At 35.5% G+C, this 72,089-nt stretch overlaps 2 protein-coding genes and 1 non-coding gene across 3 annotated transcripts; 2 read left to right on the plus strand and 1 right to left on the minus strand.

Annotated features, from left to right (window-relative positions):
- The first annotated feature begins 28,633 nt into the window (after positions 1-28,633).
- On the plus strand, positions 28,634-29,764 carry LOC133814066 (uncharacterized). The gene has a single exon (XM_062247076.1). It carries the CDS (start codon positions 28,634-28,636, stop codon positions 29,762-29,764), a length of 1,131 nt encoding a protein of 376 aa, XP_062103060.1.
- LOC133820696 (small nucleolar RNA R71) lies at positions 29,189-29,295 on the minus strand. The gene has a single exon (XR_009887098.1). It is a non-coding gene; the product is annotated as a small nucleolar RNA R71 (small nucleolar RNA).
- Positions 29,765-51,827: 22,063 nt separating the features above from the next.
- Positions 51,828-55,000, plus strand: LOC133817548 (probable WRKY transcription factor 31). Its single transcript, XM_062250099.1, has 5 exons — positions 51,828-52,375; positions 52,468-52,572; positions 52,666-53,214; positions 53,348-53,461; positions 53,902-55,000. The coding sequence occupies exons 1-5, from the start codon at positions 51,962-51,964 to the stop codon at positions 54,601-54,603; spliced, it is 1,884 nt and encodes a 627-aa protein (XP_062106083.1). The 5' UTR covers positions 51,828-51,961; the 3' UTR covers positions 54,604-55,000.
- The last annotated feature ends 17,089 nt before the right edge of the window (positions 55,001-72,089 follow it).

Here is a 72,089-nt window from a genome sequence, read left to right on the forward strand (position 1 = left end):
GAATCACTCGGAGGTTGGTTTTGTCCCACAGAGAAATAGGTCATCTCCAAGAAACTAAGCAGATCATGATGAGAGCAACAGAAAAATATGTTTTAGTAATAAGACTATTTAGAGATTATCGTACTATAATTGCAGCCTTAGAGGACATATGGAGACAATGGATAATGACGATGAATTTTCGGTAGCAGTGCGACTTCAAAAGTAGAATTTCAGTTTACAAATGAGCAGAAGCATAGATTTTTTAAGGACCTTCCTCGAGGGCATTTTGAGGCACATGATAATGAGGACTATGAGGAGATAAAAGATGATATGCTAGATGACAGAATCGGATATAGAAGATCCTGATTTTTAGAATAGTTAGTTTCATTATTTGTTTTTATTTATTATTGTTTTCTTTTATGGTTGTAATTAGTGAAAACTCTTTTCCAAATTAATATCATGGTTATTTTTGTTATCATGTATGAGTTTGATTTTTTTGTCGCAATCATAATAAATAATAAATAAAATAAATAATGACTAAGTTCGGTGAGGGTAGATACAAATCAATGAACCGAGTTTCTATATTGAGAGTTAGGGAGCCATAGTAGTGGGAACGATTTTACTGATCCCAGCCTTCCCTCAATATGGTTAACTTTAGAACATAGATGAGTTTCGAGCCTGAGAATAAAAGTCATATAGGATGATTAGAAACAGACTTAGAAAATAATAAAGATGGCTTGTTTTTCTAAGTATAGAAACCCACTCTAAATAATAAAGGAGACTTATATAATTTTCATAAGAAGTCATAATCAATAGGTCTGAGTTATGTCTGTTTAGAATAAGTTTTTGCCTTAGAAGCCTATTAGGTAAAGTTCTAACATGTTTCTTTCAACTGTTAGTGTTGGGTTTTATGCCCTTATAAAACCATGTCGGACATGTAGCATGATTTCATATTATCAATAAAAGTAGTAGAAATCATTTAGTTTGACAACCGTGTTGCTTGCTTGTTTTATTACATGATTATTGAAATAATACAAACATTTATAAAATCCCGAACATATGGATAGTTACAATTATAGTGACTAGGTCACAGTGGATTATAGTTGTAATTAGATGTTCAAAAGAAAGAGTCCTAAGATTAGATCAGTGCATTAGATTTTCACTGATTAGGCAATCTAGGATATGATCTACTTACACATTCAGGGTGTGATGTCTTGTCCAAGGCATCGACCAAGTAGATAAGATCGGATGTATTTAGTTACATCGGACTAGGACCGATATTGATTATTGATTGATAAATAAGTATCGTTGTTATCAAATCTAATCAATGTCACAACGTTGACCATATATTAAGCCGATCTTAATTCTGAGTGATAATATTCTGCTAATTATATTATTTAAATCTTTTGACTTGTTCGTTACCAGCTTACCCTACGGTCTAGCCCATACTTACATCTTGGAGATTTATTAGTGTAATTGAGTGGGAGTATTATTAGTGTAATTGAGTGGGAGTATTATTCAGAGATTTACTATTTTGCCTTAGTATGGCTAACCTTGGTTTATGTGTTTTTTTTTGGGAGTCTGTAAATCAACTTTTAACTCTGTTGCTTTTGGGATCCCGTGTATGTGACAGTTTAATTATCTAAAATGAGTCTTTTGAGACCAAAACCTTTTTAACCCTAGATCTTACATGTTTAATGACACGCTTTTAAAATAATGACTTGATTAGCAAGTCTTGAACCTTTATAAGTACACAGTGTAGAGGTCTTGGCTATCCAGGGCGTTACAACTTGGTATCAGAGCGTCCTAGGTTTAAGGGTTCCTAAAGACAGGCTGGACATGTACATTCACTGCCAGAGACAAGCTCAAATCAAGGTTCGGTAATGTGTATATGTGTTTATTTGCTTATGTGCCTGAGATGAGCTATGAATGTTGTTATTTATAGGATTATTAGGAAGCATGAGATACTGATAGGGCCTGGCCCTTGACTATTGTGTGAAAATATTGAGGCATGTTTTATAACATCGTCGTGCATGTAAATGAATATTTGGATGATTAATTGAATATTGTGCATGGATGGATGTCTGTTTTATAGCTATTGTGTAATGAGATTGGAGGCATGCTTATTAGCAGCCAGTGCATGTGGATGGATGCTTATATGTTGAATGTTTATGATTGGTTATGTTCCATTGGCGGATCTTGGAGAAGTCTATACCCTGTCATCATGGTCTGACTGCCGAGTCGTTATTTGTAGATTAACTTGGATAGCTATGCATCCAAGAAAATCTACACGACTAGCCGGCACTAGGTCTGGGATCGGTAGTGATGATTAGGGCCAGAATCCTCCGCCAGTCCCCGAGAATTGGCAGCAGTTAATGTCAGACATGCAGCTCGATTATAGAGTCAGGATGAGCAGATCCATATTCTGCAACAGCAGGCTCCATTAGGGAGTGCTGCTCCTATTGTACCACCTGCAGTGGTACCAGTTGTGCAGACAGGGGAGGTTGGTAACAGGTGGGAGCCGTTGTATGAGCGGTTCAGGAAGCAGCAACCCCCAATCTTTGAGGGTGGACCGGATCCATTGAAAGTCGAGCAGTGGCTAACTATGATTGCGATGATTCTGGATTTTATGAGGATAGAGGGGCATGATAGGGTGGCCTGTGCCACTTATATGTTGAGGGAGGATGCCCGCATCTGGTGGGAAGTGGCATCGCAGACCAGGGATGTTACCACCTTGAGTTCGGAAGGTTTTAGAGATTTGTTTAGTCAAAAGTATTACAATGTTGCTGTCAGAGCAGCAAAGGTCAATGAGTTTGTGAATCTGGTGCAGGGCAATATGACTGTTACTGAGTATGCCCTAAAATTTGATAAGCTTATGAAGTTTGCACCAAATCTTGTGCCTATTGATCCTGGTAGGCAAGATCGATTCATCAGGGGGCTTAATGCTATGATAGTCCGGGATGTCAGGATCACAACGATACCTGGAGGAACAACTTATGCCCAGGTCGTTGAGAAGGCTATTACCGCTGAGGAAATGGAGAACAAGATATGGAGGGAGAGTGCAGTGAGGCGTGAGGGCCGCAGAGTGGTGCCTCATTATTCAGGGACAGGTAGGGGCGGAGGCCCCAGTGACTTCAAGAGAAGGCTCCTGACACTTCGATCACTGATGGTTCTAATAGGAGGGGTCGGGGTGGTCAGGGAGGCTGTCAGGGGGGCGGCGAGGCATGGCGGACCTATCCAGAGTGCCCGAGGTGTAGAAGATGCCATCTGGGTGAGTGTCAGGCCAGGGCATGTTTCGTGTGTGGAGCAGTAGGGCATCTCAGGAAAGACTGCCCAACGGTGAAGAAAGGTGAAGCGGGAAAGGTGGATAGCTTGACTCCAGCTCGAGTATTCACCTTGACTCAGGCAGAGGCCGGGGCAAGTCCCTCGGTAGTGACAGGTTAGCTTTCTAGTGCTGGCTTTCCTTTTACAGTATTGATTGATTTTGGTGATACACATTCTTTTGTTTCTAGCAGGGTGATTGATAGACTGTGTAGACCTAGTGAGTATCAGACTGCAAGGTTTGGGACTTTATTGCCTACAGGGGAATTGGTAGTTTCTAGGAGATGGATTAGGGCACTACCAGTGATGGTTGATAGTAGGGAACTTTCGGTGGATCTGATTGAGCTAGATATGGAGGATTTTGATATGATCTTAGGGATGGATTGGTTGGTCAGGTATGGGGATACGATTGATTGTAGAAGGAAGATGGTTACTTTTGAGCCTGAGGGAAAGGACCCTTTTGTCTTTGTGGGTGCGGTATCTGGACCCCGCGTACCCATGATTTCAGCATTGAGAGCCAGAGACTTATTGCAGGGGGGATGCATAGGTTTTCTGGCCAGTGTGGTGGATACTGCTAGAGTTATGCCGACAGGGCCGGGGGAGACTAGATTGGTGTGTGAATTTTTAGATGTATTCCCTGAGGATCTTCCAGGGTTGCCGCTGCGCAGGGAAATTCAGTTTGAGATTGAGTAAAATCCTTCTAGTGATCCACACTTGGATTACTTGTAAACCTACTAAGTTTACTTACCGCAAATGCTATATCAGGTCTAGTACACTGGGTTGCGTACAGTAGACTCCCTATAGCACTAGCGTACTCCAATTGAGCCACCGCTCTTCCTTCATTCTTCTCTAGTTTTACACTATGATCGAATGGAGTATTGGCATCTTTAACCTTGAGATGGTTAAATTTGTTCAATACTTTCTCAACATAGTGGGCTTGCCCTAACGCAAAACCCCCACTATGTTTCTTTACTTTGATACCGAGTATGGTATCAACATCTCCAAGATCTTTCATCTTGAAGGTTGATGATAGAAACCTCTTCGTTTCTTCTATCCCTTTCATGCTATTACTTAGAATAAGCATGTCATCCACATATAAGCAAACAATGATCACATATCCCTTACAAGTTTTGGAATACAAACACTTGTCTCCATTGTTATGTCTAAACCCATTAGACATGATGGCTTGATTAAATTTCTCATGCCATTGCTTAGGAGCTTGTTTCAATCCATATAAGGATTTTACAAGTCTACAAACTTTATGTTCATATTTTGGTAGGACAAACCCTTCGGGTTGTTCCATATAGACCTTCTCATTGAGGTCACCATTAAGGAATGCCATTTTGACATCCATTTGATGAACATACAAGTTGTGTATAGAAGCTAAAGCGAACAAAATTCTTATAGAAGTTGTTCTTGCAACAGGCGCATAGGTATCGAAATAATCGATAGCCTCTTTTTGCCTAAACCCTTTAGCTACTAATCTAGCTTTAAAGGTTTGGATAGTGCCGTAAGTGTGGTATTTTCTCCTAAATACCCACTTACACCCAATTGGCTTAGACCCCGGTGGGAGGTCTACCATCTCATCATTGAAGGCTTCTTTCCAAAATGCACTATCTCTCGATTGCATAGCTTCTCTATAAGTCTTAGGATCATCCTCAACGAGAAGTACAATAGGTATTTTCCTAATGATTTCCTCTCTATTTCCTTCTACCATGTAGAATGAAATTCGTTGAGAATCTATCTCATCCACTACTAGACTTTTATGATTTTTAAGCCTTTGTCTTCTTCTAGGTTCAAAGGGTTGCTTTACATCCTTTTGAGAATCAACTTTGGATGTAGAAGCTTGAGAATTGTTGTCACATAACATATTCTCAAAGAATTCAACTTCTCTAGATTCAATCATAATATTAGACTCTAAGTATAATAGCCTATAAGCTTTACTATTGTTGGCATAACCAACAAAAGCACACTTTATGGCTCTTGAACCTAACTTTGTTCTATTAGGTTCGTTTTTCTTGCAACATGCAAGACACCCCCACACTTTGAAGTACCCTATGTTGGGTTTTCTTCCTTTCCATAACTCATATGGAGATATCTCATTTTTCTTCATCGGTATTCGATTAAGAATGTGACAAGCGGTTAAAAGCGCTTCACCCCATAAGTTGAAGTTCAACTTATAAAACACCAACATAGAATTTATCATCTTTAGATAAGTCCTATTTTTCCTTTCGGCAACACCATTGTGTTGTGGTGTATAAGGTGCAGTGCACTCATGAATTATACCATTTTCTTCACAAAATGTATTGAATTCATTAGAGAAGTACTCTCCTCCTCTATCACTTCTTAACACCTTAATCTTTTTATTTAGTTGATTTTCAACTTCTAATTTATACAATTTAAAAGCATCAAAAGTTTCATCTTTATACTTTAAAAGAAACACATAGGTATATCTACTAAAATCATCTATAAATGTAAGAAAATACCTTTTACCACCTCTAGTTAAAACACCATTTAATTCACAAAGATCACTATGGATTAAATCTAGTAAATTAGATGATCTTTCTACACTAGGAAATGGTTTCTTAATCATTTTCGCCTTAACACATGTTTCACATTTACCATAGTTTTTAATATTGCATGCAATCATACCACATTTTACTACTCTTTTCATGGTAGAAAAACCTATATGCAATAGTCTAAGATGCCACAAAAATAAAGAATCATACTCAACAATATAGGCGGAATTAGCATTTTTATTGATAACATTAAAAGTTACATCATTGGTGCACAATTTAACCATACTCTCACAAGAGTACCCCTTTCCCAAAAATACATTTGATTTGGTAAGTATAAGTTTACCGAACTCAAAAACGGCTTTAATGCCAGGCTTGCCAAGAAAATCACCACTTACCAAGTTTCTACTCATTTCGGGAACATAAAGTACATTCACTAATGTAACTTTCTTGCCGGAGGTGAAGTAGACATCAATAGTACCTATGCCAAGTACCTTGGATTTGCCCTCATTGCCCATTTGTATCTCATGGTTGCCCTTTGACTCTTCAAAGGTCTTGAACAATGATTTGTCATAGGTGACATGGACGGTGGCACATGTATCATACCCACACCCTTTCACCTTGCCTTGGACCGCATTCACCTCACTAAGGGTAGCAACTATGTTTTCCTCTTGAGTTGTATTCACCTTAGGTCCTTGTTGGTCTTTTCTATGCCTACACTCTCTAGCATAGTGACCCTTTTTCCCACACACAAAGCAAGGACATTTCTCGCCCTTAAACTTGTTTGGGTTGGTTTTTGGACCCAAAGGTTTCTCATTACCCTTTTTCCCTTTGTTTTTGGGATGTTTTGCCTGTGACACCACATTTTCTTTGGAAGTCTCTCCATTAGACCCCTCCACAAGTTTATCTCTGCATATCGATTCCTCTTCGATTCGAATATCCTTTTGGATCTCCTCCAAAGAATAATCCTCATTTTTATGAAGGATTCTTTTCCTATATCTCTTCCAAGTTGGTGGTAATTTAGCCACTATAGCACCAACTTGAAAGGCCTCAGGAAGCTCAATCTTTAATACTTTCAATTTATTAACAATAATTTGCAATTCATGAATTTGAGGAAGAATAGGTTTATCACCAAAAAATTTGAAATCGAAGTATTGAGATATCAAAAACTTTTTGGTACCTTCCTCTTCCGCCTTAAACTTTTTCTCAAGTGCATCCCATATCTCCTTGGCTGATTTGGTCTCGGTGTAGAGGTCATAGAGCCTATCAGATAGGGCGTTGAGGATATGACCCCTACAAAGAAGGTTGTCATCCTCCCTCTTCCTTCTCTTCTCCACCTCCTCGGGAGTGTCTTTGTCAGATGGCTCGGCTAGAGGTGCCAAGGATGACTTAAGGATGTAGGCTATCTTGAGTGTTGTCAAAAGGAATTTCACCTTGTCTTGCCACCTAGTGAAATTGGATCCATCAAACCTATCCAACCTCACTAGATCTTGGTTCATGATCTTGATTGTCTCCCCTTCCATTGAAACAAAAAGGAATAAGCTTTTGAATGTTAGGAAAAAATTGTTTTGCTTCAATGGAAATGATTATAATATGACAACTCTAAGCAATAATATTACAAATAAAAATGGATTGATTAAATAAGGTTACAACTTTATAGCTAAAAATTATAAATAAACAAAGAAAAGGAAGAAGATGATGATGAAGAAGAGAATAGTGAGAATACAACTCTGAGCAAAAGATTACAAGTAAAATAAAGTGTTTAGACCAAAAGAAAAGATTACAACTCTTAAACAAAATATACAAGTAAATAGAACAAGAGAATAAGAAGAAAAGCAATAGAATAAAAAGAAGAACAGAAACACAAGCAAACTCTCACTTACACAACCAAAGTGAAGAGGGTTGGGGATCACCAACTTGAACAAGGTTTAAAACCTTTGTCCAAAAGCTTATTTCCCCCTAACTCAAGCACTAAGGGATCTCTCTCAGATATTGGAAAAGCTTTCTGGAATTATCAAGCCTCAAGGTGTTTCTAGCCAAGTGCTCAAGTGGATAGAAAATGTTGTGTCTTACAAGTGAGCTATTGGCTCCTATTTATAGAGTTTAGAGACACCCTTTGAATTTCAAATTCCACCAACCACCATGGCTGTTACCAATGTTTAATTGGATTAATATGGAATTAGAAAAGAGATTTGGGAGTTATTTGGGTTTTTTGAGCCGTTCAACAAAGATTGAAAAAACTGAAAAATTGGTCAGTTTTTGGCCTGTGGCCGCGGCCACCGGCCAATTTCAGCACTTAAAAATGTGTTGTTTTTCCAAATGGTTCCAAACCCTCCCAAATGACTTTGTAACTCCCAAAACACATTATTGGGGTTAAAATCATATCTCTAACAGCCATATCACATATGTCTTTATGAAATTCATCTCAATATTGTGTAACAAAAATTTACACAATAAAGGGTAATATTTGGAAGTTACAAATTTGTAACACCAAATATGTTACATTATTTGGATATATCTCATATATCTAAATATTGTAACTCTCTATTATATGTTACAATATGTGACACTCTTTGTCACATTTATTTAATATAAAACATTGTATTATAATATAATATAATTTTTCATTATATTATAAAATAATATAACATATACACCAAGTCAGCTCATTTTCTACCAGTGAGGTCGACTTATACAATGGAGCAATATGCAGAGTTGTATGTGAAGGAGATAGTTCGTCTCCATGGGGTTCCAAAGTCTATTGTATCTGACCGAGACCCTATCTTTACCTCCAAGTTTTGGGGAGCTCTGCAGAGACCCATGGGGACTCAACTGAAGTTTAGCACAACTTTTCATCCTCAGACTGATGGACAGTCTGTGAGGACGATTTAGGTATTGGAGTACAAGCTTAGGGCATGTGTGATTAACTTCGAGGGTTCGTGGAGTAAGTATCTCCCGTTGATCGAGTTTTCATTTAATAACAGTTATCAGTCCACGATTGGAGTGGCTCCTTATGAGACGTTATATGGAAGAAAGTGCAGATCGCCCATTCATTGGGATGAGATGGGTGAGAGAAAGTATTTGGGGCCAGATATGGTTTAGAAGACTAATGAAGCTATTGAGAAGATTCGAGCTAGAATGCTTGCTTCGCAGAGTAGACAGAAAAGCTACGCTAATCCTAAGCGTAGGAACGTGGAGTTCCAGGTTGAGGACCATGTGTTTCTGCGAGTTTCACCACTGAGAGGGGTGAAGGGGTTTGGAGTGAAGGGAAAGTTAAGCCCTCAATTTGTTGGACCTTTTGAGATCCTAGAGAGGATTGGACAGGTGGCTTATAGGCTGGCCTTGCCACCGTCGCTATCAGGAGTTCATAATGTATCCCATGTCTCTATGTTGCGGAAATATGTTTCTGATACAACACATGTGTTGAAGTATGAGGACTTAGAGTTGCAGGCAAACTTGTCCTATGAGGAGTGACCAGTTCAAATTTTGGATCGGAAGGACAAAGTCTTGCGAAATAAGACGATACCGTTAGTGAAAGTATTATGGAGGAATAGCAAGGTTGAGGAAGCGACCTGGGAGTTAGAGACAGCGATGCGGGATCAGTATCCCGAGCTATTCAGGTAAATTTCGAGGAAGAAATTCTCATTAGGAGGGGATAGTTGTAACGACCCCAAATTCGCTAATGAGGCTTAAGGGCCTTGATTAGTGTGCCAGGAGGGCATTACTGGATTAAATGTTATCTAAATGAGTAGTTATATGATTAATAATGCTTGTATGATAATTGATGTTAATATGATATATATATGTGATAAATGTGAGAACCACATTATTATGTGGGTAGGTTTGCAAAGCACGACTCGAGACGATCCTAGAGCTAGATAGCGGAAAAGAAAGTCGCAACGGGTTTTAATAATTGACTATGGATAAGTCAATGGTATTTTAGGTATCGGGTAGCTATTTAGATTATTGACTTATGAAAATAAATATATGGAAATATATTTGAGGTTAGGAAGTCTAAGCGGGAATATTGGGGGATTTTACCGTTTTGCCCTCGGGGACGTTTCCGGCACTCCGAGCATTGAGAATTAACTTAGCGGGTAAGATAAACATAAGGAAACCCTTAGAAGGAAAATAGATCGACTCCTCCTATCATCTTTACTCTCACTCTCTTTCAAAGAAACACAAGGAAAGAAAGGAACACACAATTTTTAAGGGAATCAAGCTGGAATTTCTGAGAATTGAGGTGGGGGATTTGGAGGCTTATCTCAAGAATAAATCAAGAAATAAATCAGGGTTAAGGTAAGCATTTAATCTTCTTTTCTGTGGTTAGAAACTCTGAGTTTTGGTTGGGTTTTGAGGCAAATATGGTTTTGATGTTTTAAGACAGAATTAAGGAGGAAAGCTTGGGAATTTGCTAGGCTTTGGCTTGGTGAAGTGGTTCAGCAGAAGATGTAAGTTTCAATTCATGGTTTAGAAGTTTTAATTTGGGTTTGAATGGCTGGTTTGAGTGTTTATAGCTCCTGAGTTTCAAAAATTGAAAAGAGAAGATTAGTGTGTGTTAAGCTGAGTTTTCTGTGGAATTATGTGGTTTAAGTCATGCCAAAGGAGTTGGGATTAATTGGTTATGAGTTGGGGAGCTTTGGGATGGTTTAAGGTGAGGTTTCAAGCTTAGAAATGGAGGGAAATCTGGGTTCGAAGGGAAGGGACGTGGCTCTGTTCTAGAGCGCTGCGGCTCTAGGTTGAAGAAAAGCCAAGGAGGCTCGGCCAAGGGTGGGCGCCGCGGCACCCAAAGCAAGGGCTGTGGCGCGTGTCTTTGTCTAGTATGGCCTTGGTTCTGTTTTGAGGCTTGGGTCGCTGCTAAGCTTCAAGGGCCGCAGCCCTTAGTTGTGCTCATGAACTTCTGAGGATTTTAGGCAAGGGAATGTGGTCTAGTATGCTCGGGATTAGTTTCACCACCGTGCTTGGTGGAATTTGGATTCCCGGGAGTTAGTTTTGTAACCGGAAACCTATATTTGAATATTAATGAAACCCTATATTTTGGTTGTGACTAGGTGATAAAGGCTTAGGCTCAGGAACAGATCATTCTTGAGGGGTGTTGCTCGTAATTTAGTAACTGTAAAGATTAAAGGTAAGAAAACTGCACCTAGTTGAATATATGTGATGGGACTAAGGGTTCCCTATTGTAAATGCTCAAAAAGATAGTATTATGCCATGCAAACCATTTAGTGAACCAATGGCCTAAGAATGCCAAGGGTTTCACTAGCACACAGGGCGCGACTCGGCCACTGGTAGCCGAGGACAGCTTATTATGCACTGAGCTCGGTTTAAGCGGGCCGGAGTCAGTGGGATAAATAGAGGGTGCGGCCTAAGTCGTCAGCCCTGAATATTATGTGATATGAGTGATATAAGCGATTGATTGCATCTTGAATCTGAATATATGTGTTGAATTTCTATCGTGGATTATTTGATGAGAGTTCATGCTTGATGAATTAACTGTCTAATATCGTTGATTGTGTTGTATATGATGTTTTCTTGCTGGGCCTTGGCTCACAGGTGCTACGTGGTGCAAGTAAAGGCAAGGGTAAGATCGATCAGCCTTGATTGGAGAGCTCTGCGAGCGAAATGTACATAGCCAGTTTCTCATCCGCCACGGTTGAGGTTTAGGTAGGGACGCGCGACCCAGAGATTTACTATTTTGCCTTAGTATGGCAAACCTTGGTTTATGTGTTTTTTTTTTTTGGAGTTTTTAAATCAACTTTTAACTCTGTTGCTTTTGGGATCCCGTGTATGTGACAGTTTAATTATATAAAATGAGTCTTTTGAGACCAAAACCTTTTTAACCCTAGCTCTTACATGTTTAATGACACATTTTTAAAATAATGAGTTGATTAGCAAGTCTTGCACCTTTATAAGTACACAGTGTAGCGGTCTTGGCTTTCTAGGGCGTTACAGTATAAGTCATCTTGACAAGCAGAAAGTTGGCCGACTTGGTATACCTATCCACAATCACCCACATTGAGTCATGCTGTCCCACAATTCTCAGCAAACCAACCACAAAGTCCATGGTAATGTCCTCCCATTTCCGCTCCGGAATCCCTAAAGGCGGTAGCAATACCGCTGGCCTCTGATGCTCAGCCTTAACCTGCTGACATGTTAAACACTTGGCCACATAATTCACCACATCCCTTTTCATGCCCGACCACCAGTATAAAGCTCTCAAATCTTGGTACATCTTCGTCGTACCTGGATGTAAAGAGTGGGGAGTGGTAGGCAATTCATCCAGAATCTCCCGTCAGATAACAGAATCCATCGGAACACAAATTTGACCCTTGTACTTCAGTAACCCCATCTCCAAAAGAGAAAAGTCCTTAGCCACTCCGACTAAGATGTTCTCTTTGTAACGTCTCAACTGGGAATCCTTCCCCTGTGCCTCCTTGATCCTCTCATGGAGTGTAGACTGAAGGGTGATGTTGGCTAACCGGCCAACCACTAACTCTATTGTCGCTCTAGTCATCTCCTCAGCCAGCTTACCAGATATCTGCCTTGAACTGAACAACTATCCTGGGCCTCTCCGACTCAATGCATCAGCCACTACATTAGCCTTCCCAGGATGGTATAGGATATCACAGTCATAATCTTTAACCAATTCCAGCCACCGCCTCTGGCGCATATTCAGGTCCTTCTGAGTAAAGAAATACTTCAGGCTCTTATGGTCGGTGTATATCTCGCACTTCTCACCATAGAGATAATGTCTCCAAATCTTAAGTGCGAATACCATCGCTGCCAACTTCAAATCATGCGTGGGATATCTCTGCTCATACTCCTTTAACTGTCTCAATGCATAGGCTATCACCATACTCATGGTCAGTTGACTTTCTCCTTGCCCTTACTTGCACCATAGAGCACCCGTGAGCCGAAGCCCAGCAAGAAAACTCCACATAAACAGATAACATACCCATATGAACCATTTAGCATATAACCAATTTGTCCATAAACTAAACACATACGGCCATGCCGTCCCAGGCGCTTTACCAGGTCCTGAGTTACGGTCTACACCGTAAGGATATCCCAGGTATCCTTTGGGGTCTTGCTTTGGCAACTCGCACTCCGCGTGCTAAACATTGCTCTCGGCCCCTTGCCGTTCTCAGCCTTCGCTGTTCCCGGCCCTAGCCGATCATTCACATATATGCATACACAGCATAATTTAAACATATACTAACATATTCAATGGGCTACACCCAACACATAATCGTATAGGGCTGTGCCCTACAACACAACTATGGGGCCTCGCCTTGCTCTACAGGTATGGCAGTTTTCTTACATGTGTCCCAAGCTTCTTGAGCACTGAACCCTCGAGCACGGTCCTCTAATCCGAGCCTCTCCGAGAACCTAGTCACAACACACAAATAGCATCCCCATTACTAAACAATTCAAAAGCATCTCCTAGAACCAAACCCAAGCCCTTGGGACCTCTTGGAACCCCACACAAAGTGGCGGAAGCGTCCCCCGAGCCCCCTAGGCAAAAGCCTAAAAACCACAATTTTCCCCTGCCCAAAATTGGCCTAGCACCGCGGCGCCACCAAATGAGGGTCGTGGCGCCCAGAAGGGCCCCCGTCCACTGATGCAGCCTAGCGCAGCGACACAGAAGAACAGGGTCGCGGCGCCCCTTCGCAAACCCAGAAATCTGGGTTTCCCCAAATGTTTTCCCCGAGCCAAAACACTCCCAAATCATTACCAAGACTTACCTAAGTCCCAAATTCGATTCAAAACCCCACATAGACCATCTAACAACTCAAAAACATCAACAATAAGCTCAATCACACAATCAAACCCACAATTCACAATTTGGTTTAAAACTTCAGAAACTTAAACCAAGCCTTTCAAAACTTAAACCAGAACTTGTAAAACTTAAACCATTCCTCAGAATTCTTAAACCACACCAGCAATCGACCAAACAGAGATGCATGAAACCCTTACCTCAAGTGGAGATTCGCCCTTGAGCTGCTTTCCCAATCAAATTCCAAGCTTTTTCCACAAAATTCAAGATGAACCTAACCACAATTCATCAAAAGAATTCACCAAACAAAACACACAATTCAATTCTCAAACCATGATATTCTTAGCTGAATTCTACAACATAATTACACAGAATTCCCTTACCTCAATATGCTGAACAATCCTCTAAGTTCTCTAGCCTTAACTCCTTTCTTGATCCCACAAAATTCAGAGTTTCCCTTCCTTCCTTCCTTCCTTCTTGCTTCTTAGCTTCTCTTCAACATTCAGCAAGAATTGAATTTTTTCTAAATGTAGAAAACGTGAATGACCTTCTCTCAGCCATAGTTATCTAAATCCCAGCCAAAGGGCCCATTTGCCCTTCCATCTAACTCTCTTTCTAACTAAACCTCAAGGGCAGCCTAGACCTTTCCTATTCTTTTACATAAATACCACTTTCTCACTTAAAGTAACTATCCTCAATGGTTACCTATAGTTACCCAAGTTACTAAAATACCATTAACCTTTAATTAAAAGTCCCCAACTAAATTTATAGTATTCCCGAAATACCCTGTAATGACCCACTACTCTAGACTATTTGGACCATTAATGAAACTATACATAAAACTTACATTTTTACGAAAATACCATAATTTATTGAGTAACTTGCAAAATGAGAGTTATTTACAAACAAACAGAATACTAAGAAGGGTTATGGGATCCCATTGTTTTTAAAACAAAAGATGATTTAAAAATAAAAGACATTACATATTTGGTGCGGAAAATACACATAAAATCATAAAAAATTTAAAAGGAGACTACATCCTCGAATCGAATAACGCTCGGCCCCTTGACTCCATTCACCATCGATACACATCCTCCAAGCGTCACGAATCTTACCGCCTCTAAAGCTTATTTTCCTGCACATAAACAGAAAGGAGTGAGCCTAATGCCCAGCAAGGAAAATCTAACACATAGTCATAAACATAAACATAATTTCATAATAACGTAAAGACATATCATAACACATAATTTACTTATTATAATGGCCATTATTACTTGGGGTCCCATAGACTAAACAAGCTTATGCCCATGAGATTAGTGGGGTCCTACTAGCTAAATAGGCTTATGCCCACAATCTTTTTGGGGTCTTGTTAGTCAAATAGGGCATATGCCCAAGCCTACAACATACACATGCACAACATATTCATAACATACTCATATCATATCATAACACATAAGATAACATAAACATAAACATATATATTCTAGCCTATTTTCCTTACCAAAGTTACCGGGATATAATGGACTGAGTTGGGACTTTTTGGAACACTCCTAAAACCATAAGAAAGAGTGAGTCTAAAGAAAGGAGATGAAATGAAAGAGATGGAAAGACTAAACCATTTGAGAAACATGCTTACCGAACTTATGTGCTCAAGAACTTAGATTCCCTAACCAAAATGAAGATTAAGGTTAGAGATTGAGTAGAAGACTATGAGAAAGAAAATAACATAATACAGAAAGGAACTAGAGTTTTGGTTACCTCAAAGACTTGAAAGACCAATCTACACCTCCACCGAAATACTATAGAACTCACTTCCCAAAGTGTTTGATAAGCTTATGATGTTTAAGCTTATAGTTTTCCCAAACCAGGTGTTTACACTCTCACACTCACTTAACACTAGCAGCTTCTGAACTTAGAGCAAAAGGTGAATAATGGCTGGGTACTAGGTCCTATTTATAGAGTTTGGGAATGAAAATATCTTGATTTTACTTGAATAAAAATAATGGCTTTTTAGGTGAAAATCATTTGAATAATCGTTCAGCAGAGGCTGAAGACTCGTTCAGAAGATGCTGGACTGTTGAAGGAGTTTGAATGGCTGAAAGGAAAAGAATTCAAAAGTATTTGAAAACATGCTGGTGGAGGCAATATATCGCCCCCTATAGGCGATATATCGCCTGGACCTTTGTTCCCGAGGCGACCGTGCATCGATTCGTGTTTTCCATATCTACGTGCTGCGATATATCGCCCCCTATAGCGGCGATATATCGGCATACGATGAATATTTAAACACGAATTTACACATTTTTAGCTAAGTTTGAATGGAGTAAACAGCCTTGACTAAGCCCTCAACGTACTCAAAGCTGCTGACTGACCCTATAACATTCAAACTTTACCCTTATTTAATTTAATCCTCAAAAATACTTAATCCTTAATTACCATTCTTAACATGTGCTTAAAATCCTATTGGTTGATGTCTAAACCTTATAATATAATAAATATAATCCTTAATATCAGTCACATTAATCAAACCTTAGGTTATACTTAATATTCTTAAACTATAGGTTAAACTTAGAAAATCTATAAGTACTACTATGAGTGTCCAAATAATTCCCGGTCTGAACCAAAAATCCATAGTAACAAAGATAATGCTATAAATACTATCATACTATTATCTATCTTAGCTAAGTAAAGTTCTTGGACTCTACATACCCCTAAGCTCCTCCCGAGCCGGGTATTTAATCACGTTGTGACTTTTAGCGAAATAGCTCTCTAGGACCGTCTCGAAACGTGCATCACAAATATATTACTGTTATATCAAGAATATCACATATATTACATTTATGCCCTCAATGGGCTATAATTACCAATTTGCCCCTAACAACCAAATGGGGCCCACATGCATATTTATTTCACCTAAACATGCATTCTAACCACATATTCATTAAATTCACATAAATTAATACATTATAACAATTATTCCCCTCCGGGCACACTAATCAAGGCTCCAAGCCTTATTAGCAAATTTGGGTTGCTACATCGGCAGTTCAACCGATTAGCTAATTTTGCATCTGAGATGGTTCCAACTTATTTTCTGAGGGTGAACATGTTCGTTAGAGGACTTCGACCAAAGATCGAGCTGGGGGTTAAGCTAGCAAACCCAGGGAATACTACGTATGCTGACGTTCTAGAGACGGCAATAGAAGTAGAGAGGCTTCAGGCTAATGTAAGTAAAGAAGAAGCCAGTAAGCCTGAGCCTAGACAGCAGGGTCAACCTCAGACCAGTCGGAACAACAACCATAATAGCAACAATCAGTCCGGCAACAACAATAATGGTCAGAAAAGAAGGCATCCTGATAATAAGCAATCTAACAGCGATAAAAGGGCACGGACAAATAATGGGGGAAATAAGCCGGGTTATGTGGAATACCCGCCATGTGCTAAGTGTCAGGAGAAACATCCCGGTGAATGTCGCGCAAACACCAAGGAATGTTATAAATGTGGTCAAGAAAGACACCAGAAAAGAGAATGTCCTTAGCGCAAGCTAGAAGGGAAGAAAGATGACAAGATGGTTCCTGCCAGGGTTTTTGCCTTAACCCAAGAAGAGGCTGATGCTAGCAATAAGGTGGTCACAGGTCAGGTTTCTATCCTCAATAATATATGCTCTGTATTATTTGATTCGGGAGCCACTCATTCATATATCTCGTTAGAAATGATAGAAAAACTAGATAAACCTTGTGAAAGATTTAGAACTAGGTTTGTAACCGAGTTGCCTTCGGGCAAAGTAGTTTTATCATCACGGATAGTACGAGGCATACCGATCAAGATTGAGGACGTAGAACTAGAAGGAGACCTGATAGAACTGGAGATCAAGGACTTCGACGTAATATTAGGCATGGACTAGCTAACGCGGCACAGCGCAACCATCGATTGCAAATGCAAGAAGGTGACGTTCGAGACTCCTGACGACCAGAAACTATGCTTTATGGGACAAGCTTCAGGATTACGCACCCCGTTAATATCATCTCTCAAAGTTTAAAGAATGATGGAAAAATGATGTCAAGCATTCTTAGCCAGCATCACAGATTTGGTAAAGGAAACACCACTTAAGGTTGGAGACGTCCGCATTGTAAGAGAATTCACAGAGGTATTTCCCGATGACTTGCCAGGGTTACCGCCGACTTAGAAAATTGACTTCATGATAGAATTAGTACCAGGCACCGAGCCTATCTCCAAGGCACCGTATCGGATGGCACCTACAGAACTCAAGGAGTTAAAGACGCAGCTGCAAGAACTCCTAGACTTGGGTTTTATTAGGCCGAGCCATTCGCCATGGGGAGCACCGGTGCTATTTGTGAAGAAAAAGGACAGAAGTATGTGGATGTACATAGACTACTGCCAGCTGAATAAAGTAACGATTAAGAATAAATACCAGCTACCCCGGATTGATGACTTATTTGATCAACTCCGAGGTGCGACCGTATTTTCAAAGATTGATCTATGGTTTGGGTACCATCAGCTAAAGGTACGGGGAGAAGATATTCCTAAGACAGCTTTTAGAACTCATTATGAGCATTACGAGCTCTTGGTTATGTCTTTTGGTCTTACCAATGCACCAGCCGCGTATATGGACTTGATGAATAGAGTCTTCAAGGACTACTTAGATAAATTCGTCGTAGTGTTCATCAACGACATCTTAGTATACTCCAAGGATGAAGTAGGGCATGGGGAACATTTGAGGTTGATTTTGTCACGATTGAAGGAGCATAAACTCTACGCCAAGTTCAAGAAATGCGAGTTTTGGCTTTCGCAAGTGGCGTTCCTTGGGCATATTATATCAAAGGACGGAGTTGTAGTAGACCCATCAAAGGTAGAGGCTGTGAAGGATTGGCCAAGACCAATGAATGCATCTGAAGTAAGGAGCTTTCTGGGGTTAGCAGGTTATTATAGGAGGTTCATAAAGGGCTTTTCTAAGATAGCCACTCCGCTCACCAACCTAACCCGAAAACAACAAAGATTCAACTGGAATGATAGATGTGAAGAAAGCTTCCAGTTGCTTAAGGATAAGCTTTGCTCAGTGACACCCAACGATAAGTTTGTAGTTTACTGCGATGCATCGAAGCAAGGGTTGGGTTTCGTGCTAATGTAGAATGACAAGGTGATAGCCTACGCCTCACGGCAGCTAAAGGAGTACGAGCAACGCTATCCAATGCATGATATGGAGTTGTCAGCAGTGGTTTTTGCGTTGAAAATCTGGCGCCATTATCTTTACGGAGAACGGTGCAAGATTTATACGGACCACAAAAGTTTAAAGTACTTCTTTACTCAAAAAGAGCTTAACATGAGGCAGCGCAGGTGGTTAGAGTTAGTAAAGGATTACGACTGCGAAATCTTATACCACCCGGGGAAGGAAAACGTAGTTGCCGATGCGCTAAGTAGGAAAAGTTACGGAAGTTTAGTAGCATTAGCCGGACTAGAAAAGCCACTGCATGAGGAGCTGATCAATGCTGGAATAGAAGTAGTTGTCGGCAAACTGGCTAACTTGTCTATCCAGTCAAATCTGCTAGAAGATATACGGATTGGGCAAGAACATGACGACACACTAGCGACACACATGGATGCAGTCAGAGAAGGCAAGACCACATATTTCTCAATATCTAGTCAAGGTTTATTGAGGTATATGGATCGGGTATGCGTGCCAAATGATCAAAGGATTAGGAAGACAATTCTAGAAGAAGCACACAGTACCCCGTACTTAGTTCACCCAGGGTCGACCAAGATGACTCATGACATCAAGGCAATCTATTGGTGGCCAGGGATGAAGAAGGACATAGCAGGGTTTGTGTCTAAATGTCTAGTATGCCAGCAAGTGAATGCAGAGCATCAGTGGCCTGCAGGCTTATTGCAGCCACTTAGCGTACCAGAATGGAAGTGGGATGATATAGCTATGGACTTCGTGACAGGTTTGCCAAGAACGAATAAGCAGCATTATTCTGCATGGGTAGTAATAGATAGACTAACCAAGTCGGATCATTTCCTGCCTGTTAAGACTTCATACACGGCAGACCAATATGCAGACATCTATGTCCAAGAGATAGTAAGGTTGCATGGAATCCCCAAGACAGTAGTGTCGGATAGAGGATCGGTGTTTACATCGAGATTTTGGGGAAGTTTACAACAAGCTATGGGTACTAAGTTGAGTCTTAGTACAACTTTTCATCCTCAGACAGACGGGTAGTCTGAGCGTACGATTCATATTTTAGAAGATATGTTGCGCGCTTGTGTACTTGATTTTGGAGGATCATGGAATAAGTACTTACCGTTGATAGAGTTCTCCTACAACAATAGCTACCATTCAACGATTGGGATGGCACCTTATGAGTTGCTTTATGGGAAAAGGTGTTGATTGCTATTGCATTGGGACGAAGTAGGAGAAAGGCAGCTTCTCGGTCCCGAAGCTGTTAGAAAAGCTCAAGAAGCAATAGCGCTAATTAGACAACGTATGCTTGCTGCTCAAAGCCATCAGAAAAGCTATGCAGATGCCAAGCGACGCGATGTGGAATTCAAAGTCAAAGATCAAGTCTTCTTGAAGATATCTCCTATGAAAGGTGTGAATCGGTTTGGGAAGAAAGGAAAGCTTAGTCCCCGATTTATAGGTCCTTTTAAGATATTAGACAAAGTGGGAGCAGTTGCGTATAGACTAGCCCTACCGCCAGCCCTAGAAGATAGCCACAACGTGTTCCACATCTCGATGCTACGCAAGTATGTGTCAGACCTATCTCACGTCCTCAAGTACGATATGATAGCACTCCAGAAAGACTTAAGTTACGAGGAACGACCGATTAGCATCCTAGATAGAGGGGTGAAGAAGTTATGGTCCAAGAGCTTTCCTATAGTCAAAGTCCTATGGAGTAATAGTTCTGAACGAGAGGCAACGTGGGAGTTGGAGGAAAACATGCAAGGCCGGTATCTGAAGTTATTTGGTAAGTAAATTTCGAGGAAGAAATTCTTTTTAGTAGGGGAGAATTGTAGAGTCCAAGAACTTTACTTAGCTAGTTAGATAGTAGTAGCAATAGTAATAGCTAGTAATAGTTGTAGTATTTTTATGACTGTGAATTTTGGTTCAGACCGGGATTTAGTTGGACGCTCGTAGCAACACTTGTAGATTTTATAAGTTTGACCTATAGTTTAAGAATATTAATTATAACCTAAGGTTTAATTAATATAACTGATTATGAAGGTGATATTTATTATAATATAAGGTTTAGATAAACCCAACAAGGAAATGACACTTGTCATGTGTATGTTTAATGAATAATTAAGTATTTTGAGGAATAAATTTAATAAGAGTAATATTTGAATATACTAGGGTCTGCCAGCAGCTTTGAAATCGTTAGAGGACTTAGTCAAGACTGTTTACTCAATTCAAATTAGGCTGAAAAAGTGCAATTACGTGTATAATATTTCAGCGTATGCCGATATATCGCAGTACTAGGGGGCGTTATATCGCCATACGGGGATACGAAAAACACGTAACTTTGCACGGCCACCTCAACGAGCCTCGGGCATATTAGTCCAGGCAATATATCGACTGTGGTACTAGATTTTTAAACATTTTTGAAACCGAGCTTATTTTATTCCTTAACCTCTTGATAAGTCCAGAATCTTTTTGACCGAGTCTTCAGCCTCTGCTGAACGATTATTCAAAGATTTTTCAATTAAAAAGCCATTATTTTATTCAATCTAAATAAAGATCTTTTCATTCTTGAACTCTATAAATAGGACCTAGTACCCAGCCATTTATTCATTCATCAAGCTAAGTTCAGAGTCTACAAGCTGCTAGGTTATTTTAGATTGGTTAAAGACTTGGGTTGGGGATATAAGCTTTATACTTATAAGCTTGATAAACACTCGGGAAGTAAGGTTCATAGTATATTTCGGTTCGAGGTGTAGTTCGGTTATAGAAGCATTCAAGATATTCCTTATTCTAGTTCCTTTCTATGTTATTCTTATAGTTTTTCTACTCAAAATCCTAACTCGTATTCTCTATTATTGGTTAGCAATCTAAGATCTTGAACGTAAGATTGTTGTTGGTAAGTATCCTTTCGATGGTGTAGTTCATTCTTTTCATCCCTTTTCTTAGTATACTCACCTTTCTATTATGGTTTTTAGGAGTGTTCCAAAGTCTCGATCCTGTTCTCATATCCCGGTATATTGGTAAGGAAAATAGGATAGAATTTTGTATGCTTATGTTATATGTTATGTTTTCTTATGTTGTGTTATGATATGTTAACATTATGTATAGTATGATATTAGACCTTGGGCATACAACTTGTCTATCTAGCAAGCCCCAATAATTTATGGGCATATGACTTGCCTGACTAGCAAGCCCCACCAATCTATTGGGCATATGACTTGTTTAGTTTACAAGCCCCAAGTAGTATAATGGCCATTGTAGTAGTATATGACATATTGTTATGATATGCTTATAGTATATGTTTATAATATGTTTTTAGCATATGTTATGATATAATTTTATGTATATGATTTATGGTGTTAGTTTTTCCTTGCTGGGCATTAGGCTCATTCCTTTATGTTTATTTGTGCAGGAAATTAGTTATGGCGGCGGGAAAGGTTCTTGGCAGCTTGGGGATGTGTATTGAGGCAGGATGGAATCGATGGACTGAGCGTTCGATTAGAGGATGAAGTCTTTAAATTATAATTTCTATGTATTATTTTTCGCACTTGATTTTGTAACCTATTTATTTAAGTTATGTTTTGCTTTATTTTCAAAACAATGGGATCCCATATCCTAAGTAAAATCGTTATGTATTCAAACCTTTTCTTTATATAACAAAGTTATGATGTTTTCATATGTATGTTTTCTTGTGATTAGTATAGTAGTTATTAATGGTCCAAGGTCTAGAATAGTTGGGTTGTTACAGCGGAGGCATCGACCATGGATACTGTGGAGGTAACGATGATCCTCCAGGTCCATGCATGTATGGATAATGATAGAGTGGATGTTGAGACAACGGTCCACTCATATGAGGAGGCGGGGGTTGAGACGAAGGTCCACTCATATAAGGAGGATAAGCCTGAGGGTACGAAGGCATCGGCCATTGATCCATATATGGCTGGGCCGAAGGTTGAGATGGCAACGTTGGTCCAGGCATGTCGGGATGGTCTGGTGAAGGCTGAGAAGCTGAAGCTTGAGACATGTGTTGTGTCTAAGGTTCAGAAGATGAACCTACATACTTCTCGAAAAACCGCTGACATGTATTATGCATCTCCACGTTTATTGTTGGACATTTTTCAGGTGGAAGCTGCTGATACACGTCCTGAAGCTGCTCATTCGTGGTCTTCACAACATCAATCAATTCACGTATTTCCTTAGTCGATTGGTGAGGTGGTGCCTGAGAATGAGAGTTTTGAGAGGGATGGGTTAATGCTTTAACCTTTAATTTGCGGCCAAGTCCTCGCTGGTGGCCCTGCCTTTCACCAAGAACTTGACTTAGTATCTTCATTTGATTGACTGGGGAAGAATCATCGGTACTAGATTCAACTGTCTGTTGAGTCTCAGCTTCAAGAGTTGACTTCAACTTAACATGTTTTAAAAAAATAATAATACAAAATAAAAATATAATTATTTGAATTGATAATAAACTTAAACTTACATAATCTCATTCAGCATCCTCGTTGGAAAAATTCTTGATCTTTTTTGTCCAGTGATACTCCTTCCATTCCTCAATGAGGTTCAGGTTCAACTAATAAGGAAAATGAGAATGTTAGAGAACTTATAAATTCTTACAACTTAATTAAGTTAATATTTTCACTTACTTTTTCGTGACGAGTGGCCGCTAATGATTTTGTGCCTTGTGTTGTAGAGTACTTCATTTGGTCTCGGTTTATTTTGTTCTTCATTGAGCGTGCAATAAACTCTGGACTCCTGAAAAACTCACAAATTTGTTTCCACTCATCGGCATTGACATCTTTGGGTGGATTATTTAGGACCTCGTCCCAAGCATCTGGTCCTTTGTAGAACTTTTTGAAGTGGGTGTGCCACTTAGTTTTCCTATCTTGGTGTCTCTCAGCCATCTCAACATCGATATTGTCAATGAGGGTGGTATAATCTGGCTACCCATCTATTTGATAGATGTTCTACAATTAAGAGAAAACATGTTAATCATGCTGGAAATATAATACAATTATTATTAAAGTAATTTCTAAAAACTTTACCTTCACTTTACTATTGACACTGTCCTTATACTATTTTGGGACACTTGTCCAATCCTTGTAATATCCTGGAATCGCTGATGTGACTTGGGTGCCGAAAAGGTGGACAAAAGAAACATGTTTCATTCCCACCACCTTGTATGTGATAGGGTCAACCACTATGGGGAGTGGATGTCCAGCTTCTCGCCTTCTATTATCTAAATTTTTTCCAGCGGCAGGCCCACGACCTTTTCTCTTTGGTTGAGCTACTGTATTGTTTTAAATAAGTGCATTATATAATTTAGTATGTTGTATAATAAGGTCTAATTAGAAATAAATAAAGAATAAATTTTAAAATACATGACTCGCAACTAGATGGGATCGTAGTAGGAACTGGTGGATCTTGACCACCACCATCTCTGCCATGGTATGAAGTTACATTTGCTAACATCTTTAAACTAAATATGACCAAATTTGTTTGTTAGTATGAATATCAGATATATATTATTTATGAATATATAGTTGTAATGACCACATAAAATTCTAAAATATCCACAACATAACATATCCATAATTTGTTCAACATTTATGATATATAATTATTTAAATATTTTTTTTTTCTTGCATAGATACAAGAACTAAGTACAATAGTCACTGTCATCACTTATCAAATTAAAATATATTGGTGAAACACGATTGATGTTATCATCATCACTAAGGTCAACAAGTAAATCATCCTCGTCATATGCTTCTTCTACGTCTTCGACTCTTCTTCATCATCATTAATAAAATCATCAATATCTTGAGAAATCGAATAAGGTCGAGCGATAGTGCCTATGCATGTTGCTGGTTGATTAGATTATTGAACAACCAACTCCCCAAGCTCAATAGTCAATACGAAATTGGATGAGTTTATGTCATGTACAACATCAATATCAGCAATCTGATCAGAACTGTCCGGAATATCCCAAACTTGCCTATGATTCACTTCTTCAACAACTTTTCAAGCTTGACCTCTATGTAGATCATCGAGATAGAAAACTTTTTTAGCTTGGCTAGCAAGTATGTATGGTTCATCTTTATACCATTCACCGCTCACATTTCTACTGGTGACATTATTCTCAATAATTGTTTCTTTTTTTTTTTTCAGGTCTGTGTTGAACCATTTACATCAAAACAATGCCACTAAATATACTCCAGTATAGATTCCTCCAATATCTCTTCAAGTTGTCCATAATAGTTAAAACCTTCTGTCCCAGCAACACACACTTCACTATTTTGTGTAATACGATTTTGATCTCGATTGTGTGTATCATATCGAATCTCATTCACTATACATGCTTGATAAGAGTACGCCAAAAGATCAAACCCAGATGCTAAAGCTAGCAACTCATCCCTATTCTCTAATGACCCGAGCTGGTGCAAGTCATATATCTAAATATAGCAAAACATATTATAATAAGAAAAATAGTTCAATCTAACAACAAAGAATGTCCTAGTTATAGATTACCTTCTCATGAAACCAGGAACGAAACTCTTTTTTGTGCAAAAGGTTATGATCACTCATGGATCCTTCTGTTTGATCTTACGAAGGTGTTTGCTGTTGATTAACATAGTGTTACGGTTATAGTTTAAAGATGTTACATTAAAAACAACATAAAAAAAGATAATTAAATTAACCTACTCCATATAGACTTCAATTTCAGAAGAATTCTCCTGTATGAATCACTCAGCTATATTCCGAGTCTTTTTGTCGAGAGGAACTTGAAATTCCTTACTCAATGGACGACACTAAGATTGAAACACTGAAAGGTGGTGTGGAACATAAATTATATCTGCATTTTGATCTCGACGATTAAATTTGGTTTCCACGCCTTTGAAATACATGGAACAAAATGTTAAAGCCTCATATGCCACATTTCAGCTATGGACCCTTCAGGACGAGCTTTATTCCTGACGTAGTTTTTAATTTTTTCATGTATCTTTTCAAAAGGATATATCCATCTCATAAATACCCGCTCACCCAATAAATCATCTTATGTCAAATGCAAGACCAAACGTATCATTTTGTCAAAAGGGTCACACACATCTTGAACATGTTGTTGTTTCTACCTTCCCTAGTTTCCACCCCGTCAATCCACGACTCTTTCAACTCGTCCACCAATGGCCTCAAAAATACATCTATGTCCTTTCCTAATGATTTTGGCCCAGGAATAAGAGGAGTTAGCATGATATAATGGCCCTTCATACAAAGCCAGAGTGGCAGATTATAGTTCGTCAACACAACAAGCCACATGTTGTACAATAAACTCATGTTTCCAAATGGATTAAACCCATCGGCAGCCAATCCCAGACGAAAATTTTTAGGATCTCTTGCAAAATTAGGATGTCTGGCGTCAAAATCCTTCCATGCTAACCCATCAAACGGATGACGCATCATCACTTATTCTTTCAATCTCCCAGTATGATGCCATAGCTTCTCTTCCGTTGTATAGCTTCTCTTCCGTTGTATAGCTTCTCTTCCGTTGTATGCTTTGAACTACACAATATTTTTAATCATGGAATCAACGTAAAATAACGCATCACCTTATGCAGAACCTTTTACCCTTTATTCTTCTCATTTATCCACCTGTTACTCCCACACACCAGACATGAATCTTTAGCTGCATGGTCATTCTAAAATAAGTAACAATCATGTCTACACACGTGTATTGATTGGTATCCCAACCCTAATTTACTCAGTTTTTTTAGCCTCTTAGTGGGATGCTGGAATGTTGTTTTCCTTCGAAAATGCAAACTTTAATATAGAACTTCAACAATTCATCAAATGTGTTGTTCGGTCTCTTCCCCCTCACTTTCAAGTGCATCAACTTAGCTAAAAAGTTAAGTGATGATATCCAATCACAACCCAGATACAACTCAACTTCAATCTCGTCGAATAACTCGTCATAATACTGACTCATTCCACTGTTAGCTTCTTCAGCATTGTTCGGTAAAAGAAAATCGTCAATGACATCTCGCATCTCATCTATCGACTCATTCTCATCCACCCCTTCATCAACAACATCTTCATCGAATTCCCCATGGTAAATCCACTGTTCATAACTCTGTTGGAAACCCCGATCGAATATATGTGCCTGAACGACATCCATAGTTTTCAGTTTAAGATTCATGCATCTGACACATCGACATCTTATTCTCCCGACCCAATCTTTGTATTCTGACACCATATTCATGAAATTTTGGAGACCATTCCAACAAGCATCACTGGCACAATTTCTCAATTTTGTCCAACTCTTATCAATCGTCATCTACGGTAAATATAAGAACATACAATTTTAAAATATTAATTATGTCAATTGGTTGACTTGGTCAGTGAGCATGTTTACCAATTTTATTTTCTTTTATAAAAAAAAGTTAAAATGAAATAATATAAAATTATCAACAAAATTATATCTAATACTCTTATCTCCACCTAGTGGATCACTTGGAGATAGTAAGTAGACATCTAGTACTGATTAGCGAGTTTTAAACTTGTTTTAGTGTGTCTACTTAGGAAGTATTTTAGAGGTTTAGGGTTGTTTTTTCTATTTTACGCTTGTTTTTGTTTATTTTCAGGTTTTGTAGGATTGGGATGATTTAGAATGAAAAAGATGCCAAAAAGCACAAAAATTCGTAAAGCTGTCAAAAATGTCTTTTCTGAGATAGTAGAGCGACCTCGCTATTGTAGAGCGCGACCGCGCTAGGTTACTGGAAATTGAAATTCGGCAGATTTTTAAATGAAGGGCATGTTGGTTAATTCAAAGGGGGATAATTTAGGGTAACGAGTTCTGATGCAATTAGAGGAGGAGAAAAACGTGAATTAGGGAAAGGAGACACAAAAACAAGGGAAAAAGGAAGAAGAAGAAGCTTGGAGCAAGCGTGGGCAATCTGTGACAATTCCCCATCTAGTTTCATTCTCTTTTTCTTTAGATTTTCTATGTTATTGTTTATGTTTAGTTTGATTATGGATATGAATATTGAGATTATGAGCTAAACTCCTATTTAGGGATTTGATGGATATTGACTGAGATTATCCCATGGATTAATGCTATTTGATTATTCCTTCTTCCTTGTTTATGTGATTTGTTCATTTTTGTGCTCAATACATGTTTGAGATTGATCACCTTAAGCATGATTCATGATCCTAATATGAAATCTGAAAAGTGAATATTAGGAATGCTCTAAATGAATAAACATAGGTTTTGATGTGAAACGAAAGTATTCGCATAGCTTATGTGACTTTTAGATTATTGCTTAATGTGAATTGTTTGTTGTACTATCTTAGAGATGCAATAGTTGACAATGCAATTTAGTACCTTCATGATCTGAAAAGAGTTTAGGTGATTTTATAATTTGACATCTCAGAGGAGGAAGAAGAATAGTTGAGTAGCATTAACAATTGGGTAATCAAAGCAATTGAAATCATATTCCTAATTTCACATCCATTGTTAAACCCTTTTTATTTATTGTTTTGCTTGTTGTGTTTTCTGCATTATAATTTTAAAAATCAATTTTTATTGTTGCCAAATAGAAATATAAATCCAATTTGGTTAGTACTTAGCTGCAATTCCCTTGGGTTCGACCTCACCTGTGTGAGTTACTACTTGTATGATACGTGCACTTGCGTGTAATAAAAATATCGCAACAAGTTTTTGGCGCCGTTGCCGGGGAATTGTTTAGTTGATATTACGTTAATTGGATTAAATTCTAATTTGGTTTTCTTTTCACTTTTTGCTAACTTGTTTGTGTCAAATTCTTCTTATCTCATCTCAGGTACCATTGGTTTATGCGACGTCAAGGACCAACTGCAAGAGTGCCTGTTGATCCTGAGATAGAGAAGACTTGCCGGCAGAACAGAAGAAACAAAAGGTTGGAAAGAGTTGTACAAAGGATTGAGCAAGAGGAAGTTATGGCCAACAACGGTAATAATGGGGGTGCCGTAGAAGACCCGGCTAATGGTCAGAATCCACCCGACCGTAGCCTGAGGGACTATGTGTTGCCAACAATGACAGGGGTCCAGTCTTGTATAAGACCACCTGTCGTAGATGCAAACAATTTTGAGATAAAGCCAGCCATACTTCAGATGGTTCAATCCACAGTCCAGTTTCGGGGACTACCCACTGAAGACCCAAACATGCATCTCTCTAACTTCATGGAGCTCTGTCAGACATTTAAGATGAATGGAGTCAGTGATGATGCAATCAGACTCAGATTATTCCCATTTTCTCTGAGGGAGCGAGCCAAGAGTTGGTTGGTATCTTTGCCACCTAACTCAATCAATACATGGAATGATCTTGCACTAAAGTTTCTCTCCAAGTTCTTCCCTCCAGCCAAGGCAGCTAAGCTAAGGGGGGAGATCAATAACTTCTACCAGCTGGATAATGAGTCTCTATATGAGGCGTGGGAGAGATTTAAAGACTTGATAAGGAGGTGCCCGCATCATGGGATAGAGAGATGGATGTTAGTCCATAACTTTTATAATGGGTTGTGTGGTACCACTCGCACACTCATTGATGCAGAAGCTGGTGGGGCATTTATGAGGAAGAGCGCCAATGAGGCGTATGATTTGTTAGAAGAAATGGGCATTAATAATCAACAGTGGCCAAGTGAAAGAGGTAACTCGAAGAAAGTGGTTGGTTTACATGAGATCGATGCAATATCTAAGTTAACTGCTCAAGTTGAGGCTTTGACTAAACAGCTGCAAGGCAGTGCAATGGCAACCCCCGTGATGCAAGCTCAAACTATGTGTAAATTATGTGGGGGTCCTCATGCTTATGAAAAATGTCAGTACGCGGATGTCAATAATATGCCATTGGAACAAGCTCAAGCCATTGGGAATTTTCCTCGTCAAAATAATAGCAATCCTTATTCAAATTTCTATAACCAGGGTTGGAGGAATCACCCCAATTTTTCTTAGAAGAATGACCAACAAGGCCAGTCTTCAGTTCAGCCGTCACAGCAACCATTTCAGCAGCCACCTCCTGGGTTTTACCAACCGCCCATGCAACGACAATAGAATCCTATGAGACAGCCTGATACTCAATCTGATGTCCTTAATCAATTCATGACTGAAACACGGTCTTCTATTAGAAATTTGGAGAACCAGATTGGGCAATTGGCTACTCTTATGGCCAATCGTGCTAAAGGTAACCTTCCTAGCACCACTGAAGTCAATCCAAAAGAAGAGTTTCAGGCTATTACATTGAGAAGTGGGAAGAAATATGAAGAGCCAAGTGTGGAGCAGTCAGATGAAGACAAGGTTCAGGATCAACAAGCATAGGGCACAGTGGAAAAGAAGCAAAGCGAAAACAAGGTTACTGAATACCTCCCAACCAAAGAAGCTACACCACAAGTGAGCATAGATCACCACATCAAGATTCCCTACCCACAAAGGCTCCGCAAGAACAACCTTGATAAGCAATTCTCAAAGTTCCTTGAAATATTCAAGAAACTACATATCAATATCCCATTTGCGGAGGCCTTGGAGCAAATGCCAAGGTATGTTAAATTCATGAAGGATATTTTGGCCAAGAAAAGGAAGTTGGAGGAATATGAGACAGTGGCACTTACTGAGGAGTGCAGTGCAATCTTGCAGAAGAAACTACCTCCCAAGCTTAAAGATCCGGGTAGTTTCAATATTCCATGTTCTATAGGGGGCTCAGTCAAAATAGAAGCTTTATGTGATTTAGGGGCAAGTGTGAATCTAATGCCTCTATCTATTTTTCGAAGGCTAAAATTGGGAGAAGCTCGCCCTACAACGGTTTCCTTACAGATTGCTGATCGCTCCATTAAACATCCTCGTGGAGTGATAGAGGATGTCTTGGTGAAGGTAGGTAAATTTATTTTCCCCACTGATTTCATAATTCTTGACATGGAGGAAGATGCAAACATTCCCATTATTTTGGAAAGACCATTCTTAGCCACAGGACGAGCTTTAATCGATGTACAAAAAGGGGAGTTAAGGTTGCGAGTCCAAAATGAGGAAATAAGTTTTAATGTCTTTGAAGCAACTGAAATTCCTACATGTTGTAGAGTTGATGTGGAGAATGATTGTCAAGAATCAATTGGTGAAAAGAAGAAGAAGACCAAAGAACGATTTCAAACAGTTCGACGTTGTATGAAAAGATTATTGTGTGGCAAGTTTGAAGGTTTCGATGACATTGGGGATAATTTCAATATTCCCAATAGTAGAAGGGAATTTTCCTCGTATGACACGATGGCTCTCAAGGATGCAAGGGGTGGACTTGACCCAAGTTGAAGGTGAAGAGGAAATCAGTGTCCGGCTATATGACGTTAACGACAGCGCTCTTGGGAGGCACCCCAAGTTTTTACAGTAATTTTTGTTCAGTTTGAGACATTCTAAGTTTTAATTTTTCTTATTTATTTATGTAGTTTTTTTTTTATGTAATGAAAAAAAAAAACAAAAATCCAGGCCATTAGCGCGACCGCGCCAGGAAGGGCGCGACCGCGCTCACAGAGAGCCAAGCCAAGCAAGTGCAGTAGCGCGACCGTGCTCGACGCCGAACATACGCAGCTTTGGAGGGCAGTAGCGCGATCGCGCTATATGTGCCGCGACCGCGCTGGAGCGCATCAGAGTGTTTAAAACACGATTTTTTTTTTACTAGTCAGTTGCCCCAGTTTCCTCAGCCACCGCATTTTGGTTATCCTCCATCTGAGGGAGATGGTGGTGAGGGTCCTTCGTCGTGAGATGTTTGAATTGTCAGGTAAGTTTCTTTTTCCTTAGCTTTTCTTTAAAACATTGGGGACAATGTTTAGATTAAGTTTGGGGGAAAGGAATTTATTGTTGTTTGAGTGTTTGTATTTTATGTGTGTCTTGAGCTAGTGTGTCTTGTTTAGGGTGTTTAGAGTGTCTGATAAATCAAGTTGATGATGATTAGCTGATGATAATGATTGAATGGATTGCTTGTATAGTTGGATGAAATGAAAGCCATAAAATTGAACAAAATCTATGTGCTTGGTCGAATGTTTCTTTGAGTTGCTTGGGTCTATCTAAATATGTGAGATCTTTATCATGATTTTTAGATAAATCTCTTGCATTTGATGATATTTATGCTTGCTTAATTTTGGTTTAAGGAAAGATGAATGATTATGCTTAGAACTTGCTTGCTTGCTACTTGAGGCAAAATCATAGATAATGCTTACTTAGGAAGGTGATTTAGGCGATTTTTTTTTGAACGATTGAGCCTTTCAAGCCAACCTTGATTAATTTAATCCCTAGTTGTCCTTTTTGAGCCTAATGTTACATTCTTTGTTTTGACACCTATTTTGAGCTTACTTTAAACATGTTATTATATTTCCATTCCCTTGAATGATTACCGTGAGCATACAAGTGAATGATGATTGGGGGATTGGTTTTGTAATAGGGTGTATTGTGGAGTGTTATAAATAAAAAGATTGAGATTTCCTTAAAAAAAAAAAGATATTGAAAGTAAACTACACTCCTTTTAAACATATATAAAAAAATAAAAAAAATAAAAACAAGTTTGGGGGACTGTAGTTTGAAAAAAAAAAAATCTAAGTGTGAATTATCTCAATCTTGAAAAAAAAAAGGAAATACTGGGATTGTTTGTGAACTGTAATGTGGATATCAAGTGTGGTTTGTATGGTTTGTATGCTTATGGTAATTTTGAGCCTAAATGACATCTCGTCTACCCATGCCTAAGCCTATCGTTATAAGCTATAAAAAGCCCTATTGATTCTTGAGCATGTGTTGTCTATATTAGTGGAGAGTAGTAAGTGATGCAAGCATATGAGATAATAAGATTTGATGGTTTGTGGTGAGTAAATTGGTAAGTTTAAATAGATTCAAATGCCTGTTATTTATTGATCATGATCAGGCGAACATATATTTGTTTGAAATTGAGTGAGTTGAAGAAATATTTTGATCAAAATTCTAGATTATCATGATGGCTGGATTTTTTGAAAACTATATGAGCATGACAAACATAATTTGGAGGCTTGATTTGTCGTTGTCAATTTGATTTGTCTTTGTTTAGTTGTTTTAGGTTTGTTTAGAGTTCTTTACTCGAGGGCGAGTAAAGGTAAAGTTTGGGGGAATTTGATTAGCGAGTTTGAGACTTATTTTAGTGTGTCTACTTAGGAAGTATTTTAGAGGTTTAGGGTTGTTTTGTTCTATTTTACGCTTGTTTTTGTTTATTTTCAGGTTTTGAAGGATTGGGATGATTTAGAATGAAAAAGATGTCAAAAAGCACAAAAATTCGTAAAGCTGTCAAAAATGCCTTTTCTGAGATAGTAGAGCGACCTCGCTACTGTAGAGAGCGATCACGCTAGGTTACTGGAAATTGAAATTCGGCAGATTTTTAAATGAAGGGCATTTTGGTTAATTCAAAGGGGGATAATTTAGGGTAACGAGTTCTAATGCGATTTGAGGAGGAGAAAAACGTGAATTAGGGAGAGGAGACACAAAAACAAGGGAAAAAGGAAGAAGAAGAAGCTTGGAGCAAGCGTGGGCGATCTGTGGCAATTCCCCATCTAGTTTCATTCTCTTTTTCTTTAGATTTTCTATGTTATTGTTTATGTTTAGTTTGATTATGGATATGAATATTGAGATTATGAGCTAAACTCCTATTTAGGGATTTGATGGATATTGACTGAGATTATTCCATGGATTAATGCTATTTGATTATTCCTTCTTCCTTGTTTATGTGATTTGTTCATTTTTGTGCTCAATACATGTTTGAGATTGATCACCTTAAACATGATTCATGATCCTAATATGAAATCTGAAAAGTGAATATTAGGAATGCTCTAAATGAATAAACATAGGTTTTGATGTGAAACGAAAGTATTCGCATAGCTTATGTGACTTTTAGATTATTGCTTAATGCGAATTGTTTGTTGTACTATCTTAGATATGCAATAGTTGACAATGCAATTTAGTACATTCATGATCTGAAAAGAGTTTAGGTGATTTTATAATCTGTCATCTCAGAGGAGGAAGAAGAATAGTTGATTAGCATTAACAATTGGGTAATCAAAGCAATTGAAATCATACTCCTAATTTCACATCCATTGTTAAACCATTTTTATTTATTGTTTTACTTGTTGTGTTTTCTGCATTATAATTTTAAAAATCAATTTTTATTGTTGCCAAATAGAAATCTAAATCCAATTTGATTAGTACTTAGCTGCAATTCCCTTGGATTCGACCTCACCTGTGTGAGTTACTACTTGTATGATACGTGCACTTGCGTGTAATAAAAATATCGCAACAAGTACTCCCCACTTTTTCAAGATATTTGAAGAAATATCTTGAAAAAATGAGGAATAATAGATGAATACATTGATTCGGATTACTATTCCCAAAGCATCCACTAGGTCTATGTCTATGACATTTTGTTATTAGAAAAATAATAATTTTTTTGTTATAAGAAATAATAACAATTTTTCGTTATTAGAAATAATAACAATTATCACTATATGATAATAACCATCATATTTGATCCCAACCCCAGACTCAATAAGGACCGACACCCGACCCCTTGATAACTCTACATAATAGAGTTATTTTATCACTTTTTATGTGCTAATTATTGTTTAATTCTTGAGTTTTTTAATTGATTTATTAAGTTTTAAAGTAATTTTGAATTTATTGGGTTTATTTTGATTTTATATATTTTTGTGTGTTTTTATAGTTATTTTGTTGTAAAATGATGTAGTTAATTATTTAAATTATTGTTGTTTAATTTGAGGTAAAAAAAATGGTGTATTATTGAACTTAAATGTTAAATATAAATTAAGTTATAATTAATATTTTCAAAGAATTAACTTGATTTATTTTATAGTGAAAATATTTTAATATGATTTCTTTTATATTTATTTTGTTAGGGAATTTGTGGTATGTTTGTGTTTGGAAAAAATGATAAAAAACTAAAGAAAGAAAGGAAAAATGGCATTTTTAAAATGCCATAAGACACCAGGCCCACGCTGCACTCAGGCCCACGCCCCATCTCCAGTCGCCTGGGCCAGCCCAACACACCCAACCACTGATGCTCCAGCTATCCCTTCCACCCCAGCAGCCACTTGGGCCCAGCCTGAAGCCAAGCCCAACACTCCTCCCTACCAGCAAGCACCCTTCGGCCCAGCCAGTCCGCCTGCTGCATTCCGAAGCCCAACACGCCCCAGCCCCAATCCGAAATGCCTCCCTACACCTGCCAGCCATGCAGCAGCCACAAGCCAACCCCTTTTGTGTTTTTTTTTAGCCCAACAATTTCAACATTGTCCCCTTGTCCCACAATGTCCTAAAATACCATTTTTTACCCAAACTTTCTTACACATTTTACCCCAAAATAATCATCACATCTAAAACTTACCCCTACTTACCTTATTATTCTTCATGTCAAATTTAATTTAATCAATTTAATTAATTCAAATGGATTATTTTAAACACTTTTTTGGCTGTAAATAAGGGATTTGGGAGTGCTTGGGGGAGGTCATACCACAAAATTCCTACACTTGGAAGACCACTCTATTCTCTTCATCTTTTTCTTCTTTTCGATCATTTTTTCTGAGTTTTTAGAGGAAAATTTTGGGGATTGCTCCTCCAAATTTTCCTATTTATGTTTGTAATTTCTATTCTAGTTATGAGTTTCTAATCTTTTTAAGATTATTACGATCATGATGGAGCAACTTGTAACTAGATAGTATTTATGTTGTGTGTTGATTTCCCATTTTGTGCAATAAAGTTTATGGATTTTCTTCTTCAAATATTTTCTTTCATCTTAAATATCTTGTATTTTTTATTGTTAGAACATATTTACACTTTGTTCTTCATTAGTGCAAAAACATAATATTCTTTGTGTAAGATGTGTCATTAAATTGTACACATCCAATGCTTAGAACAAAAATATTATGTTTTGCCTTAAATAATGTAATTTGATTTTTTGTTGTTTCATTAGGTTGATTCACATTAAATACTTTAAAATTATACTTTTTGAAAAGTGAAGAAAAATCCTATCTTTTTAGAAGTAATTTGTGCTCAAAATTATAAATCTATTTGGAAAATGATAGTTTGATTATTGTAACTATCACTAAAACTTAGGAATCAATATAATAATAAGTATTATTAAACTTACATTTTGTGGATTCTAGTATCTTAATAATATTTCCTTTTAACACTTATTTTCAAATCATTATTGGTTTATTTTTATTCTCTTAAATAGTTTTATTTTCAATCTTTTATTTTATTTTCATTATACAAAAATCTCATCAATCTTTGGAGCTAGGTTAGAATTTGTTAATTTTGATTTAAAATAGTTTTCTTTTTTATTTTAGACAACTCATTTGGGTTCGACATCCTTGCTTACACGATCACTATTTTATATGAACAATTCGTGCGCTTACGATATAAATATTTAAATCATACCTGTTTTGGGTCCTTCACCCCTGATCCTATAAAGGCCCTATCCTAACCCCCGACCCTATCCCGACCCTATAAAGACCATATCCCGACCCCCGGCCCTATAAGGATTTTATCCCGACCCTATGAACCCAATCCTGGCCCTATAAAGACCCTATCCCGACCCTATGAACCCTATCCCAACCCTATAAAGACCATATCCCGACCCCCGACCCTTTAAGGACCCTATCCCGACCCCCGACCCTATAAAGACCCTCTCTCGACCCCCAACACTATAAAGACCCTATCCCGACCCCCAACCCTATGAACCCTATCCCAACCCTATAAAGATCCTATCCCGACCCTACCCCGGCCTTATGAAACCTATTCCGTCCCTATTAAGACCATATCTTGACCCCCAATCCTATAAGGACCCTATCCCGATCCCCGACCCTATAAAGACCATATCCTGACCCTATCCCAGCCCTATGAACCCTCTCCCAACCCTGTAAAGACCCTATCCCAACCCTTGACCCTATAAAGACTCTATCCCGACCCTCGACCCTATCCTAACCCTATAAATCTACAAAAAATTTGGCAGCGTCTCTCCTATACTAATGACCTAACCATTTGTAAAAAGTTAAGAAAAAACAATTCAAAAAACACACTATAAGTTTCTTCCTTATATCTCCGCAGCACACAAAAATTTCACTGAACCGACTTCACTAATACATGCACGTTCATAACCTCCCTTATCACTGCAGCACACAATGTGTATCTCAGAACCTACACTATGGATGAATATTTAAGATATCCAAACTCATCTAACAATAATAAATAATAATAATGATAATAATAATAATAATAATAATAATAATAATAATAAAGAAGCAAGAAATAAGAAACACATACCAATTAATAAAATTCTCCAAAACAAAAGGTTCCAAAAATTACACAAACTTATTTTCTCCTAAATAGAAAACAAAATTAGTAAAACAAACAAAAATTATAACACACATAAAATAAATAAATAAAACATATATATATACACCTCACACACTATACATATACACCACTCACACCCACACCTATATATATATATCTATATACACAAATACATATAAATACACACACATATCATATATATATATATAAACACATACACGCACATGCACATACACATATATATATAGCCTATACATATATATATATAAGCACACACATACACATATACACAGGTCACATATATATATATATATAAATATATATACACACAACTATAAATGTAAATATTTATACATATATATAACACAAAACTAACATAATTAAAAACAGAAAAAAAAAGAAAATAAAAACAGATTATAAGATTATACATATATACACATTCACTATACACAATTATATATACACACATATACAATGGGATACATATATATACATATATAGAAAAAATGGAAAAATAAAATTAATAAAACAAAAAAAATATAAACTGAATAATAAAATAAAATATATATATACATATATATTTATATATAGTGTAAAGCCCTAAAAACCCTCAAAGTCTTTAAGTTAAGGAAGCCGAGTTGAACAGAAAATAGAGTTTCAGTTCCAGTGAAAGCCCCTACTCCCAACAAGTTGGAATAAGGACTTTAAAGCTCAACAAGGCTTTAAACAATGGCTAAAGCATATCAAGAAAAAAAAACCTTATTTCGGGTGTGAGCCATAGCACAGGACTCTCGGTTGGTCGTAGAAATGAAAGGGTTAACAGTTTTCACTAGTGAAGCTCTAAGAGATAGGGCAAGTAGTCTACGACTATCATTGCCTCATTCTTTTTTGTATAAGTTGGCTTAGGCAAATACAGTGGAGGAGTTAGCGTGGTGGTGGCGTCGGCGTGGTGGAGGAGGAGACAGACCCAACAAGAGAGAAAGAGAGGGGGACAGGGACGGACCCGACAAGAGAGAGAGAGGGACGGGGTGCGGCTCTGGGGAGGGGCAAAGGGGTGCGACTCCGGCCGGGGAGGGGCAGAGTCCCGACAACAGAGAGAGAAAGGGAAAGGGTGGAGGGGCGTGGCTTCGGGGAGGGGCAGAGGGGCGTGGCTCCGAGGAGGGGCGGAGTCCCGACGAGAGAGAGAGAGGCACGGGGGCGGAGGGGCGCGGCTCCAGGGAGGGGCGAAGGGGTGGACGGTGGCTCGGGGTAAAGCTGTAAATGTGGGCCGCCCGGCCTGGCCCGGCCCACATTTTTCGTGCCTCGGGTAAATTCGGGCCGGGCCGAGCCCGGCCCATATTCAATTCGTGCCGTGCTCGTGTCGGCCCATTTTTGAAAGAGTAGGCCCAGCACGGCCCATGGGCCCGGCCCATGTCGTGCCGTGCTCGTGCCGGCCCACTTTCTATATTCGGGCCCAAATTTGGGCCCACTTTTTGACTCACTTTTTTTTTTGCTAAAAAATGTGTGGATGGAGAATTGAACCCTCCACCTCCTCTTTAACCATCAATGGACTTACCACCAAACCAAATACATTTCTTTGTTTAAATTATAATTTTAGATATTTTTATATACTTCTTAACAATATTTTACACAAAATTATATCAAAAATAATTATTAGAATTTTAATACCTACTAATAAATGCTAAAAATTTAACTAACAAATCTTAAAATAAATTAATATAATTATAAAAATATAAACATTGAAAAAAATAAGACATATATTATCATTTTAATTTATTAATTATTGACAAATAAAAATTTATTATGATTATTAATGTCAAAATATCGAGTTTTTTATCGTGTCGTGCTTTCGGGCTAGTTTGTTCGTGCTTTCGTTTCGTGCCTTCGGGCTTGTCGTGTCGTGTCGTGCCTGGCCCAAGCTCATATTTTTTCGTGTCGTGTCGTGCTCGTGCCGGTTTCGTGCCGTGCTCAAAAGCCCGGCCCGTATTTACAGCTCTAGCTCGGGGAGAGGGAGGGGATGACTAATCATATTTGGGGTTTTTTTTGGAGAAAACTGCGAATGAGGGAGGAGAAGTCAAGGGAAGGTGATATTGGGGTCACTATTAGCAGCGATACGTGTCACCACTAATAGTCACTGCTGATATTTTTTATTGACGTGGGGACTATTAGCGGCAACACATATCGCCGCTAATAGTCTTATATATTTAGTGAGAAATTTCTCACATTTTTTTATGGTATTTTTGAATTTATTAGCGGCGATATGTGTCGCTGTTAATATTTGAAATGTCGCCATTAATAACATTTTTTAATTAAAAAAATTTAACCGATGTGATATCAGCGACAAACATTCTTTGTCACCGCTAATAATGTCATCGCTAAAATGCATTTGTCTTGTAGTGATTCAAACGTTTTAAACTATATGAATTTTTATATTTCTATATACAGGACAAACAATAACAAATGAGTTTATAACAAATCTCGAGAATGTTAAAAAATAAGAGTAAATATTGGTGAATACAGTTTTTTTTTAATAATTAATTAAGTCGTCTTCCAGATAGAGTATCATATAATGTCAAGTAAATTCAGCAAAATCTTAAGAGAATACTATTTAGTAACTAATTATCAAAGAAAAGCTATTTTATCAAACAATATCAAAAAAATATTATTTTATCAAATAACCCTAAAAAAAATACTTCATATATTCTGTATCATATCAAAGAATTGATTAAAATAAATTCAACTTTTGTGTTTTTTATATGAATATTAATCTCTTGCCATTGAAGTTTAGGTTGAGTGGTGGGTGTTAGAGACGGCAATTTGTCTTGTTGGGGATATACTACATATGTCGTGATGGTTTTAGCTTATATATATATATTAAACAGAACATGACGAAATTTTTTAAATTATCAAGTGGCATTTCTTCAATTAAATCTTTCACCAAATGCAAATCATATGCAAGAGTATTTTCCTTATAATATTTGTTTTTATTTATTTATATATAAAGATGAGATCATCGAACTTGTTTTGGTTGATATTGGTCCCTTCTCCAATTCCATCAATGACAACACCAAACTAGCTAGCTAAAGTCTTGTATATTCTATTTATCATTCCATAACACATTCAAGGTTTGTACGAGACATTAGGTATTAGAATGATCTAATCATTCCACCGAATTCGTAACTAATTAACAATATTTTTTTATTGTATATATAAATATATATATAGGTTCAATTATTAAAACATGCCTCACATAATTATATATATATATATATAAGTATTTTGCAAAATGATTTATTTTAGGAAAGGATAAAACAGTAAATAAATCAAAGTAGCATTACTATTGGTGATATTTAAAACTTTTTAGGGTGCAAAAGTGATTATAAAAGGGTATCTGTAAAATCGTATAAGTACTACTTATTTGACCACTATATAATGAGCTATTCCACGATGCTAATTAATCAACGATGGATCAAAGACAAAAATACACGTCAAAATATTTATATATATTATGTATACACACACACACACAAAAAAAAAACCACTATTAGACAAGATATTAAGCAAAATATATATATATATAAGTATATTCATATATAAACTCGTATAGCCAAATAGCGGAACCAAAAAATATCTCTTAGAAAATTAGTCAACCTATAAAAATTCAAATATAAACACTATTAAAAAAGTTCATGAAGATGCATTTTATTGATGTTATCTCTGGCCGCAATGATCCCAAATAACAGTATATATAGCAATCAAATTAAGTACCTAACAGTCTAATTAATTTATTTGAAACTCTTACATTATAAATTAATGGCTGACGATAACCTAACAACCAATATATATATAATTAAGGACAAATCCAATTAAAAGCCAAAGAAAAAGAAATTGAGGGGACAAGTTTTTTAGTTAGGTTGCATATAATGATACATGTAGTTCTATTTTGTGTCACCTATGTTTATTATTTTTCACTCTATTATAAGGACAAGTTAGATATAATCGATATTAATTATACACACGATCATATATTTCTATTATATATATATATATACATAATAAAAGATCAATAATTGCTTTTGAACTGTAGGTTTGAATCTGCAGAGAAATTAGCTTTGACTTTGACAAGAGCCCGCGATTAATTATCTTTTGTTGACTCTATAGTGATTATTTAATTAATATAGCTTGGGTTAATTAATTAAAAACTCTTTTGATAATTTAAAAAAAGAAGCTGTTGAAAACGATGCCCTAACTTGGGAGATAAAGGCAAATACACGTGGCCTTAGCTGGGGCATATATTTTAACACGTTGCTCCCTCGTTTTACAACAAGAAAATCAAATCAAATCAGCCTGAAAATTGTTATTTTTTTCTCAAGGGAATAAAAATGTATTAACTCTTTGTGCTTAATTAATTTATTATGTCCAGGTTCTTCGAAGAGGTCAGCTGTAATAATACTATATATAGTAGCAGTACTGTGTGAACCTTCGTTTAAAAAATTATGTATATATTTGAGATATACCCCATTAAAAAATTATGTATGTATTTAATATATATATATATATGTGGATATATATATCTGCTTTAATATATAATATTCATTTTAATCCAGTTGGCTATAAGAATTTGGTAATGCATGATATCATCAAAATCTCAGTATCCCATAATTCTTTGCTCTGTCCAATAATTTATTTTTATATATAGCATACATTTATATATAAAAAGTAAACTCTTACCACAACGAAAAGCTTTTTTATCTTCTTAAACTAATACTTATATATTAATTTGATCAGGAACTTAAGTGCGATCGATATCTCTGATTGTTTCCGTATAAAAAATTAATGATCCTCATTATATATTGTCTAAGATTTTTTTAAGCAAAAAGAAAAAGAAAAGAGTGAACGTAATTTTTTCTTGAAATAGACAACCCTAAGGCTGTCATGCTGAGTAGTGAGTAGTTAGCTTGGTTTGCTTAGAAGAAATGTTCTACTATATTGATTAGCTATCTATTTAGTTTTGCATGCCTAGTAATGCATTCATCATATAGCCGAATTCAGCAATATAATATAATATATATACATAATATTATGCTATATTATATGATTAATTTTGACACAAGCATAATTGTAATATAAATTTATTTATAAGGCGGAAGTAGATTTTTGTAAAAAGTTCAATGAATTTAGTCGGCCTTGAGCTTTTCTTGGCAAGAGACAAAAGAGAGATGTTGTTATAAAAATTATATACTTTTTTAGGTTGAAAAGGAAGAAGAAGAAGAAGAAGAAGAAAAAAAGTTTATTTTTAAGCACTAGTCTAAAGAAATGCAACAAAAAGATGTTAGCAAACATTGTTGTTTTGGCTTATTCAATAAGAAATTAACATTTAAAAGGACTTAGAATGAAAAAAATAGGGCGGGACCAAATATATTAGTTATGTACTTTTTTCTTTATATTGTGATAACTTTTTTATCTTTTCTTTGTTTATTTATTAAATACGTGTTGTTTTCAACTAAATAACTTTCTAAGTTCAAATGAATTAAAAATGTTGGCCCCATATGTACCCAAGTTCTTTTTATTTCTACAATTGCCAATCATGCTTGTAGAGAAGAAAATATGCCTTCTATAATGAATGATTTCTAATCTCTCTACTTGATATTAGAAAATCTCAGAGAGGTAGAGTGATATCAAATAATTAGTCTTTGTGGCAAACAAAGAGAAAACATTTACTAGTGACTTGCCATAAGCTCTCTTTAAGCAATCACTACTCAAAAGAGAACCATATTTAGAGGTAATTAGTAGTGCTGCTTTTTTATAGTGACTTGAAAGAACTGAATTAATTGAATCACGTTTTAATTCTCTAATTAGTGTTTCTTTATCATGTGCACAAACTATATACAGAACTTTTTTTTGTTTTTTTTTTTGTCACACTATGTATCTCTTTTATATAAAAAAAATATATATAGATAACGGAAATTTTTTTTTTTAATATTTTGTTTTTGTTAACTTTAACATAATATTTTAAATATATAATAGAATATGCTTTTAAAATTAACTTAAAAATAGATATTTATCAATTATATTAATATAAATTCAAATATTATAAAATATTATTATTAATTATAATAATATTTAATACTTACTTCAATATAAATTTAATTATTATAAAATATTATTATAATATATAATCTTAATTTTTATTAAAAAATTATTATATATACATAAATTTAAAAAAAAAATTATAAATAGGATTTTGATTTAATATATTTATATTATTTTTTTTACATATTATATTATTTATTTATATGACAATAATACAAATTTAATAAATATAATTAATAAATTCTATAAATAAAACTAATCAAATTTGAAATTGCTAAAATCTAGTGTGTATTATAAATATATATTCATAAATATATATATATATTATATATACACACACGTATAAATACATGTACTTCTTTTCAACTAATTAATATTGTATAATTGATTAGTTTTGGCTACTTTACTAATTAAGAAGACAGCTGCTAGACCTTTCCTGTTGGCCTTGCTGTTTGTTTGGAAAAAAACTACTCCACAACGATCTCTTCTTACATCTCTTTTGCCGTGCTACAAAAGTAAAAATTTATTAGGTATATATATGGGTTTATATTTTTTTTAAATCTTCTATATTTTCTCATTATTTATTTGGACTCTGTATTTTGATAAATTATTTTTTGGATCTTATATTTTGTAAAATGGTTAAAATAGAACCCTAAATTCATTTTGATGAAGAAAAAATTGAATATAACAATACAGATTTAAGCAGAATGATTTTATTTTTGTTATGAATTATTAGTTTGGTAAATTATTTGTAATTTTAGTTGAGAAAACATTAACTAAAATCGGATTTAGGGTTCTATTTTAACTATTTTATAAAACATAGAGTCTAAAAAAATAATTTATCAAAACACAAAATTCATACATATAATAAGAAAAAACACATGGAACAAAGAATAAATCCTATATATATATATATTATCAATTATCTGAAATATTATATGAACCGAAAAGAGAAATGAATGAGAGTTTTGCCAATCAATCCGATACTTAAAAAGGAGTCAAAAAGAAGTTTTTAGAAAGCCTAAATTTATACAATTTACATATATACACCAACCCTAAAAAGTTACATTTTTCTTTGTAATAGTGAACTTTTTAAAAATAAATAATAATAATAGTAAAGGAGAAGATATAGAAAGTTTGGTTTGAAAGCTCTGGACCCTAGCTAGCTAGATTAAGGAGATATATATAATAAAAATAATAATAGGCTTAGATTTATTTACTTATTTTCCTTTAGGATTTATTGCAAGTCACGTGTGTCATGCCCACACCACATGGTGAAGGAAAGGACTACTTTTAGTTGAATTTGAATGTATATAAATAGTTGTAAAGAAACTTGGCAATATATTGTGTGGAAAGAAATTGAGATATCAAATAGGAGAAGACCGACCCGATTCTCTTTTGACTTGCACTTTCAAATAATGCGGCCCACCCCCTTGTATGCATAGCTGACTTCTTAAATATCAAAATATATATATCTCTTTTATTATATAATAAGCCTAGTAAATTTTGTTTGTTTTAATAGTTTTTTATTTTTTTTAATGTTAATTTTAATGAAATATTTTTATATTTAATAAAATATTTTATATTTAACTGTAATTTGTAAACACTTAATTTTAATTAAAATAAAATAAATAATTAAAAAATTTTAAAATATGATATTTTTGAGATATTTGGCCTTGGCTCTAAATGACTAGCCTTTGGCTAGACAAGCGCTTTCAGTTTTCATCGAACTTGAGGTCGGTCCGACATTAATGCTCATTCGAGTCATTCAATGCAGATGTCGATTAGATCTAATCTTTTATCGGCTTGCGTTAAACACGCTAAGTCCGCCTTGACTTTTTAGTCAATACCAGGTGACCAGTTCTCAATACTACTGCGAACTTGACAAGTAGGACACAGCTTCACAGCTAATACTGACACCATTGCCAATTCTGACTAGTTAGTCAAAACCACACACAAGTAAGCAATGCTACCAGGCATATATCATATGTCAAATATCCAAAAGTAGGGCATTCAACATGCTTACTTAACAGTTGCTAGCATAATTATGATCATGCACAAACACAGAGACTCAAGCTCTGATCAATCTCATATTCAATATTCATGGCATGCCCTAATCACATGTTTCTCGTGCATCACATTTAAACATCCAACATGCATCAAGAATAACCATGCATGTCACATATGGGGTGCAGTTTTCTTACCTCCGGTTCGAGCGAGAATTTGAACAAGAACGACCCTTGAGAACGATCGACCTTTTAATCATTTAGCGGTCACCTAGTCATAACCAAATATAACATCCATCAATGAAAATCAACAATAATAGGATCTTGACCCAAACCCCACTCTCGGGACCCCGAAATGTACCCACGCGGTGAGTAGATTCGATCCCGAGCCTTAAGGATTGAAACCCTGAGCCAAAAACCCTTAAAAACACACAAAACGGGATTCTGATGAAACAGGGTAGCGCCTTAGTGCTCTTTCCATAACCAAAACGCCCAAAACCACCCTGAGTAGCGCTGTAGCGCCCCTAGTGGGCGCTATAGCGCTACATTCAGCCAGAAAGTGCCCTGAAACTTTCTCCTTCGACTCCTCCATTTCCAACCAAAACCAAAATCTTCCCTACTTCAAGTCCCAAATGAACCTAAAAACCATCCCCACATGTCCTAGGCATCACAACCCCAAGAATCCTAGCCAAAATTTGAAAATGAAATGGGCAGAGTTTCTTCTATTTCTATAACATATCCAAAATTCATATGTATTTACAATTTCAACATAAACAAACATAATTATTACATATTTTAACCTATAAAACATGTTCAATTAATGTATTAATCTTTAAAAAAAACTGGGTAGAGTTTCTTCTGTTTTTATAGCATATCTCAAGTTATTACTACCTATAAATTGAAATCAAACAAAATATACAACAAACAACATCCATGTTCTCAACCATAAGTCACCACATCACACATAATTTGTAGAACCTACTTCACTAAGACACACATGTTCTCAACTTTTTGTTATCTCCGCAACACAATTTTATCTCAGAACATACTTCACTACAGATGAATATCTAATATATTCAAAGTCATCTAGCAATAGTTTGTAAATATCAAAAAGAAAAATAAAAAATTATGTAGTGATTATTACTCACGTTCAAAATTAATCTTCAACAATTTCAACACACCTCAAATTAAAACAAATATTTCCTACAATAAAAGCTTAAACATTGGTTATTAGTAAATATATGGTAATTTAATTGATCCTAAAATAATATAATTAACAAAAATAAACTTTAAGAAAATCATTATGTAAATAATATAAAAAATTATGTAAAAAAATAATATTATAATATAAAAAAATTATGTAAATAAAAATGTTATAATATAAAAAATTATGTAAAATACAATACATTTTAAAGATTTAACATAATTAATATTAACATTATTAAAAAAGCAATAAATTAGGTAAATAATATAAAAAATACCCAAAAATCAAAATATTAAAAAAAAAAGTCAAGTTTTAGTAATCGATACATGTGTTTGAACAATGAAAATGTCTTCTAATCCTCTATAAACGTTAAAAAACGTTAGAAAAAAACTTGAAAACCACCCTTTAAATATATATTGAAACCTCATTATACTCACTCAATATTTCTTCATTTTTGTCCTGAAACTTCAAAATAAATCAATATTAGGTGTATTTGCATTATTTAATGCGTTAATATGGAAGAAAATGAAGAAAAAAAATAATGAAAAATGGTGAAAATAGACCTTACCATGGCTGGGGACAAAGGGCTCCGCCGTTTCTCTCTCGGGTTTGTGAAGGGAAAATGAGCAATTTATGAGGTTTGGGTTCAATATGCAGGGAAAATAGGACTTTTCTTCGCGATTTTAATTAAAGAAGCGCGGAGAAAAGTAGTAAACTTTTCTGTGTGGTTTTTTTTAAAGAACCGCGAAGAAAATTCCCCGTCTCCCCACTCTTTAAACTTTAGACTGCGTTTTTTTTAAACCGCAATAAAATAGTATGCATATGTCAAATGTAATATTTTAGACTTATTCAAACTTTTTGTATATATTTTTTTATTTAATTTAGAAAAAAAATACAGAGAAAGTTTATATTTATAACAGTGTGTACATTAAATAAGTATAGAATTTGCATTATGTGCTTTGTCAATTTTGGTCCGGCTTTTACCTTCTGTAAAAAGACATAAAGATATCATCTCATGTACCTAGATACTCACTACAATTTTGTGTACTTGTTTCTTTGTTTTTTTTAAGATGAGAACTTTTATATATGTATGTACTTATAGGATAAGTATATATTATGTATATATGTGGTCCTATTATCATTTCCACCACTAGGACTTTTCATATATATATTTGAGAAAAGCCTATAAATTGCATTTGCAAATTGCAATATTAATTGAATCTAGAAGAGTGAGAAGGGAAAAAAACTGCATGAATTGACAAATTAATCATCACTAATAATTATATATATACATATGTACGCAGACTTTCCTCATATAAATATATATATATATATTTATACACACACGCATATATGATTGTTCAATTGAATCTTCAAGTTATATAACTCAATTATTGATTTCTAACCTTGCAAGAGAAATTTAATTTTGAATCTAAGGATTTAATACAGGGTGTGCAGAATATATTCAATCTAATTATAACTGATTGATTCAATTACAACCGACCGTCAAAAATTAGATATCTAATTACTATTGGATTAGATCAGATCGAATGTAATTTTTAAAAATTTAAATTAAATCGGTCGGTTGTTGGATGGGGTTCGAACATCTAATAAAAATCGATCGAATCGACCCAATAATCATCAAATTACATATATACTTCTAATTTAGATGAATTTGTGTTGTCTGCTTCTAAATTATTAGAACTAAATAATATTTTCATTTGGATGAGTAATTTGTGTGCTTTATAATTGAAATATATATATATATATATATATGAAAATTAGATTTAAGAAGACTCTAAATAGTTGGATAGATCTGATCTGATCCAATAAATAGTCAGGGGATGCATCCAATGGATGGAACCGATCCAATCCAATTATCTATTAGATCGAATTGATTGACTCAATTCAATTGGATTTGATCGGTTGTAAAAATCCAATATTCAATAAACAATTGAATTTGATCGGTTAAGTTTAAATATATTGAATGTCATCCATTGAATACCTCTAATTTAATATAAACTTGTAATAGGTTTTTAAAATATATATTTGGTATTAATCATAAGTTGGAAAAACAAAGTCATGGGATTTTGAACATGCACATATAATGGTTAGAAGCAAAATTACCAATTGTTAATTTAATAAAAAAAAAAAAAAGTGGAAAAACAAGAAAAAAAACAAAAGATCTGACATGAAGTAGTCAACTATAACCACAAATTGCAGAAACTAAATCTGCGATCAATCACGTTACACGTATAAAAATAAAATAAAATAAATAATAAATTCATCTTATTTAACGTATAGCTTTGCTAAAATATAGGCTATTATTAATACAACACCAGAAAATAAAATTAGTTAGAGTTAAACACTTAACATCCTGTGTAGAAAAAGCCAAAGTCCAATGTTTGGACTTTTACCGACTATATGGGCCATCCTCTAATGACACCTGCATATTTTATTTTATTTTGCTTCATATGAATACATGACAAAGCAATTCAATAAAGGAAAAATAAATTTTTGCAACAATTTTTTTATTATTATTATTTAATAATTTATTTGGGTGTTTTATTTGCACCCCAAAAAGTATAAATACACCCGGTTATTTTGGAAAAAATTTATTACATATTAATTCTTATGCAAAATTACTAAAATATGTAATTTTAAATATTAATATCATTTATAAACTTTTCCAGTTTTAGTAAGTATGGCCATCTTACCTTAATTTTAATATAATTATGAACTAAAAAAATTAAAATTAAGTATTTATAAGTCCTAGAAATTTTTTCATCAATTGGAAGAACACAAAGTTAAGTTTTTTTTTTCTTTTCAAAGAAGACCAAATCTTATAAATAGAAGTGTGTTTCTTATAAAAAAAATATTTTAATAAATAAAATAGGATGTATTTATACTTTTATTTTGGTTGCAAATATATAAGGTTGGTCAAAAAAATTTACAAAGCCCCCAAACCGAATAACATACCCAAACTAAACTGAATAAACCACTAAAAATCGCAACTCAATCTAATAAATGGGCGGGTTAGAAAATTTTCCAACCCACCTAAATAAACCAAATAAGATTTATATATATTATATAGATACAAACAACGTGCGTTATGCACTTTTGCTTAGTTTTATGTATATGATTTATTAGTTATTTTTATTAAATTTATATTAATATCATATAAATTTTGAAATAAATATCTTATTTTAATTAAATAATGAATTTATTTTTGTTTAAGTTTATGTTTGTTCTAATTTATGAATTTGGGAGTGACAAGAAGAGATTATATATTATATGTTTAATGTAATATTAAATATTATACGTAGATTTTAAATTTAAGTTTTTTTCTAATTTTTTTTAAAAAAAAAATAATTTGTTGCTAATTCAAAGTAGATTATATTATATTTTTAATATGATATTATTCTAATAAGTGAGTTTAAGTTTAATTAAATTTTTATTTAAGTTATAAAACATATGATTTTATTATTTTTAAATAATTATTATTGTAAAACATCTCAAAAATATCATATTTTAATTTGTTTAATTATTTATTATTTAAAAATAATTATCATTGTAAAATATCTTAAAAATATCTTATTTTTAATTTGTTTAATTATTAATTATTTTTAAATAATTATCATTGTAAAATATCTCAAAAATATTCTATTTTTATTTTTATTTTATTTTATTTAAGTTTAAGTATTTAGAAACTAATATTAAATATAAGAATATTATGATAAATATAAGAATATTCCGTTAAAGTTAAACTTAAAAAAAATAAAAAAACCGTCAAAATTAAAAATTTCCGTTATCTACACACTTATTATATAGAAGAGATATATGAATTATTTTCTTTTTAATAAAAAGAATAAAACTCTATATTTTTAACAATAAATTTAAAATATAATATTTTTAAACTTGAAAGATGTATATTATATTTTTAGATTATTGAATTTGATTAATTGAAAACTATATTTTAAACCTAATATTTAGATTGAGTTACTTAAAATATGTTATAACACGGTCAAACAAACCAATATACATCACTAAATATGAGCACTTAATTTTTTTCTAGTATTGTTATCAGGCACCTTAAGATGTCCAGCATCATATGAAGTAGTTTTTTTATTGGTTAGCGATATTGAATTGCCGCAAAAAGGATTTGCTAATTTGATAGGGTATTGGGCAATGGGCACCATGGTTAACATTTCTCTTTTTTGTTTTTTGTTACTTAAAGTGTATAAACGAGGTTAAAGAGTTTTTTGTTACTTAAGGTGTATAAATGAGGTTAAAAGGAGAGAAAAGGGTACAATGGAGGTGGACGGAGTCAACCCGTCACCCTCGATCGGAGAGAGGAAAGCAACGCCGCGTGGTGGAGTCAAAGAAGTGAGTTGTATGTGGAGCCCACAAGCCGAGTTGTCAGCAGTGTGGGCCCGCCACGAGAGAGAGAGGAGTCCCCACAATCTGAACCGTTGACTCAGACTAACCCTTTTTCACGAGCCTTAGTTAGAGGCGCCGAACCAATCGGGGCGGTGAATTCTTAGAACGCGTCAATCTCAACGCCTCACACTCTCTCTCTCTATTTCTCACTGACAAGAAAGAAAATTAAAAATCAAACTGCTGTCCTCACGTGGACCCTACATCCTCTTACCCAAATGTGACCCACTGATTTTCTGGCCCCACTTCCACTTGTCTTCTTCAAAATACAGTCATGTATCTTATTTGCCTCCAAATATGTGGAAACATCACAGCAATTTTCTCTTTGGTGTCCAATGAAAAAAATTTGTGACTTCGATTTTTATTATTATTCTTAGTTTCGAGAAATTATTAATATACATAAAAAAAATTTATGTCTGACAAGAAACGAAATACAATATCAATCTTTATTATTTTTGGAATTATTAAGGGAAACGGATGTTTATGGTTTCCATTGAAGTTGTTGTTCAATGTAAGAAAAACAAAACTTTGCATTCAATTTAATTATTAATTTTATAAAAAAAATATTTTTTATTACAGTATTTAGATAAGAGTAGTTGAAAAGACATAATAAATCATGAGTCTCTACTCTAACAATATTGTTAATTTAAATTTAAGAAAATAGAATATACTACTCATGTGGTATTTAAAGCTTCAACTTACCATGCCCTCACAATTGGGTGATATATCCAAGTTCCCATAACATGACATGACTACTATTTGTTTTTAATATTTCCCTAAAAATTAAATCAAATCAAATTAAATTAAATTAAAATGAAAAAGAAAAATTAAGAAAAAGTACCCTTTATTTTCTGCCTCAACCAAATCTAAGAAATAGAAACATTTTAGCACAAATACCACACCTCTCTAGTACTACTATTTGGTCTTCTTCTAAAGTCTCAACCCCCCTTTTTTAATGCCTAGTCCATTGCACCATTCAAAGACTTGACACCTCTCTCCTTCTCTCTCTATCTCTCTCTTCTTTCTCTCTCTATAATTTTTCTTGGATTTATGGCCAAAGGAAGTGGACTCTCCATTGATTCAGATCCAATAGGTTTCTTTATGCACAAACCCACAGTACTCAACTCCTTTGAAGAAGACTTCAGCAACCACCATCACAACAAGAAGATCAGTAATCAGAACCATCTTATTCGTCCTGCTTCTTCCATGGATGCAAGCACTATTCACCATGAAAGGTCTCCTCCTCATCAAACTCTTCAGTTCCCAGTCAACCTCAATTGCACCCACCACAAAGATTCTCCGGAGCCATCCGAGGAGAATAATAATCGGACCGTCATCGACGAGATGGATTTCTTTGCCGAGAACCGAAACCGGGATATCAAGCCTTCTCCGGCCCATCATCATGATATTGTTGATCATCACAAAAGCTTTAATGATCTAATCGATTTCCAGATGAACGTAAACGTGAGTATTACTTTACATATTAACATCATTGTTTTGGTAATATATATTAATTCCTTTACACAATATTGACTAACTAATTGATCAAATTATAGACTGGTTTAAATCTTCTCACAACAAATACCAGTAGTGATCAATCAATGGTGGATGATGGTGTATCAAACGACGCAGCTGCAGACGACAAGAAACCTACAACTGAGGTCTATAACATGAATCGATTTTAGATTTGAGCTTTGTTTATATATTACAGATATATATTTAACAGTATTGCATCATCACTTTGATAATTTCAGCTGGTAGGTCTTCATACTGAGTTTCAACGAGTGAAATCCGAGAACCAGCGATTAAAAAACACGCTTAGCCAAGTGACCAACAACTACAACGCTCTACAGATGCATCTATGCAGCTTAATGCAATCTCGAAAGTCTGATGGAAAAGTAGAAGATGGTAATCATGATCAATATGATGATCAGAATAAGCTCAACGGTAGTGGTAATGAAGGAACAGTACAGCCAGTCGTGCCAAGAAGGTTTATGGATCTTGGGCTCGCCACCAACGGTGAAGCCGAAGAGACCTCGCTGTCTTCATCGGAAGAAAGACGATCGGAGTCAGTCAAAAATGGCCACGGCGGAGGCGGAGGCGGAGATGAGCTCGAAAAGAAGGAAGTCAACCGAGCATTAATTGCGAGAGAAGATAGCCCAGATCAATCGTCTCAAGCTGGTTGGGCTCCAAACAAGGTGCCCAGAACGACGTCGTCTGGTTCTGTCAAAGATGCTGAACAAACTGAAGCTACCATGAGGAAGGCTCGGGTTTCGGTTCGAGCTCGATCGGAGGCACCTATGGTACACGTCTTCTCTCAATCATATTAAATTTCACTAAAATTTAATAAGTTTATATATATTTATATAAAAAAAATCGAATTTGAAATTATACTCTAATTAATTTATTATTATTATTATTATTTTCAAATTTTAGATTGCTGATGGTTGTCAATGGCGTAAATACGGGCAAAAAATGGCGAAGGGAAACCCATGTCCTCGAGCTTATTATCGATGCACCATGGCTTCTGGCTGCCCAGTTCGAAAGCAAGTAAGTTAATTTACTTTCTTTTTGGTAATTTTGACTGAGCAGGAGCTTATTATTACTATATTTAGTAATAAAGAGTATGATGATATTTTTAAATTAAGTCCTTTTGTTTTGTATATTAATTAAAGTATTTATTCAAAAACACTTTAGTAACACTTTTTGTGCTCTTTTTAAAAATGAATTACTAATAATTACAACTTTCATTATTAATTTTATTACGTGGGGAATCCTAAGCTAGCCAGATAAACATAGTTGTATCAATTTAAAACTGAAAAAAAATTGTCTCCAAAGCGCTCTTTTTCTTCTTCTTTTTTTTTTTTTTTTTTAAGATTTTGTTTGGTCGCATATCAAAATCTCCAAACCGAAACACTAATTGACTCAAATTAAAAATAAGTAGTTACTTATCAATTCATTGACTAAACTCTAAACTACACTAACTGCAGGTACAAAGATGTGCAGAAGATCGAACGATCCTCGTGACAACATACGAAGGCAATCACAGCCATCCATTGCCACCTCCGGCGATGGCGATGGCGTCAACGACATCGTCCGCCGCACGAATGTTGTTATCGGGCTCCATGTCGAGCTCGGACGGCATAATGAACTCGAACTTTCTAGCCAGAGCCATTCTTCCTTGCTCCTCAAGCATGGCCACTATATCAGCCTCAGCTCCATTCCCCACTGTTACATTGGACCTCACTCAATCCCCCAACCCTCTACACCTCCAAAAGCCACCTCAACCGCCTCAGTTCCACTTCGCTTTGCAGCAAAACTCAAGCTCGGCCCCCGCCGCCGCAGCAGCACTACTGCCTCTTTTCGGTCAGGCGATTTATAACAACCAGTCCAAATTCTCTGGCCTTCAAATGTCTTCACTTGGCCAAGAAAATAGTTTGGCTCCAGCAACGATGGCAGCTCGTTTATTAGGTCACCAGTCCTTTTCGTCATCGTCGCCGCCACAGAGTTCTTTGAGTGACAGTGTCACTGCTGCCACCGCGGCCATTGCCGCTGATCCCAACTTTACAGCAGCATTAGCCGCCGCTATCACCTCTATCATTAGTGGAAATCATCCGAATAACGTGAGTAACAACAATAACAATGCCAGCAATAATGGAAATACCAATGCTACTAATAGCAACAGCAGCTAGCTAGTTTGGAGCTTAAACTATTACAATATTATATATACGTACCCAGGAGTACTGTTAATCTTGCCAAGTTTTATTTTTGTTATTTTCCTTCATTTTTTTCGGAGAGATTTTTTCTTTCTTTGGTATAAAGAAAAAAATATGTGAAAATATATATAGGTAATAATATATATAGATTTTTTCTTCTTTTATTTCTCCACTTTTGTGGCAGGACCAGTTGGATTAAAAACAACTGATGTTTTTGTTTTTTGTTTTTTTTATTCTTTCTTCAATAATAATGTAATGGAGAAGAAGAAATAGGAAAGAAATGAAGAAAGGGAAGGAAGTTCGTTTAATATGTTTATGTAGATTTTTCAATGGATATTATTATTATCATAATTATAGTTTGTTTGTCTAATTATATATGGTGTTTGTAATTAATTTCATCTCAATTTATCCGATGAACAAAAGATATCTTTTCTATATTATAAATGGGTAGATAATTAATTTTTTTTGTTTTAACTAAATATTTTTATATAAAACAGAATATTCTTATATTTAACTTTATATTTAATTTTAGATTGTAAACATGATTTAAACTTAAATCAAATTAAATAAATTAAAATATGATATTTTTGAGATATTTTATCATGATAATTATTAAAATTATATGTTTTATAACTTAAATAAAATTTAATTAAATTTAAATTTCACAATAATATCATATTAAACATATAACATAATATAATCTATTATCCTTAGTATATTATATTAATAACTACATAAACTTTAACAAAAATAAATAAATTAAAATATGATACTTTTAAGATATGTTATGATAATTTAAATAATTAAATTATATTTATTTAAAAATAATAAAGTCATACATATTATTTTTTTATCTTATAAATTTGTGTGATATTTTATTTTTTTATCAAGTGATTAGAGTTCTTTTTTTTCATCAAATTCAACAAAGGATATTGCGAGTTATATTAGAAACTAAAAATAGTTAATGTATGTATACTACTCTACACTATGACTTTTTCTATTCTTATTTTATTCTATTATTAATTTCTTTTAAATAATATTGTTATGTATATATATGTCAATATTATGTTTAGATGTCATATGTAGAGATTATTGATATAAATATTTATATATACTATAGAATTGTAATTCATTCTATTATATATTAAAGAAAAAAAAATGAACAGGTTTTTATTAAAATTATAGAAAAGGTTTTGCCTTAATTTTTTAATACATTTATATCATACATTATATTAAATATATTTTATTTATTTTTATGATATATTATTTATTTATTTAAAATTTATATGATAATTAAAAATAATAAAAATAAATATATTTTTGAATAAGCATGTTTATATCTTTAAAATTAAAAAAATCTCTATTGAAAGTTACCTAGTATTTATATCTCTTCTATATAATATAAGTGTGTAGATAACGAAAATTCTTAGTTTTAACGGTTTTTTATTTTTTCTCGTTAACTTTAACAGAATATTCTTATATTTAACATAATATTCTTATATTTAACGGTAGATTGTAAACACGACTTAAATTTAAATAAATAAATAATTAAACAAATTAAAATATGATATTTTTGAAATATTTTACAATACTGATTATTTAAAAATAATAAAACCATATATTTAATAACTTAAATAAAATTTACTTTAACTTAAACTTAATATTATATTAAACTTATAATATATAATCTTTTGTTGTAACTATCAAATTCAAAAACTAAAACAAATATAAACTTAAACAAAAATAAATAAATAAGTAAATTGAAAAATGATATTATATAGTTTGTTTTTTATCAAGTGATTAAAGCTTTTTTTCTTCATCAAATTCACAAAAAAAATATTGTAAGATACATTAGAAACTAAAAATAGTTTATGTATGTATATTAATGTCTACGTACACTATGATTTTTTTCTATTCTTATTTTATTTCTATTATTAATTTCTTTTTAAATATTATTGTATTTTATATATATATATATGTTATGTAGTCATGTAAATATATATCTATGTCAATGTTGTGTTTAGATATCATATATGTAGAGATTATTGATATAAATATTTATATATACTATATAATTATAATTCATTTTATTTTATATATATATTTTAAAAATAATAAACTAATTTTTATTAAAATTATAGACAATATTTATAATTTTAAAACTAAATAAATGTGCATTGTACATTATTTTTATGGAGTAAATATATATACATGATTTCAAATTGGTAATTTTTTTTATGTATTATTAATGCGAAGGAATGGTCTCCGGACAATTAATAATTAATTACGCAAACATAATATTATACAATATCGAATGGACATAAATTAACAATACATCAAAATTATACAGTATAGCGATTTAGATTTATATGTCCATATATACATAAATCAAAGTACGAAGGTTGTTTTGTTTCGCATATTGTTATCATTTTTGTTTTTTTGTCAATGTCTAAATGTACATGCAAGACTATTTAAATTTCAAACATATAACGGAGTCAAATTAAAGCCGGAAGATAATTGTACAAAGAAAGAGATAAAGTTGGAGAAGAAACAAAACGAGTAATTTAGGAGAAGAAGACGAGGATTTTATTCTTTTGTTATCGTTACGTGCACTGAGTGCGAGTGGTGGTCAAGAAAAGGAGTCAACAAAACCGTCTGTGAGAGAGTGGAAGAGAGAGAGAGAAAGAAAGAGTGGTTAAAAGGGTTTGGATTTGTTTGACACGTAAGGAAAGAGATCTAGTAATTAATAATAAGAGATAGAAAGTGACTTTTCGTTTTGTCACATTTGAGTGTTCTTATATATACTTACTCTTTTTTCTCATGCCAAAGTTTAGACTTTAGACCACCACCTATACTATATCCACCGTCCAAGAGTGGGTACTTGATGCATTATTTACTCGTGACTACGTCTATTTTTTCATACCGTCTGCATAATTAATATTCCATATATATATATATGTATTTCTTTTAAGTAAAAGTCATATATATATATATTCATTTTGAGGAATGTCTAGCTAGTAAATATAAATATATTTATATTATGAGATAAGAACATGGGCGCCTATAAGTTCTATCTAAATTGATATTATTTATCTACATTTTTAATTATACAATTCGACTGGTTATAATTTGACCTTTGGGTTTAGTCACTGCTTTCATGCGCGTAAACATACAAGTTAGCTAGCACTATCATGATTATAAGGGTCTTATTTTGTTAGCATTTGTCTTTCGCCGGCTTTTAATATTCTTCTTATATATTTAAAATTACAAAAATAATAAACATATTTAAACTCCGTATAGCTTACTCAATAGACGAGAATTATCATTTATTTGTTATACATGACGTGCTTGAGGTTTTTGAGTCTTTTTCTTTATATATTTCAACGAATATGTAATGGGAATTCATTAATTTAATTCTTTGTTGTCCTGTATAGAAATAATAATAATAATAATAATAATAATAATAATTAGTAGATATTATTATTATTATTAGTAGGTAGATATTTCTCGAGGGTTGATAAATAAAAGCTAGGTGACATCATTATATGTACCAGCATGATATACGCACCTTGTATACACTAGAAGAGCCACTGAATATTATAGGATGTGTAAGACTTGGTATAATACAATAGGAAACACAAAATCAAATAACAGTTCAATTAATTCGGATTTATATAGTTGGTTTTGAGTATGATATTTAAACAATAATATTAATGGAGCTCAATTTATTACGATTGCGTGTCAACTTTCGATGATATATAATATCAAACAATATAGTTTAAATTATATAACAAGTAAATACATTAGAGCACTTGGATTATGAAAAGTTACTTTAGTTAATATGAATGAATCAAACAATTCAATAATAGACAAGCTAGAAAAAAAAAAAGTAAAGAACACACAAAGATTTTTACAAGGTTTACTGAATAAATCAGCTACTCCTTGAGTCACAAAGACCAAGTTAAAAACTTTCATTATATCAAATCATGTTCTCTACAAATTACAATATCAAAACACTAATTTACTAAAGAACAAATGAGACACAGAGAAAGAATTACGTTCACCCAGAGTCTCACACTACTACAAAAACACATTTTTATGACACATTTTTAGGACACTCACATAAATGCGAGTCCTAAAAAAGTCTCCTGGATCTTTTTAGGACTCGCATTGCGAGTCCTTAAAGAATTTGTTTTAGGACTCGCGGAGCGAGTCCTAAAAACTATGTGTGTTCTAAAAGTTTGAGTTTTTTTTAAACAAACACCTCCTGGACTGCGAGTCCTAAAAGAATGTTTTTAGGACTCGCATTGCAAGTACTAAAAACTTATGTGTATGATAAAATTTTGAATTAAAAAAAAAAGAGTTTTTTAGGACTCGCATTGCGAGTCCTAAAAACTTATGTGTATCATAAAATTTTGAATTTTAAAAAATTTCGAATTCCCTCTAATTTTTTTAACAAAAGTTTTATTATTATATATTAAAAAAAAGCAAAAAAATCACACAACCCATTTTCACTCTCTCTCCTCGGTTCCCTCTCTCTCTCTCTCCCCAAAGTTCCTTCTCTCTCTCCCTCTCTCCCGAACTGCCAACGCTGAACGCTGACGTCCCCTCTCCGCCCACCGCCACGCGCCGGACCAGTGGAAGCGCCGGCCCCCGAAACCCCCGACCCCGGAGATGGCGACCTCACGCGCGGCCTAAGGTCCTCAACGGAGCACTTGAAGTTCGGTCGTTCATGGGTTTCTCCCAAAATTTCCGAGCATATTCTGGCCACCACGAGCTGAACCACCACCACCACCATACTCCTTGCTTCTTGGGCTTTAAAACCCAATAGTTTGTTTTCCAAACCACCACCTTTTAATGGTGGCGCCGCCACCGTCGCCGGAGCCCCGCCGCCGGATTCAAAACCCACCAATCAATTTTTCAAAAATAAGAAATAAAACTTTTCAGGACTCGCAACGCGAGTCCCTAAAAACCCCAGTTTTTTAAGGCTCTCAAATAGAGGACTCGCACCCCGCGAGTCCTAAAAAGCCTTTTTTGTAGTAGTGTCATACTCAATCTTCTCTCTTCTAAATCCCTTAGAAGTATTGTTGAAATCCCTTCAACACCTTTTTCTGAAATCCCTTTAGAAATTTTAGAGCAGTCCCCTCTGTTCTACTGCTTCAAGAATGTCGAACTCAGCTCCATGAATGAAGCTTCAAACCTTTACCAAAAACCTACATCAAAGACAAGAGAGAAAAACCAAGAAGACAACAACAAAAACTCTCTACAAAAATTTGTTGGTTAGTTCCGGGTCCAAGACCCAAAACGACCTGTATATACGTTCAGCTAACTAATCCAAACATAACCATTAACTTCCACTAAACCAGAATTAGTTAAGCTAATTAAAAACTTACCCTACGTGGCAAGTGAAAACACTGAGATCGCTAGATGCAACAAACACACAATACAAATGCATCTAGGATCATGATTCGCCATTCAGAAAAACACCTCACTATAAGAAAATGGTGTATCAGCGGTGATAGGCGTCGCCGCTGAAACTGCCACCTTTCACCACTGATATTAACCAATGTCGACATGTCGCCGCCAATAAATCGGGCGTTGATAAGTCGTGCCTAAAAGCCCTTATTAGCGGCGACATGTCACCTCGTCACTGGAAGACACTATCAGCGGCAATACACTGTCGCCGGTAATAGCCAAAATGTCGTAGCAGATTTGTGTCGATGTGGCTTGTGCCACGAAAATATTTGCGGCGACATAATTAATATTAGAGGTGAACTTTTTCGCCCCTAATATATATTTTATTTAAATAAATATAAAATATTGTTTTTTAATAATAATATATAAATAATTGAAAATTAAAATATTACAAAACATCCATAATTATCAAATATAGTTACTACATCCATAATCATAAAATGTAACTACGATATCCATAATTATATATTAATAAAATGTAGCCATTACAGGTTAAGTACAATAATATACTACTCATGCTCTCCTAAGTCAGTAGCATCGTCCATATAGTTACCCCGTGGTGGCTGCAATGACTGTGGCCATGGATACTGTGGAGGTAAGGTTGATGCTCTTGCTCTTAACTGGTAGTAAGGATATGGCGGAGGCTGCACCAAACATGTAAGGATAATTTGGTGGAGGTTGTGATGGTACTGCTCCATACATGTAAGGCATTCCCAGTTAGGATTAATGCCCTAAAATCATGTAAAGACATTTTATTTGTTTTAAATAAAAGAAGAATTTTAATATATTTGAATATTATAATTATTGTTTGAATTAATTATATAATAATATCAACAAAATTCCCTATTCATTCATGAAAATATGATCTTGTATTAGTACGAAAGAATTAAGATCATCTATAATGAATAAACTAGTTAGTAACATATTAATTTATGGAATCTTTAATGAATGGTTACTAGTATGGTTTGCTAAGCATGCGAGATGCGAGTAATCTAGATTCGGATTAAAGATGTTGTATGTAATATAGATTATATATGACAGGACCGATGAGAATTAATTATCTTTATAAACTAACCGTTTGACATAAAAATTTAATTCTTATCATTATAGATGATCATTTGTAGATCAGTCTAAATCCTGAGTATTCATGAACTCCTATTTGTGTTTATTGGATATTTTGATTCACTCGTTAAGGTCTCTTAGAATAATGGACTTTTGTTTTGGAGATTCAATATCATGGATGGCTGGGAACATGAATTACAATATTAGAATTCATGCTTTCCTAACGGATCGAATATTGGTTCCCTTAAGGTTTAATTCTGACATTTAATAGTTATTGAGCTCAAATATATAATTAGATTATAGATTAATTATTCGCTAGTGAATTAATGGTGCTTAATGATCAAGAGGTAATTCGAAGGGTAAAACGATAATTTTGACCAGCTCTAATTAATGAACAAATAATAGAGGACATAACTACATATATTGATTATATCAATTGTAAATCCTATAATCGGCATTTTTATAGAAATATCTTTTTCTTAAAAGATAAATTGGTTGTTTCCCTTTATTATAATTTTCGGAAATCCACTTTCCCATTTTGTGAATTTTGGATAATTATGAGCTTCCTTATTTAGCTTATATTGTCCCAATTTGTTTATAAATAGATGATTTATATTGCAAATATTCAGTACTTACCCAAAGTTATTTCTGGTTTATTTGCTTATATATTTTCGTGCATCTCAAGAATTAATAAACAGGAAACTGGATTCTTAATGTCATTAATTGCTGTTTCCTTTTTGAGCTTGTTTTTGATCCGACACAGATCTGAGCTGTCCCCACCAAAATCGTATCTGTCGGATCAGCATCTTCTAAAAAAGGCATCTCTTCATCAATCAAAAATAACTTCTATGATTCTTGCCTTTATTAGAAGAATTCTTTCTCAGCCTTTATGAGCACGAAAAAGGACTCTATAAATAGGGCCCTAAAGGCAGTGAGAAAAGTGAACTCTTTTGTGCATTATTGTAACATTTGTGAGAGTTCCTCTTTGTATTCAAGATCATAAGTATTCGCATGATCTTGTAGAAATCTATGCGTTTAGTTTTTAGTGGTGAGTTTATACCATGTTCATGAGTGAATACACATTGTAATTTGAACACAATGTTTATAGTCTTCGGGAGAATATTTTTACAAGCCTTGCGTCGGGAGGATGCAAGCACTCGCTGGCCATAGAAGGGAGTTCAAGTGGTGGAGCGTTTCAATCAAAATCAGAATAGTGAAGAGAAGTACAACAAAGTTGCGGCAAATTTCAAGAGGGAGTCTTGTTTTGTTTAAGTCAATATTTTGTACTTGTGATTCTTTATTAATTAGCTTTATTCTCTGGGCGTGGCCCCAAGGAGTAGGTTATCCGAAAGGGTTTCTGAACCTTGTAAAAATTCGTTGTGTTCTTTATTGTTTTGCACTGTCTTTTTATTGTGTTCAGTTTCTGTCGTGACAAGTTAGGATTCTGTCCCAACAGAACTGGAATATGTGTAAACAGTTAATTACCATTCCGCACTTTAATTAATTCAAATGGTTTAATTAATTTGGTAATTACTAAAAATGGAATTTCATCAATGGACTATAAGATAAAACTCTGTAAATATAATTCTATAAATACTTAGGGTGCAATTCCATATTTATAGTGGAGTAATCATGGAATTGATAAATAAAATTATTAGATCAAAGATTTTAATTAATAATCTAGTATATTGGAACTTTGTATTATAGGTCCATGGGCCCCAGATCACCTCTGTCCTACACTATCAAGGGTAAGGATGTCAAAAGAAATATTTGTAGAGAGATGGACTAAATTGCAAAGGAATTAATTTTCTAGGGCAAGGAAATAATTATGTGATAATTATGGGTAGTTGATTAATTGTGAATTAATTAATTATTTAACTATATAGTTTTTATTTTGAAAAACTATAAGTTAAAATTAATATTAATCTTGTTTGGATTAATATAAAGAGATAGAATAATAAATATCTTATTTAGAATATGATATTTATTTATTTAATTTAAAACTGATATTTTAAGATAAAGTTAATTTTGAATTGTACGCCCTAAATATCCACGGCTTATTAGCGAGCTGGAAAAGGGCATAATCCTACCAGTCACGTGGAAGCCACCTACCCGGAGCTGTTGTTACGAGCCTCTACCTCTTTAGCTCGAGATAGCCAAAGGTTTAGTGAGATTGCTAAGGCATCGAGTCAGCATTGTGGACACTACGAGCTGATACTACATCAAGCTTGAGGTACGAACCGGAGCTGACACCTCCGACCATTTATAAAGTCAACCACGCCATGTAAACGTGCATATATCAGATATCATGTGTCTACTCCATTCCTGAATTCTCGGACACGCAGCATAAACGTGCGTGTTCAGACACCCCACGACTAGTTTGGGCCATGCGGCCCATTATCCCCCTTACCTATTGATTAGACCACACTTCATTGTCAGGTTTTAGGAATTAATCATGAATGTCACAGAAGTAACATGATGGGTAAGAAGGTCACGGGATGACCCCCTTTTCCAACACCCAGGTGTCCTCTCCCTATAAATATGGAGACCCTGGGTGTTGCAAAGGGTTGGCTTCTAATTTTTAAAGAAACACCCTGTAAGGAATACCAGAGATATATCAATAATATTGACTGGTGGACTAGAGGGATTTTAACCTTCGAACCACCTAAAAAGAGTAAACGAGTTATAACCTTCCTTTGAGATTATTCACATATTACGGTTCATCATTTAGCACTAATCCATCCCATTTATTCATATAATTATCTGTTGCCGAAGAACCGCGTCAACATGAATTAACTGATATTTATGTTGGGATAAATATATTTTCTTAATAGTTGATTAAACAAATAAATGAGAAAATTAGGGAAACCCTAATAGGGTTGGGCGACACACACTGTACAACACAGTGTGTGGCACCTAACTCATGGATTTTTATCCCAGGGATTTGAATTTTGAATTTTAAATAAATTTGTTCAATCAATTATTTAATTATTCTTTTTAAATATGATTTAAATAAATAATTAAATATAAATATCAGATCAGTTTTAGTTTGAATTTTATTTTTAATAAAATAAAGATTATTTAATTAGATTAAATATTTTTATATAAGTCAGATAGTACGTGACTTTTAGAAGAAACTTTCATTATTTTTATGAAATTAAAAATATAGACTATCTCTCAAAAGCGATAGTTTTCTCAAAACCAAAAAACTATTCTAAACCTCTTCTCTCAGTCAAATCTCTCTAGATCTCATATGTTGAGTACATCTAGTGTAATGCCCCTAAATCCCTTATGCGGTTTAATGGCTGGATTAGTAGGTCGGGAGGGCCATAACTATTTAATTATGCCATTAAATGAATATATGCATGTTTATGTGAATTATATTATAATATGATGTTATATGCATGCATGTGGGTCCACATTTGAATATCATGATGCTTTCGTAATTTGGCCTGTTGAGGGCACATTTGTGAATTTGGGTGCATATTGTGATTTATGAATGAGATCTCATTATTATGGAGATATATTCGAGCTATTCGGCATGAGACGGTCTTATATTATGGATTAGCGGTTTTGTCATAACGGGGGTCTTTTATTGAAATATTAAGTTATGAGAATGTTATTTGATGATAAATTGGGAGTTAATGAGATCAGGAGGAAATTCTGGAAGTTTTGACTGTAATGTCCCCGGGGGTGTTTTTGGGACTCCGAGCACTAGGTTTTATTTGAGGTCACTTAAGCTTAAAGTAGCTTGTCAGATAGAACGTACGTTAGAAAACCTCTCGTTCTTTCCTGTTAGTTTGTTTTACCGTTCGAAGTGTATTCGAAGAAATCTCGAGTTCTAGGAGTCAGAATCAAGCGAGGATCGAGGCATAGCGATCCTAGGAAAGATTAGAAGCTTCTTGACCGAATGATTTGACGAGAAACAACCCAATCAAAGGTAATCTAAGTTTTGAGTTTTTAGAGTTTCTAAGCTTAGAATTGGATTTTGTGAATCATTGAGTTTTTGGTTTGATTGAGCCTTGGGATTTGATGGTTTTGGATCATTGGGAAGCTTGGGAACTTTGATTTGATGATTTGGAAGTGTTTAGGTATGTTTCTGGAAGGTTTGGGGTGATGAAAATCATGTTTGGGGATGGCTCTGGGTTGAGGCCTGCGACCCTGTTCTTGGGCGGCGCAACCCTAGCTCGAAGAAGCAGGTGGGAGAATTTGTGCTTGCTGGGCGCTGCAACCCTATGTATAGGGCGCCATGGCCCTTGCTTCAGTTGTGGATGGGGGCCACAGCTCTTGAGCAGGGTTGAGCCCGTTTGAGTGTTTTGGCCGCAGGAACATGGTTTTAGGCCTCAGGATCATTCCTACTACTTGGATTGATGTCCCAGAGGCTAGATATTGGTTTGGAAACCTATGTTGATCATTTTTATTGATGATGTCTCGTATTTGGTTATGACTAGGTGACCGCTAAAGGACTAAAAGTTGATCGTTCTCAAGGGTCGTTCTTTTATTCATTCTAGCTCGAATCTGAGGTAAGAAAACTGCACCCCATATGTGACATGCATGGTTATTCTTGAGGCATGTTGATTGTGTAAATGTGGACATGAATTGATTATTGAATGCTTAGCAAATCTTGCTTACTTGTGCATGGTACTGACTAATTAGTCAGATTTGGCAAAGGTGTCAATATCAACTGTGAAGTTGGGACTTATTAGTCAAGTTCGGCAGTGGTACTGGGCATTGGTCACACAGTGCTGACTTATAAGTTAGGGCGGCCTTAGCGTATTCAACGCAAGCCAATAAATATTAGATCTAATCGACATATGCATTAAATGACTCAGAAGAGCGTTAATGTCGAACCAATCTCAAGTTCGATGAAAACTAAAAGCGCTTGTGTGACTTACCCATCAGTCACTCATCTGTTAAGTTAGAGACTTACCCATCAGTCTCTCATCTGTTTAAGCTAGTGACTTACCCAGCAGTCACTCATCTATTTAAGCTAGTGACTTACCCAACAGTTACTCATCTGTTTAAATTTGTGACTTGCTTGTCAGCCACTCATTATGGTTTACCAGAACCTCAAGTGATATTCACTCATCCATTTAAGAGTTATAAGCTTTGTGTGATTATATTGATAATCAGTTGATAATGTTTATATGCAATACTGTGTTTTCTTGCTGGGCCTTGGCTCATGGGTGCTATGTGGTGCAGGTAAAGGGAAAGAAAAGCTCACCTAGCCTTGAGTGGAGAGCTTAGGTGGTGGTGTGTACATATGCGGCCACTTGACCACCACGGCCAAGGAGTTCTAAGAGGAACTAGGGGGTTTACCCTATTTTTGCCACTTAAGTCGGCAGGGTTGTAAATTTGAAATAGTAGTGACCATTTTGTGTTATAAATAACTTGTAAATGTTTTGATGAGCTCATGAATAGTTTAAATACTTAATAAAATATATCATTTCCTTTTTATTGGTTTTCCACCTTAGCCTGTTAATAACACTTAGAAGCACGTTTTTCACCAAAGGACTCGGGTAGCGAGTCAAATTTCCGGTTCACTGTTCACCGTAACTGTTTTGGGGTAGCTAGGGCGTTACAACTTGGTATCAGAGCATGCCAAGGTTAGGGTTCCTGCAGACTGGCTGGGCATGTACACACATCACTGAAGTCAAGATCGACTCATGGTTTGGTAACTATTTATGTAGTTATATGTATAATTGCTTAAATATAGTATATATGCTTTACTTGTATGCATGAGACACCATGTAAACCTGTGCCCTGAAATATTAAATCCTCAGCAAATGTGTGCTAATTAGTACCGAGATTGCTGGAACATACTTATTAGTATGGTTGTTTATGAATTATTATGCGATACATGCTAAGTGCTAAATGCTATAAACATGTATCTGCCTGTATATTGTATGACTGTGGAATATGATAATTGTCTGCTTGTTCTTGGACCGTAAGGTGGCAAGAGGTTTAGTTATTACTACCTGACTGGCCGTATTGATCGTTATTTCAGCAAGGTATAACAGATAAGAATGAATCCAGGGTAGACAGATACGTCAGCTGGCCAAAGCGATCAAGGCCAGAATAATAACAGCCAGGGTCAGGAAAATGACCAGTCACAGATTCCATAGCCAGCTCCTGCAAACTGGCAGTAGTTGTTTAATGATTTGCAGGCAACAGTGTTGAAACAGGGGGAAAAGCTTCGTCTCCTGAGACAGCAGCAAGTGCCTGTAGTGGCTAGTGTATCAGAGGCACCTCATGTGTCGGTGCCAGCGGCAGAATAGCTGCCTGAGGTTGGAAGTAAATGGGAACCTCTTTATGAAAGGTTCAGGAAGAAACAACCTCCAGTTTTTTAGGGCAGTGCAGATCCTGCCAAGGCGGAGCAATGGATGAGTATGATTACCACTATCCTTGATTTCATGAGGGTATCTGGTAATGAGAGGGTGGCATGTGCCACTTATATGTTTCGGGAGGATGCCCGAATTTGCTGGGAGGTGATTACCCAGATCAAGAATGTAAATGCCCTGAGTTGGGAGGATTTTCAAACTTTGTTTAATGAAAAATACTACAATGATGCTATCAGGGCGGCAAAGGCCGAGGAGTTCATTAGGCTACTTCAGGGAAGTTTTTCAGTCATTGAGTATGCCTTAAAATTTGATCGTTTGGCAAAGTTTTCCATGGAACTGGTGCCCACTGATGGGACCAGGAGAGAGAGATTCTTGCAAGGGCTACAACCCAGATTAGCCCGTGATGTACGTATCACCACTGTGGCTGGGGTCACTACCTATGCACAGGTGGTTGAGAAGGAACTCATAGCTGAGAGTGCAGAGAACAAGATCTGGGGTGACAGTGCAGCCAGAAAGGATTTCAGGAGGACAGGTCCTCCATTTGTGGGTTCTGGTAGGGGTATAGGCCCTAGTGAGCAGAAGAGGAAGGTTCCTGACACCTTCCCAGTTCCAGGTCCTGATAGGCAGCCCCGTGGTATTACAATGGGTCGTCCAGGGGGTAGTGAAGCCTGGAAGACTCGTCCTGAATGCCCTAGATGCAAGAGGCATCATTTGAGAGAGTGTAGGGCAAAGGCCTGCTATTTGTGTGGAGCAATAGGTCATTTTAAGAAAGATTTCCCTCAGGTAAGAAAAGAAGAACCCAGGAAAGCGGATAGCTCGGCCCCAGCTCAAGTGTTCTTGTTGACTCAAGCAAAAGCTGAGGCTTTTCCCTCAGTTGTTACAGGTCAGCTTCTTAGTGCTGGAACCCTTAATAATGTATTGATTGATTCTGGTGCTACACATTCTTTTGTTGCTAGTAGTATTATTGATATACTTTGTAGACCTTGTGATTTTTATGCTGTGGGATTTGGAACTCTGTTACCCACTCGAGAGTTAGTGGTATCCAGGAGATGGGTCAGATCTTTGCCAGTGACAATGGAGGGCAGAGAGTTACCAATGGATTTGATAGAGTTGGTTATGACTGACTTCGATATGATATTGGGCATGGATTGGTTAGCAAAGTATGGGGCAACCATTGATTGCGAAAGGAATATGGTCACCGTGCATGGACCTCGCATACCATTGATTTCTGTATTGAGGGCTAGGGATCAATTGCAAGGAGGTTGTATTGGATTCTTAGCCAGTGTGGTTGATACCACTCAGGTCATGCCAGTGAGACCAGAAGATACCAGACTTGTTTGTGAGTTTCTGGATGTGTTTCCAGAAGATTTTCCAGGGTTTCCACCGCACAGAGAAATTGAGTTCGTTATAGAACTAGCACCAGGACGGAGCCAGTGTCTAGAGCGCCTTACAGAATGGACCCAGCTGAGTTAAAAGAATTAAAAGTACAGTTGCAAGAACTGTTGGATTTGGGTTTTATCAGCCCTAGTTTCTCACCTTGGGGTGCGCCAGTTCTGTTTGTAAAGAAGAAGGATGGTTATCTAAGAATGTGTATTGATTACAGAGAACTGAATAAGGTGACAATTAATTATAAGTATCCTTTGCCAAGGATAGATGATCTGTTTGATCAGTTGCAAGGTAAGAAGGTATTCTCAAATATTGACCTTCGTTCTGGTTATCATCAATTGAGGGTCAAGGAAGGAGATATACCGAAGACTGCTTTCTGTACCAGGTATGGGCATTATGAGTTCTTAGTTATGTCTTTTGGATTGACTAATGCCCCTGCTGCTTTTATGGATCTGATGAACAGAGTGTTCAAGGATTATCTGGACCAGTTTGTAATCGTCTTTATCGATGATATTCTGGTATATTCTCAGTCTGAGTCAGAACATGAGCATCATCTGAGGTTGGTTCTACAGAGACTGAGGGAACACATACTGTTTGCTAATTTCAAGAAATGTGAGTTCTGGTTATCTCAGGTATCTTTTCTTGGGCATATTTTCAGTAAGGAGGGGATTAAGGTAGATCCAGCGAAGATTGAAGCGGTCAGATATTGGCCAAGGCCAAAGAATGCTTCTGAGGTTAGAAGTTTCCTTGGATTGGTAGGTTATTATAGGCATTTTGTGGAAGGGTTCTCAAAGATTGCTACTGCATTGACTGAGCTGACACGCAAGAGTCAGAAATTTGTGTGGTCAGATAAATGTGAGAACAGCTTCCAGGAATTGAAGCAGAGATTAATTGTAGCTCCGATTCTGAGTCTTCCGACAGATCAGGAGAAGTTTGTGATTTATTGTGAAGTTTCTCATCAGGGTTTGGGCTATGTTCTGATGCAATCAGAGAAGGTAATTGCTTATGCTTCTCGTCAGTTGAAGAAGTATGAAAAGAGATATCCCACTCATGATTTAGAGTTGGCGGCTGTGGTTTTTGCTTTAAAGATATGGAGACATTATCTTTATGGGGAGAAATGTGAGATCTATACAGATCACAAGAGCCTGAATGTAACGACCCAAACTCTAGGGACCGTTACGGTGTGCCTTGTAAACAGTGCAAAACTCGCTAATCGAGTCATTTGGCCAAAAACGTGTAACTAAGAATGATTAGTGGTTTAAGGATTAAAACTTTGGTTAAGATGTAACGTTTCACTAGAACATTTAATATATACATTGGGATCCTGAAAATATAATTTCAGAGTTTATTACAGAAAATATTTACAACAGGCCGTTCTAAGCGGCAAAACAGGGTTCAGCCATAGTTCCACTTTAAACCTCGGCCGTGGCGGACGAGTAGCTGCATATGTACACGTCATCACATAAGCTCTCCAACTCAAGGATGGTCTAGCTTCCTCTTGCCTTTACCTGCACCACATAGCACCCGCGAGCCAAAGCCCAGCAAGAAAACATAACACTATACATAAACATTATCAAATGATTATCATTATAATCACACTGAGCGTAAAACTTTCAAACCAATGAGTGAACATCACATGATTCAAGAGGGAGAGTGGCTGCTAGGTAAGCCACTAGCTTCCAAGCACTTATTTCATTCATTGACCCTCGGGGTCGGTCTGGCATTAATGCTCCTTGAGTCATTCAATGCTGATGGTCGATTAGATCTAATCTCCGTTGGCTTGTGTGAACCACGCTAAGACCGTTCTGACTAATAAGTCAGCGCCATGTGACCAGTGTCCAGTATCACTGCCGAACTTGACTAATAAGTCACAGCTTCACAGCTGATACTAACACCTTTGCAAATTCTGACTGACGAGTCAGTGCAACGTGACCAGTGCCTAGTACCACTGCCGAACCTAACTAGTGAGTCATAGCTTCACAGTTGATACTAGCCCCTTTGCCAAATCTGACTAATTAGTCAGTACCATGCACAAGTAAGCAATGCTATCAATATGTATCATACGCCAGTTATCCAAGAATAGGGCATTCAACATGCTTACTAAACAGTTGCTAGCATAATCATAATCATGCACAAACTCAGAGACTCAAGCTCTGGCCAATTTCATATTCATCATTCATGGCATGCCCTAATCATATGTTTCTCGTGCATCACATGCATCACACTTAATCATCCAGCATGCCTCAATAACAATCATATGCAAATGGGCAAGATCGCCAAGCATTCATTATGCTATCAATGTTTACATTTAAACATCCAACATGCATCAATCATAGCCATGCATGTCACATATGGGGTGCAATTTTCTTACCTTAGGTTCGAGCGAGAATTAATAAAAGAAACGACCTTTGAGAACGATCAGCTTTTAGTCCCTTAGTGGTCACCTAGTCATAACCAAACATATAGGATACCATTAATAAAAATGATCAACATAAGTTTCCAAACCAATATCTAGCCTCCGGGACATCAATCCACACTTAACCAGGTACTAGGATCAACCCCGAGGCCTATGGCAAGCATCCCCAGGCCAAAAACCTATTTTTGGCCAAATCTGCCTTGATGGGCCGCGACTCACCATAGCCATGCTGCGGCTCATCCCCCTGACAGAGGCATAATTGCCTCAGAAACCACCGTAGGCCGCGGCACACAAAAGCCAGGCTGCGGCTCATTACCCTGATCAGCCCAAAAACCAGCAACGCACCAGCAAACTCCCCTATGTTTTCCCTCTCAAACCAACTCAAAACCTCTTCCAAACACTCATTTAAACCTCCAAACATCACCCATAACTCACCCACATCACAACCCAAGTTAAACATCAATTAAACTCCCATTAATTCCTAACTAACACATCAAAATCACAAGCAAAAACTTAATAGAAAGAAACAGGGTATAGCTCAATACTCAGACTCAATTCCTTACCTCAAGCTCGGTTTTCAAACCCCTTCAATGACTGAATCAAGTCCCTAAGCCCAAACCTTGATTTTCCTAGCTTGTTCCTTCAAATTGGCTTCAAAATTCCAAAAGGAGAAAGAAGAGAAATGGTGTACGGGTGAGGAGAGAGAGGAGGTTGATGTCTCTATTTCTACAGCCTTCCAAACCCCAAAGCTGATATAAATCCTTAAGGTCAAAAGACCATAA

This window comes from Humulus lupulus, chromosome 2, assembly GCF_963169125.1.
Source record: "Humulus lupulus chromosome 2, drHumLupu1.1, whole genome shotgun sequence".
NCBI classification, from domain to species: Eukaryota; Viridiplantae; Streptophyta; class Magnoliopsida; order Rosales; family Cannabaceae; genus Humulus; species Humulus lupulus.

Excerpts from the sequence above, each read along its gene's own strand:
- LOC133814066 (XM_062247076.1), top strand. The coding sequence starts at position 28,634 with ATGCGACGTCAAGGACCAACTGCAAGAGTGCCTGTTGATCCTGAGATA.
- LOC133817548 (XM_062250099.1), top strand. The coding sequence starts at position 51,962 with ATGGCCAAAGGAAGTGGACTCTCCATTGATTCAGATCCAATAGGTTTC. Across the intron at positions 52,573-52,665 it reads ACAAGAAACCTACAACTGAG|CTGGTAGGTCTTCATACTGA; the intron begins GTCTATAACATG and ends TGATAATTTCAG. Across the intron at positions 53,215-53,347 it reads CTCGATCGGAGGCACCTATG|ATTGCTGATGGTTGTCAATG; the intron begins GTACACGTCTTC and ends TTCAAATTTTAG.